The 72,089-nt window shown below is 42.4% G+C and overlaps 1 protein-coding gene across 1 annotated transcript; it reads left to right on the top strand.

Moving 5' to 3' along the window:
- The first annotated feature begins 32,126 nt into the window (after nucleotides 1-32,126).
- Olfm4 (olfactomedin 4) lies at nucleotides 32,127-54,824 on the top strand. Its single transcript, XM_021182589.3, has 5 exons — nucleotides 32,127-32,363; nucleotides 37,965-38,117; nucleotides 43,546-43,758; nucleotides 45,930-46,089; nucleotides 53,081-54,824. Exons 1-5 carry the CDS (start codon nucleotides 32,184-32,186, stop codon nucleotides 53,890-53,892), a joined length of 1,518 nt encoding a protein of 505 aa, XP_021038248.1. The 5' UTR covers nucleotides 32,127-32,183; the 3' UTR covers nucleotides 53,893-54,824.
- Nucleotides 54,825-72,089: the final 17,265 nt, after the last annotated feature.

The following is a 72,089-nucleotide window of genomic DNA, read 5'->3' on the forward strand; positions in this document are numbered from 1 at the left end:
TTGACCATATAATGGAACTCTCAGAAAATGAGATTTGTTGAGAGTCTCAGGAGTTCGAAAGGTTCATTGTCTTGTTTATATATCAACTTTGACATAGGTTAGGAGTCATCTGGGAAGAGAGAAACTTAATTGAGAAAATGTTTCCATCAAATTGCCTGTAGGCAATTATGTAGGTCATTTTTCTTGATTAATTATTGACATGTGAGGGCCCAGCCCATTGTAGGCGATGCCTTTCCTGGACAGGTGGTCCTGGGTTGTATGAGAAAGAAGGCACAGCAAACCACAAAGAATAAGCCAGTAAGCAGCATTCCTCCATAGCTTCTGATTCAGTTTCTGCTTCCAGGTTCTGCTTTCAGTTCCTGCCCTGATTTCCCTCATGAACGGAGTATGAGTCTGACCCAACAGCTGTAAGATGAAATAAATCCTCCCCTCCCTAAGCTGCTTTTTCTCACAGTAGTAGAAACCCTACTTAAGACAAAAGGGCTATACTTAAAATTTCTAAGTCCTTGAGTGCTACAATGAAAGCCATGTTCCAAAAGATTAATGAAGTGAAAGGTGGAGATTCAGGCGATGTCATAGCAATCCATGACTCATCTTCTAGCTACCTACAAAACCATCATAGAAGTGGGAGATTAAGATTTCATGAAACTACTGTTGGGGTAGACAGGAACACCTTAGTGTCGTGGAAAAAAATTAACTGCTTCATATTACCTTCTGGGACCATCCTTGGGTCCCCCTAGATCTTAAAACAGAAACCCGATTGTGTTCATTCATTCAATTCGTTTCCATTTCTAATAGAGAATTTCATCAGCCAGCTTTTGTTTGGCAATCACGTCACGGAGGGAACAAAAATATGGTGCTCATGCACACACAACTATTGAAATGTTCCACATATTGCTGTAAGCTCCAAGTTTTAGCACAGTGTTTGCATTTGTTCATTTCACATCTAATTTTACTTCTGTGACTTTATCGATGTTGGTAAGATCACTCCTCCTTCAGTGTGTGCTGTTGCTCCTGAGTGGGAATGATCTTCCTGCCTGACAAACCTGCCTTCCATTTCTTCCCTAACATTTTTTAACACATCTATCGTGGATGGCCAAGAGAGAGGGTGCTGTGGGGTTGTATTAGAGAATTTGCTTGAGCAAAACACTGGCCATTTAATCAGCTCTTTGAATAGCTGCCCAGTCAGCTAGGTTCCTGCCTTATATTAGGACTATTTTCCAAACTATTGTTTTGTCCAAACTATTGTTTATGGAGAAAGTGACCCACAAAACATTGAGATCAGTATTTAACTGCTGAATTATTTTTTCTACTGCATACTCATATGAATTTGAGTGATATAAAGTCAGAAATATTTTGATACAGAATCAAGAAGTATATTGTATATGACAAAGATTTAGCTGCCACTGCTCATGCCCTTCTAGTCACATATGTGTGCAATAAATATTCCATCATGGAACAAGCAGCAGGTGTCTCTGACACCACCAGGTTCAAACTCTATTCAATTTTCAGACTGAATGAGCTAACTTAACTTTTAATCTCCTCTCTCTCTCTCTCTCTCTCTCTCTCTCTCTCATTCTGAGCTCATGTCTTTCTCAGCTCTGCTCTTCTTAATAAGCCACAGTCACTGAGCCTGTGACTCTTGATATCCCATTTCTACCTCTTGGGTAGTTTTCTTCCTTCATTTGGTCTGACTTGAGTCTACTCTGCTGTTAGTTGAAGTCTTGCCTCCCTCACGAAGTCATACCCCTACATTCCCTCCCTCTGTAGTGGCTCCTGCCACTCAAGTGATTTTGATTTGGACCATATTCTCCGGACTAGGTTGTGAACTCCTTGAGAGCTGAAGCTATCAGATTCTCAATTCTTGCTAGTTCAAGAATAACAGACTGTGGGCTCACTGAACACCAGCATACCTAAGGGGACTTTGAAAGATCTCAGGTTTCTTTAATATTTGGAGGATGGCTCTGAGCAACTAATTATTTTTGGGAGGGCTTTAGTCTCCTTATCTGTTAAAAAAAGATGATTCTAATGTTGAAGGCTAATGCAAAGAACACTGGTTTGCAGTCCTGAACTATATATTTGCCAAGAGGCCTGGGAAGTGTGCTTAGGCAGCCCACTTCTCCCAGTCTCAGTTTCTGTATTAGATAAAGAACTGGGATTCTGCAATGAGTACATATGGAGTTGAACACTGATGGCTATTGAGTAAATTGCTTCGTGCCTCAGTGTCCTTCTGTACAAATTCCCCATTACTTGGCAACACTCTGGTGTGGCCTAGGAGAGCCCAACTCAGTAACAAGGAGAAGAGGTACCAACATAATGAATGGGAGAATCCATCAGTGGCTCATCCTCTCAACACACATCCTCCAGAAGGAGGTTCAAGGTCATAATGCTTGTCAATGGTGGAGCCAGCTTCCCATTCACTGTCACTCCAAGCTCATGCTTCTCCCAGTTCACTCTGTAGCTCGGTTGTCCAGTGGGAAAAGCCCTCTGCACCTCTCCTGGTCTGAGTCTGGCCCTCAGATGTCCTTAGCTGTAGGACAGGAGCTGGTGCTGATGGGAGGAGGCTCCCTGGCCTGCAGCACACAGGGCTGGCTACAGCTGGCTGGCACTGCCAATGTGGCTGGCCTGAAGCCCTTCTTTCACACTCCCTTCAGAACAGAAGCAGCAGGCACAGAGGCGTCCAGGCAGCGTGCATGGTTTATAAAAAGCCATCAGGAGCACCATCTTGGGACTGCAGTCATTTATCTGCACTTTTTCCTTGTAAAATGTTACTGACTGTTTTACACCAAGGGCAGTTTATCCTGAATGGGATGTACAAGCATTCAATTCACCTCTACTTTTTTTTGCCAAGTCTGCTTTTTCACCCCACCCCCCTCACCCTTGCTTCTAAAGTTATATATGGTTCTGCAAGTGGAAGCCATTTTCTATCTGAGGCGGGGGAGGGAGGGAGAGAGCTGACAGCTTTAAAGAGAAACCTTCCATCATAGGAGAGAGCATTTGGTTGAGAGATGATGCTTTTGCTTTTTGTTTTGTGTTTGTGTTTGTGTTTTTAATGGGATCTCGCTCCAGTCGTCTTTTGATTCTCTGAAGCTGACCAGCTTTCTGGTCAGATGTTAAGGACTTTATAGAGATGATCTCTATCAGCTTACCTTACCATGGTAAATGGGAGATAGATATGATCAGTCCTATTTTTCTAATGGGAAAATTGAAGCCCAAAGAGGTTACATCACTTGTTTAAGACCACAATGGAAGGGTGCTGATATAAGCAATTGGCTTAGTACCCAGCTTAATAATAGGGAAAGAAGGAAGAAAAAAAAAAAACAACAACTTTCAGTTAGGCACCCTTCTTCTCCCAGCCTGGTTCTCTCGTGAGCTTCTCCCCCAGTCTTTGAAAGTGCCCTTTTTGTATGCAATTTGACGGTGAGTCTGAGTTTCCGTGACATTAAGCAATTGGCTGAAAGTCACACTTAGTTATTGCAAAGTAGGTTTCCAACCCAAACCTTGTGAGTCGGACTTGTCTCCTCCCCAGACCCTCCAGCTGCCTTCATTAGTATCCGCCTCTCGCCTGCCCTAGCTTTTGCAGAGAATCTAAATATAATGGATTGCTGCTGCAGAATGCCAGGGTATTTTAATTTATAGAAAAGAATAATGGGGTTCAGGTGAATGCCCTCCTCGGTATATTCTCTCTGGAACGAGGCTTGGCTTTATTGTCCTTTCACTTCCCGTTAGTTCTAACTAAAGTGATTCCATAATGACATATAAACCCAAACATGAGTAATTGATGGCGGCCTCAGGAGCTGGAGCAGGATAAAACCAGACCGACTCGCGTCTCCAGGGTGAAGAATTAACATTTATTGGTTTAGCGAGATGAATTTATGTCCCAATAAAGCCAGTTACGGACTAGACAGTGATTTAATGAGGTGCCTTTTATAAAAAGAACAAATATGAACTTCGGGGCCTGGGTTAGATTGTAACTAATATGTCACTTGCGAAACCACTTTATAGATATATTTGGAAAAAGTCCATGATATTTCCTTAATCCGTGAAATTTGTGTTTAACCCATTCTGTCTGTAGAATTGGAAGTCGAAGGGGAATACAGCCTACATCTCCGACCTCTTGAACAGCACATTTATTCACCAGTCCCATAAGATCAGGGCTCTGAGTGAGCCCGGAAGCCCAAGGAATAAAAATGAAGACAAATGCACCATAAAGGAAAAGAAAAGAAATACTAAAACTAGGTGGGCCCAATAGCCTTAAGGCTCTGATTTCCTGGTCTACAGGAAGCAGGTGAGGTCAAGGGGCAGAGAATAAATGCCTCCAATGTCTTCTTTGGGAAGACATCGTGGCTGAAAGGGATACAGAAGCTCCTGAGTTTTGTCATGGGACAGCTCCTGCTGCCATCATAAGCCAAGAGCATTTCTTCTTCCCACTCCTTACCTTTTACTCTTCATACAGAAAACAGAGGAATTGGTTGGCTTTGATGGTAAACAGTGCAGTCTCTAAAGCCCAGTCATTCCGAATTCTTTCATTTTATGGCCTAGATCCAATCCCTCAAGAGATCTCATAGGCTCTACTTTCAAACTGACATCCAGAACCTGGCCACATCCCACTGCCTCATAGGTCCCTCCCGGGTTCACTTGACCATGTCTCTGTACAGGTGACTCAACAATGTCTTAATTGATCTTCCTGCCCTCATGTCCGATTCTGCCCTGAGTGGCTTCTGTCCTTTCATGTATACCATCTGGTCTTTACATGGCCGGAAGCTGGGGTCTTCTTAACAGAATCCATCTCCTTGTGATAGATTTTCACCACCATGACAAAATACCAGAGCAAAGCTACTTACAGGACTTTATTTTGGCTCACGGCCTCAGAGGTGTTGATCCATCATGGCTGGGAGGATGTGGCAGAGCATCTCGGCTCACCTCATGGCAGCCAGGAATCACGAGTTGGTTTTATCCTTCTATTCCGTCCCAGACTTGAGCGTCTGGATGGTGTTGGAGTGGTCCTTCCCCCTTTAGATAATTCTCACTGGCAATACCTGGGCCCTCTCAGTCTAGTCAAGTTAATAATTCAATAACAATCACTCTCTTCTTGATTCCAACATGACAGCCACTTCCCATCTCCCAGAGGAGAAAGCTCTATGTGACTAGCCCCCTGCTTCTGATCCCCTTCTTCGTTATCACATCCCTGGTGTATTCATACTGCCTCCCTGTGTCTCAAAGGTGGGTTGTGCCTCTTCCTCACTGGCACTCCTGCCTGCCCAGCCTTGCAGATTATCCATGGCACATTCTTCCTCACACCTGCCTTCTCTGTGAAGTCCTTCCTGAATCTCTTACGTAAAGTGAGAACTCCCCAGTCTGCCAGGTGTCTTGACCGCCTTACCTTGCTGATTCGTTTTCTTCAGAGCATTTATTACCACATAGTGTGCTATCTAATCCACTTGCTACTGTGAGTTTTGCTTCTCTACAGTTTCATAGGTGAATTTACAGGGATTGGAATCTGTTCTGCTCATAGATGGATCTGGGGAGTCTAGGACAGTGCCTGCCATATAGGAAGTGCTCAGGAGAGGTTTGTTGAATGAATAGGTGAACAGATAGACAAGAAGTCAGAGATAGCCATCCTGAGGAATTTTAATACTAAGGAAAAAAAGCAGGACTAATTCAATTTTGTTCTCGTAGTCTAATCTTTTTTAGCTCAATTTTCATCACAAGTTTTATTTGCTCTTTAGTGCTGGAAAAGAAGATTTATCAAATTGGCTTGAAGATATATTTTCTACATCTCGGGAGTTTTGAGATCTTGTTAAAAAAAAAGACCTTCAATCAGTTGAAGAGGATTTTTCATTGGAATAATTATGACTGAATCCTCTTACTTGATCATATTAGACAGTTTGAATTTGAAATGAGGTATAACAGTATTAAGAGAAATGCAACCTCTCATGATGTCACCATTGGTACTGACAAAATATTTGAGCACCCAGTGGCTGCAGAGCACTGGGAGGAAAATAAAACCCTGAACACTTTGAATGCACTATGCACACATCTGTGCCAGATGTTCTAGCTGGGGAATTTTATGCACCCAGTACTTGGAAGTACGGGTGTCATACTTCATGCATTTAAATGTACTTTGTGAAGAATGTCTCCTATGTATAAAGTGTGGTCACCAGAGACTTAATAAAAAAGCAAATGCATTCAACTAGGTATGTCCTGCAGCACTTGGGATGATTTTTTTTTTTTAAATTTTACCTTCTCAGGCAACATGTAGACATCAGTTGCCATCCTAATTGACATTCATACTGCACTGTGCAGCTTACAAAGCACTTGCTTGAAATAGACCATCTCATGTCTGGTTTCTGCAGAAGGTTTGCCAAGAACAAGGTCTCTATGGCGCGTGGATGATGTGGGGTTTAGGGTTGCCTGGGTGTGGAGGAGCCTTCAGTTGTGGGGCTGAAGGTCAGACAGTTATAATCATGATGCTGTGGTGAAGAGCAGAGGTTTCACAGCTGGGCTATCTTGTGTCAGGTCCAGGCCTAATTTTTGCATGATGGTGTCTTGACTTTATCAACTGTATAATGGGCTGGTTTATGATAGGCTTTCACATACTGTTAGGAGGGATAGGGAAGTTTATAAATAAAGAGTATCTAGAATGACCTCTAGCACCTGAGACGTTCCCAGGCATGTCAGCTGCCAGACCTAAGGACCAAGGGAAGACTTGCTTGACTTTCTCTTCTCCTTCCATTTTCTTGTCAGATTGTTGGAAAAAAAATCTCATTCAGTTGGCTATATAATTCTTCTTATTATAAAGGGACAGGTCCATGTGCAAATTAAACGTAAACCTTGACTCCTTTAATAATATATACATTTATGTGTCTGTACAGTTTTCCCTGTGGCTTCTGAATTGAGAGCTCCTGAATTCCTCACTAAGAATCCGTAGGTTAGGACACACTAGAATGCCTAGTTTGAATCACTACTCCTTGGACACTAAGTCTCAGGTGCTTCTGTCCACACTGGAATGAGTTATCTGATTTTTTTTCATCAGACTCATGGTAGTCTTGGCACATCCTTTGAGGAACATTGGATCCAGCTTGATGTAGGCAGAGAATAGGGAAACAGTGAAACAGGCATTTCCAGATCCTGGATTTTTGGATGTAATTGAGTTTATGGGGTGCCCATCCTTCTCATCTCCCCAATTCTTCCTTCTGTCTCCTTCCAGGCTCAGTCAGCATCATTTTCCCCTGGGGACCATAAGCTGAGGAGAAGCCCTGAGAGGGAGAGAGACTTCCCAGGGAAAATGAAGTCGCTATGAGCAGATCACAGTCGACACTGGAAAGCCACCTGACAAAGGCGAAGGCACCACAGAGACAGAGCTATGTAATTGGTTGTCAATATATGTATTTCAAAAACACAGTCTCCAGGTATCCAAACTTCCCAAGGAGATAAAAAAGAATCTTTCAGTGTGAGGCTTGTTACATCTCAAAGAAAGCATGCTGGTACTTTGCAAGGACAGAGCAAGAAGGCAGCATTCTGAGAGCTGCACAACACATGATTTCTCTGACACCTTGTCCTGTCACAGCTCGGGGGTCTTTAGATTTCTGTTTTCTTTCTCTTCCTCTTTTGCAGCTTCCCAGGGTGATGCAACCAAGTCCATTGCTCAGAGTTTTCTGTGGAGGCAACAGCTGTGTAGTGTGGCCAGATCTACACTGCAGAGGAAAATGGTGACTCTCCATGTTTCTTCTGTCACTGAAAGAGGATAATAATAAAAAAGAAACATGCTATTTCTCGCTCTTAGGGCCTGGGGGCGGGGGGAGGAGAGTAATTAGATGTTGACTATAGGTGTCTGAGAGAGATGCTGAACATTGTCTCTGAAGTTAGGTTCTTGACACACCCTGGAAAAATGAATGTTCCTTGCCTTACCAGGGACTGGGTGCGATGCCTCTATTCTTCATCACTTGATGAACTAGAACAGCTGTCAGTTTAATGGGCTCACTTTGTGAAGACATCGGAAAGGGAGACAAGATGTCACCCTGGCCAAAGCAAAGAGGTCCTTCTCTGGGATTCTTATCCTAGGTACTGGTGAGAATAGATGTGGACATCATGACTGGGACCAGCCTGCCAGATTCTTGAAACGAGGATGTCCACCTAGCCAAAACAGACAGGCACCCGAAGGCTTGGAATAGTGACTTTCTAATCCAATTTTTCTAGCTCAGAAATGGCTGAAACATCTGGACCCTAGGTTTCCCAGTGTGTGGTAAAGACAGATGAGGACACTCTAGTAGCTTCTTCCATAGGTGGCTGTCCTGTTTTCCAGAGCAGAAAGCGATTTGATATTCCTTCTGGGAAGAGCACAGACAACCTTGACCCAAGAGTTTCTCACTCACTTATTTACTTAGTAAGTATTGATTGGGCATCAACAATTAGCCACAGTTCTGAGAAGGGAGAAAGAGATCAAGACAGTTAAAGCCCTCATTCCCAAGGTACTGCCAGTCTAGCTGGAAAGGCAAATGTCCATAAAGCAAATAATTTCCCCTACTCACCCTCACCAGCATGTGAACTCCATAAGAGCAGATTTTCTCTATTATTTTAAAATCTGTTTTGTTCACTACTATATTCTTAGAACCTAGACTAGGTGCTGAATGTCTGTCACTAGTTGCCCAGTAGGTGTTTGCTAATACTTGAATAGAGAAGGCAATTTCAGGCAAGGCCAATGGGAGAAAGGAACCCAAAGGTGGTTAAAAGGAGATGAAGTAGAGGGGGAAGATGATGGAACCCTCGGTTTCTTTCCACTTACCTAATTTATAGCAAACCCTGCAAGGCTCTGGTGAGAGCGTGGATTAGAGAAATAGATTCTAAGCACAGCAAGTCTGCTTAGTAAATACTTTACTCATTTATTTTGTATTTGTTACTCTCTCTGTGTGTATATACATGTGTGCCACAGTATGCATGTTGGAAGTCAGAGACATTTCAGGAGACATTTTCCCCTTCTGCTATGTGGGTTCTGGGAATTGGACCCTCATTGTCAGACTAAGGTCACTATCTGCTGAGCTGTCTGGATGGTCCCTCTCAGTTTATACTTTAAAATCCCTGCTGTCACAAGCTGGGGAGAAGAGCTGAGAAAGCAAGATGGGAAACCAGCTAGGAACTTTTCCTGTGGTCCAGACCAGGGTTCTTGATGGTTGTTGCAGGCAGGCTGGCGAGGTCAGGTTCCAGATGTGTCCCCGAGGTACAGCCAAAAGAATTTGTTAATGGGAGCAATGTGGAGATCAAGGAAGGGAAAGTCCATTATTACTTTGGGCTGTTTGGCCTGAGCTTACCAGTAGATGTCGGTGCTCTTGGGAGAGGGTGAATATTAGGCTCCTGAAACCCTGGCTTTGAGGTAGGATCGGTGGGATTGGCTAGCCAGAGAGTGTGAAACCCTAAAGTTAGTTTTTATGAATACTTACCAGGACATTTTGGCTAGACTTGAGGATGAGTTTGTATATGACAAGGATGGATGGTATCCAACCTTTGCAATCAAATATTTAAAAGGATAATTTAAATTACAGGTTTTTTTTTTTTTTTTTTTTTTTTTTATATATATGTGTGGGTGTGCACGTGGAGGTCAGGAGACAACTTGCAGGCACTGAACTATGTTGGTCCTAGGGACTGAACTCAAGTTGTCAGGCTTGGAGGTGGGCACGTTCACTCACTCAGTCCTCTCATGCAGGCTTTGGAATCAAAGGCTTTTTAGTGTTGAGAACCTAAAATATCTTCAAACTGTGGTTTTAATTGTCTTGTACTTTAAAAAGGGAAGCAATATTTTCTCTAAATGAATGCTTATCAAAAGCCTAATATGTGAGATAATTTAATTATTCTGACAAGCCCAGGTCTTCTGTGTTTGGCTTTCCCTATTTTATTATTTTTTTTCCTGTCCTGTCTCTCCAGGTGTTCTCACAATAGCAACAAAGATATCTTCCTCCCACTTACTGCTGGATTGATGCTGGAAATCCTGTGGGTACAGATTCATTCTGTTCACTTAAAACATCTCATTCTCCTAAAATACAAACTTTACAGAGGGAAGCACAGCACAGGAGGGCTTAATTATTGAGCCCCACACATCTTTAGGACTCAAGCAGAGCTGTGTTTACCTGCCCCCCCTTTTTTAACCTGACCACTGGCGTCAACTTTGATGCTTGAGGGAGGCGACTGGATCATCATCTTTCTGAATGAGAGGGATGCGAGGGGCTCTGGTGGGTACTGGGGACAGTATAGCAGGCCCAGTGTGGTTGCTTGAGTTGGTATTGTGGACATTTTTGCCTTCTAGATTTGTTCTTCCTACCTCATCTTCAGGAAAGCCCCAGTGCCTCCAGTGTCTGCTTTGATAAATTTAGATAAGACGTAGTGTCTTTCCTCCATGTTCCTAGGCAGTGATGCCATCCATGTTGCTGTTAGTGACAAGTACTTTCAAAAGAGCTTGGGTCCTCTTGCATGTGAGAGACACATTCAAATGGGCAACTAGACTTCAACCCTCTCCCCCACTTATAGGATGTAACTGTCAAGAATAGACAGTGATCCTCTTAGCTGGCTAACGTCAAATTCCCAGGTGCTGTGTATGGCTTTTACCTGTGGTGGAAAAGGGAGGGCTCCAGGAAAGAATTGCTGACCTGGTGGGCATTCCATGCTGTTACTGTACATTTCCTAAGGAGTGATTGGAAGTCTTGGACTCTTACCCAGCATGCAGCACATATAAGACTGTGTGCAAGAAACCAAGGAACCCTGAAAGCTGTGATATGCCTCTAGACATGCTCTGAGGCTTCCAGAGGAGTGGACCTCAGCAGCCATCACCACGGTGGCAAAAGTCAATGGGGACTGACACAACCCTAGACTGAAAACTCAGTTAGAGAGGTTGAGAACAGAGACCAGGGGACCACAAAAATTATTGAATACAGTGAGTCATGGAGCTGTGGCCTGAACTTAGCTGTAAAACAGGACAGCCAGTGATAGTCCCCGTTTACCTCTTTATAGATCTCAAACAACTTTTAAATTGCTGTAGATCAGCCCCGAATAAACAAATCTAAACGTGCCTATAGTAAGAGTAGACAAGCAATGCTACCTTGCTAAGTGAAGAAGATGTAAGGTAACAGAGGCCAGTGAGGCTGGTGGCAAACTGTAATATATTTCATAACATTTGGATGCTACAGATCAACATTGGTCCATGTGAAACAACTGTGGTTGAAACTCTCCTTTGCTTCCCTGGGTCTGAGGATTTTAACACCATTATCCTTTACTCACAACAGGGTAGGGCACATGAATGCCCCTGGGAAGGGGAAATAGAATGGATATCATTGGTGGAGGGTGGGTGATGGGTGAGTTGGGGGAGGGGAGGGAGCAGATTTGGGGAGGATGGAGAGAGTACTGGGAGAAACATTTGGAGTTGGGGGGCATCTCTGAGATGAGCTAGAAACCTAGTGCACTGGAAACTCTCAGGAATCTATAAGAGTAACCCTTGCTAAGACTTCCTGTAATGAATGCTATAGAGCCTGAACTGACTATCTCCTGTAACCAGGCAAGGCTTCCAGTGGAAGCATTGGGGTGCCAACCCAGCCACAAAATCTTTGTCCTGCTTACAAGGTGTGCTGTGGTAAAGGTGGTGCCGAAATTGTAGGAGTGGCTAACCAATGACAACCATGGGTCCAGCTTGAGACCCATGCTACTAGAGGGAGACTACCCCTGACACTGCCTGTTGGGCCAGGACCCAGAGGATGGATATCCCAGAGCCCTAGGAGAGACCCAAACAGAAGAGCCAATGAAATGATTTCTAATAATATTCTGCTATAGTCATAGATTGGTGCCTAGCCAAGCTGTCATTAGAGAGGATTCATCCAGTGACTGATGGAAACAGAGAACGACAGCCAAACATTAGGTGGATCTTGGGGAACCCTTGGGGAGATGGAAAGAAGGATTGTAGGAGCTAGAGGGGTCAAGGACATCACAAAAATCCCCACACAGTTCACTAACCCAGGCTCAAAGGGCCTCACAGAGACTGAAGTGGCAATCTGGGTCTGACCTAGGCCTTCTGCATATATGTTACCGTTGTGTAACTTGGTCTTCTTACAGAGGGAGCTGGGGTTGTTTCTGACTCTTTGGCCTGCTTTTGGGACCCATATTCTCATACTGGGTTGCCTTTGTCCAGCCTTAATATGAGGAGAGGTGCCTGCCTAGTCTTACAGCAACTTAATATGTTGTGTTTGGATGTTATCCATGGGAGGCCTGTTCTTTTCTGAAGAGAAACAAAGGAGACATGGATTGGGAGTCAGGGTTTGGGGTGGGGGAGAGAGTGGGGGAGGGACTGGGAACAGAGAAGGGAGAGGAAACTGCCATCAAGACGTAGTATATGAGAGAAGAATAAATTTTAAAGATTTAAAACATTTAAGAATTGCCTCTGTTTGAAGTTTTCGAATCCCAGATGCTGTAAAATTGGGAGGGCGGCCAGCTGTTACGCAGTAAATACAGGGGAACAAGTCTCTTTTTAACGCTGCCCATAACAGAAAGCTCCTGCTGTACGGTGTTAGAGGAAGCTTCTCCTTCAAATGTCTCCTCTTGGACTCCAGAAACTGAAATCCTCATTAGGAGAACTGTGGGTGTGTGTCCGGGGAGAAGGGTTAGATGAGTTTTATAGGATTAATGGCTTTCATTAAGATGCAAATATATTATCTACACTGGTAAACCTATTGATTGTCTTTTGGTCATTGGCCCCCAAGTACTTTAAGATAGCAAAAGTGACCTGGTGACTGTGATTATGCTCCTCTTATCTTTGGTGTTTGCTCCATGGATTGTGTGGTGTTTAGGGCCTAAGCTTTCAGAGACAGCGCAACGAGGGTCCTAAACCCCACAGTGCCAAGGACACACTGGAAACAATAAAGTGACGTGTGGGACAGACACGGCCACATCCCTCTGCAATGCAGAAATCCTGAAAGTGAGGTGTAGCAGGGATTGTGAGTTTACCAGAACATTCTAGGAGAGGGAAGAATCAGGAGGATGGAGAATGTGGACTGAGCTAAGGCCCAGGGTGGACGAGGAACAAAGTGGTCTTGGAGACTTGAGTTCCCAAGCATCTGGGGGAACTGAAAGAGGGCTAGAACCACAGAACTGTCTGGGGTACGGCAGGTGGTAGGATATCTCTGAGGACCCTGTGGGGCTGTTAGGGACTGTTGGCCCATGACCCAAGCTTTCTCAGTGAGGGCCTTTGTGTGTTTGTAGGGAGGGGTTGCCTTAGGAACTCCCTCACGTGGAAGGAAGGCAGGTGTTCCCCAAAGAACAGAGTTCTGTTATGTCTGCCGCCATTAGCCTCATGAGAACCTTCCTTGGGTGTGAGTCTCAGACCCTTTCCTGAGACTTGTATCTCACCTCTTCACCTGGCACCTGCTGAAGCGAGCTATTTCATTATCAGTGATAATTTTAATAACCACAGGATCTTACGCCAGTAGATTTGCCCCCAGCATCTGTACCGTTAATTGCAGCTCTTATCAGTTGTTGTTAGAGCAAGGTGCTTTGCAACGAAAACAAGGCTTCAAGGCTGGGCTTACAGCAAGACCAGAGTGTCCTGTGAGAGTCTGGAGGCAAGGATTTCAGCTTGAGTCTTATGTTTGTAGACAGCTTTAGTGTTTTGTTTTGTTTTGTTTTGTTCTGGTTCTCCACAGGTTTGCCTCACACATTTCAACCTCACCTTCTGCTTAGCCAGCATTCAGTACATGGGCCCTGGTTGGTGTAGGCTCTGAACATTGAATTATTGAATCATGGTACTGCTACTTTAATCTCTGCAGGCCTAGCTCTACTGACATTAAAAGTGGGAACAATAAGAGCATAGGTTTAATAAGAGCAACCTAGGGTTGCTGTGAGGAAATGTAGGGGTGGTTGAAAGAGCATAGGCTGGGGTCATGTGGTGACTGCTTTAATTTCTTCTCTTCCATTTGCCACAGTACTGGGTGGTCTTGAGTTCCTAACAACTTTGTATGAGTTTCAGCTTCCTCAAGTGTATAACAGTGTTCAATCATAGTCACTTCCATTTGGTACAGGGACACTAGTCTCCAGTTCAGTGGCTTGAAAGTACAATGGGCCATGAAGATTCTACATAACCATGTTGACAGCAGGTTAGATTGTAGTTCTGAGATTTCACTTCCTTTTTCTCTTCTTCATGTGCTTGGCCCATGCTTAAGCTGTAGCCTCTTTGTGAATATGTAATGTGGATCTTTTTGTTAGGTTACTGTACTGGCTAGTTTTGTGTCAACTTGACACAGCTGGAGTTATCACAGAGAAAGGAGCTTCAGTTGAGGAGATGCCTCCATGAGATCCAACTGTAAGGCATTTTCTCAATTAGTGATCAAGGAGTAAAGGCCCCTTGTGGGAGGGACCATCTCTGGGCTGGTAGTCTTGGGTTCTATAAGAGAGCAGGCTGAGCAAGCCAGGGGAGGCAAGCCAGTAAAGAACATCCCTCCATGGCCTCTGCATCAGCTCCTGCTTTCTGACCTGCTTGAGTTCCAGTCCTGATTTCCTTTGGTGATGAACAGCAATATGGAATTGTAAGCCAAATAAACCCTTTCCTCCCCAACTTGCTTCTTGGTCATGATGTTTGTGCAGGAATAGAAACCCTGACTAAGACAGTTACTTAATTCAAGTTTTAAAATGCAATTTTCACTAACACACAAAAGTGTCAAACTATACATTTATGAAGTACTGTAGGAAATTTCAATACATATAGCTTTTGTATAACATTTAAATCATGTTAAACACGCCTGTCTCCTCTGACTTTTTTTTTTCTTTATGGTGAAAATGTTCAAAATCTTGTATTTTGAGATATACATTATATAGTTAGTATCTAGGGTCACCCCTTTGTGTAATAATAAAATACTTTTCCCTTCAATGGCAATGTTCTCACTGATGGACCCATCGCCAGCCTCTGGAGACCACTGTTCTATTGTCTAGCTCTATAAGATCAGCATTCTAGATGCATAGAAAGTATGAGTGTGATTGTGCAGTGCTGGTCTTATTCCAGTTAACAGAATGAGTTCCATCTGTGTTGTCACAAAGTTCTTTGTTGTCACAGCTGAGTGGTCTTCATTGTGTCTATGTCCCATACTCCCTTTACCTATTCATCAGCTCAAGCCTGAAGCACTGAGCCACATCCTGCCCCTCTAGAACTCACTGCCTACTATTACCTTTTACTGCAAAATGATCATCCCCTCCCCCCCCCCCAAAAAAAAATGCTTGCCTCAGTGGAGTTTTGGGATGAAAGCAATTGATTTTAAGAGATTTATATGAAAGTGTCAATGGACAATCAACCTTTGCCATTTTCAGGAGTTTTGTTTGTTTGTTTTATTTTTTCCTCTCAGTGGAAATCCTAATCCGAGGTAGAGTCACCATGGTGGGACTTCTAACTGGAAGACAAGGGGGGAAGCCAGGATTTTAGGCATTGTGTGGAAGGCAATAGCAAGGTCGGGGAAGTCAGAGGGTGCCCAATAGGTCCATTGTGCCTGCCTGCCTGTGTGTTGGTTCCTAAAGTTCCTCTAGGCAACATTTGAGTGGAAACCACACTCCTTCCAGGTTCACATCCAAAGGGAAAGGTTATCCATCAGCACCCGTGCATTATTCCTCCAGAGATGAGGGATAAAAGAGTAACCTGTTAAAATTATTGTGTAGGATTTGCATGGCCTATTGTATTTTCAGAGTTCTCTTTATCCATTAATTAGTTATTCATTTATTTAATGCAGTTTTTAATTGTGTACTTATTCCATCTTGCAAAGGTGGAACTATTCAGAGGAACATTTAAAAGAAATTAGCAGTATGACAGAACTTATAATTGTGCTTTAATCTTAAATTAATATCTCCCCTGTTTTCACTTTACCAGGACAATTATCCCAAATGGTAGAAGAAGCAGGAAATTATGTATTGCCCTATATATGACATTCCCTCCTGGAGAGCACGCCATTTATCATGGCTTTTTAATCTCCTCTGTGTGCAAGAGAAGATAAAACATCTCAATATTTCAGTGTTTGGAGAAGATTAAAGCACCAGCAAACATTCTTGTTTGTTTTGTCCACTCCTTGGGCTGCATCTAAGTGGGTCAGAGTGACTTAGGTGCCTTGTATACGCCATCAAGAATTTGGCTGTTGACTTTAAGTTTGTGGGAACCCTGAGGAAGTCATGTAAGGACCCCTAGCAGAAAAGCTGAAGGCATGCGGGTTTCTATTGATATTTTCTTCTTCCAGCACTTGGCCTTTTTGAGACGAGTGTTAGCACATGGTGACTTAGCTGAACTGAGAGTAAAGGCAAACCTGGCACTTAGACCCTTGCATTGATTGGGGGTTTCTTTTATCTTAGAAGAGAACTCTTGACTTTACACCTCAGGCTACAAACTGAAGGACTGTTCCTCTTTGTCTGCTCTCAGAGGTCTGAGGAGGAAGATGCTCTGGGCTCCTGAAACAAAATACTGGGCATGGTATCACTCAGGGTTCTCCAACAAAAGAGCAAGGGAGGGAGAAGAGAGGGAGAGGGGGAGGGAGAGGGGGGAAAGGGAGAGGGAGAGAGAGAGAGAGAGAGAGAGAGAGAGAGAGAGAGAGAGAGAGAGAGAGAGAGAGAGGGAGGGAGGGAGAATAACGACTGTATGTGTACATGCACATGTGTAGACTAGAGGACAACCTTGCGAGGCACCCACAGTTGCCATAATACACCTTTTGTTTGTTTATTTTTATTTTCATTTCAGACAAGGTCTTTCACTGGTTTGTTTGTTGATTCAGGTAGGCTGGCTGAGTATGGACCTGTCTCTGCCATGGTTTGGGGGTTATAAGTACTTAATACTATGTCTCTCTCTGTCTCTCTGTCTCTGACTCGGTCTCTGTCTCTGTCTCTGTCTCTCTCTCTATCTCTTGCTTTCTGTCTCTGTCTCTCAAGACCAGTTCTCTGTGTTAAACTTAGATCTTTGTTAAAGCTGATCTCCTATCTCCTAGCCCTTACATTTTAAAAAATACACTACTCTTTGAATATGAGTAGTGTATAATGCAGACAAATGCACACTCATTAGCAAATTCATTGCCAGCTTTCTCATGTGACAAGCTCAGACCATGAAAGCATATTGCCCCCTCCCTTCTGACTTGTAGCACCTGACAGTGTCTTCACCCTTCAAGTATTTTTTCTCTTTTGCTTCTCTCTCTCTCTCTCTCTCTCTCTCTCTGTCTCTGTCTCTCTCTCTCTGTCTCTGTCTCTCTCTCTCTCTCCTTTTCTTTCTTTCCTTTTGCATAATAGGCATTTTCTTTCACCATAGCATAATTTTGTGTGGAGAAAGATCATTCTGGGCAGAGCTCTGAGTAGCTCTGTCATATACTTCTGTCTGTTCTTGCAAACAGTAGGCACTGCTGGTCCGTTACACATGGGGCATTGCTCCAGAGACTGTGGCCATACCCAGTTGCCTAAGATATGTTGCAGATCCGCAACTGAGGCTTAATGGGGAAACTGGGAAGGGGCCCTATTTGGTCCTGTGGTCTCAGGGCTTAGCAGGAGAGCTGAGGCCACTCTAAGCCAGCTGGCTTGAGTCCCCTCCCAGGCCTTTTGGAAGCTCCTCCCATAAGGGAGGGTAATACTACTAGTTTTAGTCTGGAGAGAAACAGCTTTGCTTGAGTTCTATTTCCTTGGCAAATTCCCAGGTTTTGATACGCATCATCTCAGGAACCCCTTTGTTCTCAGCGAGCTACGGCTTTGATAATCTAGGAGTTGATTAGCGCTGTGGTAGATAAGTCACCATATTCCGCTGTCCTGGTAAAGCGAGGTGTTTTCATGCCAGGGATTCTCTCTGCCTCTTGCTCTTTCAGTGGCTCCTTCAGTTCCCAGGCCCTAAGTAGCCTGTCCCCCAGGGGATGTCCTCAATGCTCCTGTCCAGTTCAACATTACTCATAATCACAGATACTCATTCCCCTTGGACTTCCAGCCCTGACAATATTCCAGGCCAGCCTGCGTTTCTTCTGCCAGCTGGACCACTTCTTCTTGGGAGCCAGCTGAAACATGCTTCCTGCTTTGTGCTGTCTCCCTCCTGTTGTTGTGTGTCTCTCTTGGCTCAGCTCTTCCAACCCACCTGTCACCAGCCCTCTGTGTTCCGCTAGTAGAGGTATATGCTCTGCACTCTTCTGTCTGGAGAACTTCCTTCCCTTTGTTTATCTTTGTATTCTTAAAAGTATCTCTCACCAAGTCATTCTCTACCCCACTGTTGTCCCTGAACTATTACCTGATGTATTTTGGGGGTCTACTTTCTTTGCAACTCAGAGCCCAAGATACAAAGTTCCACCTGTGGGCCTGGTATGCTGAGTTTCCTATGGCTCCCATCCTTACCGCCTCATCTCAGCAGAGTCCATGGTTTCTTTAGCTGAATCTTTGGGGTGATGCTATTACATGGGTCACAAAGACTGTGTACCCTATACATATTACATAGCCCATTGTTCTCAACTCTACTATTGCACTTATGATCCACATGGTTCCTACCTTATGTTATGACTAACTTTATATTGGATTTGACCTCGCTAGGGTAAACAGACTAATGATACCCCTCAAAAATGAAAGAAAGAAATTGCTATCCACCATCCTTGGAACATGTGATATTACATGAAAAAGGAAAGGAAGGCTGGAGGTGGAGTTGAAGCTAGATAAACACCTGACTTTGAGATGCAGTGATCCTGAATTATATTCTTGTGCTCACTGTAGCCATAAAGGTCTCTGAAAGTAGAAAGAAAAACAGAAGAATTGGTGTCAGAATAATGTGACATGAAGGGAGCCCCCTCCAGACAGGCAGGCACTAGAGCCGCCGGCTAAGGAAAGCAGTTGTCCCCTAGAGGTTGTCAAAGGCAAAGGAACAGCAGATTGCCCCTTGGAGACTTCAGAAGAAAATGTATCTATGACCACATTTTGACTTTTTAATCAAGCAGGAGAGGTGTGGAAGATCTGACCTCCAGAGCAATACGATGCTAAATGTATGCTGACCTAAACCACTCATCTTACCGTGCTTGGTTACAGCAGCAATGGAATGGAAAACTAACACACGCCTCAGCTGGTTGCACGGTGCCCGGTACACATTAAGCATTAAGTAAATGTTTGCTTATGGCCTCAGGCCTGGTTCCAAGAAACTTGATAAGAGACAAAGAGACAAAGCTGGCTTTTGTTTGTCCTTGGGTCCCTTTATCACTGAGGCTTGGGATTTGGGGGTGGAGATAGGGAGACAGAGGGGGGCAGGCAGAAAGAGTTTGCATTCTAGCTCCTGACCATGAACCTTTCCTGGGATTTAGGGGCTAATTCCTGATTTGCTTAGATTACTTTCTGTTAATGGATGGTATTTTAAGGCCAGAACCTTCCTGGAGGTATTTGTGTCCTGGAGGACACTGGAGCTAAGAATTCACTGACACAAAATGGTGGAATATCAGAGTAATGAAGAACTGTGATTCCAACCACTTTTTACACTCCAGTGAACAGGGAGCCAGGGGACTTGGGCTCTGAACTCAGCTCCCCCCCTGGATGTCATTAGAGAAATGACATTTTTTTTCTTGACCCACCTAACAGCTGGCTAAGCTGAGCCCCTGAGCTCTTTGTCTCTAGTGGGCTAGAGGACAGGATAAATGTGGACTGCCTTCCAGTTGTGTCCAGCTTAAATGTTATTTTCATATCTTCATATTAAAACAAGACTTCATTGCAGACTTCTTCTTTCGCTTGCTGGATTTCTGGGCTGGATGCTTTCCTTATTTCCCAAGATAGTTTGTGTTATAACCAACGAGTCTAAGCCACAGTACTTTCTCTTCTTATCAGAGGGAATTCTCTCCTCAGGCTAGCCTGGGCTCAGACAGGTGAGCAGTGCCTTGGCTACTTTGTCTGTTCTGGACAATTATACATCTTAGATCTTAATCCTCTTGCTTCACCTTCTCCTGTGATCCATTCTGTACTCAGCATCAGGTATGTGGGACAATGGCATTCCCCGCTTCTGCTCTGACATGCCTGTGTTCTGCAAGGTGAACAATGGAAGGGTCTCATGGGGTCAGGATCAGGACCCCGAGTTCTTAGCTCTGCTGTCATCCAGTAGGGATCTTAAAGACCCTCATTCTTTCTCCTACAGTTTCTTTATTCTTCATTTCAGCTGAGGGGCTTAGAAAGTGGACAGGCAAGAAGCCTTCCTCAGAATCCCTTAACAACTCGCATCCTCATCAGGAGGTAGCCTGGTGTCTTCACTGTAGCTCACAAAGCCCTCCTGGACTGGTCCCTCTTTGCTTTGAGGTCTAAGTTCTCATCCTCTTCTGTAGATTCTACGTTATGGTCTAATAATGAATAATAATAATGAGCGTTGTGAAGCTCCCAGAACAGGTCGTTTTCTTTCTTAGTCTCAGACACTGCAGACACTTTCCCTTTGTCCTCATTTCTTTTCCTGTCCCTCCTTCTGAGTCTCAGTTCTTGTGGTTGTCACTTGCTTTGGGAAGCTCAGACTTCACTTCCTAAAGGAACTCCCTGGCTCCTACTTGCTCAGTTTTGGTAGCTGCTACTTTCTTACATTCCACCAACATGTTACCTTTAATTTGACTTTAATTGGCTCCTAATGGCCTGTCCCCTTATGAGAACTCTTTTTAAAAATACTACTTTTTAAATTTTTTGAGATTTAATGTAATTACATTATTTCTTTGCTTCCATTTCCTCTCTTTCATGTACTTCCTTCACCTCATTCTCTTTCAGATTTATAGCCTCTTTCTTCTTCAGTTAATGATATATACATACATATATATGTATACTTACATATATGTATATATACATATTTTAAATATAGAACCACAGCACATTCAATCTGTATAATGTTACTTGTATTATGTTTTCAGGATTGCACATTTAGTATTAGATAATGAGTTGGTATGCTCTTCCCTGGGGAAAACCATCTTTCCTGCTTTTAGAATTCCTTAGTTGCCTGTAATTCTTTGTGTAGGGTCAAGTCCTGGTTATCTTCCCCCACCCATGTTAGCATGTCTATTGTTGTTCCTGTTCAGCTCATGTTTTTAGGTCCTTTTTAGACAGTCATATTTGTGAGACATTATGGATGTAGCAGCTGACATTCTAGGAGACCCAGTCTTATAATAAACTCCCTGATCCCATGGGTCTTATAACCCTTCTGATTCCCTCTTCTGCCATGATCTCTGAGCCTTAGGTGCAGTTATATTGCTTATGTATATGGGCACTTATACCCAGAGCTAAGTATAGTCCTCACTCCTTATCAAGGAAACTTCTCTTTGCTATGGACAGGGACCATCAGAGATGACCACAACCAATTGAAATGCAGAGTTGTGGAGCCCAGTGCCCATTGAGACCTCTTTATCCCTAACAGTCTACAAGCTTCTTGCTCTGTAGGTAGAGCATGCAATTTGGTTTTGTGGAATCTCTGTGTCTAGAGCTGCACTGTCTGCTCTGGCCATTGCTAGCCAAAGGTGGCTACTGAACACTTGCTATGGTGCTTTTGAATCAAGACATATGGGAAGTACAATACCTACCCTGGTTTGCAAAGACTGTGTACTAAAAAAAAAAGGTAATTGAATGTTCTTATTTCTGCCTTTTAATATTGACAAAATGCTGAAATACATCTTAGGTTACATGGTTTCAAATAAGACATATATAGCTTGTGTTTGTGGACTATAGTTCTCTTGAGCTCTGCTGGTCTGGAACATACTGTCAGCCACATCTGCTTGAATGAACAGATGAGTGAATGGATCCACCATGTCTGTCCTCCCAGCCCAGCCTCAGCTCCTTTGTTCCAGGTACAACCCCACAGCTCTCTCAGGCTCAGCTCTCTCAGTTGGACAGCCTGGCTGTTGGGGGGGGGGTGTCTGTGGACCCCAAAGGATGGAGGAACCGTGGCTTGAACCCCCGATTTTAAGCCTCAGGACTCCTCCTTGCTGGCAGACCTTTCACCTGTGCTCACATTTTCACCAAAGTTTAGCATAGCCTCTGGAGCAGAACTGAGCAAACTCTATTTCTAACAATTACAACATCCTCTGATGCCACAGGGGTGTTTGCTCTTCCGAGCAGCACAGAGGACGTTTCTGTGCTGGAAATCCCTCCGTGTGTTTGAATATGAAATCAAACAAGATGTACTGATTAGCTTTAGAATTTCCTCAAGAATCTTTTACAAACTGCAAGAACAAAGAACCGCCCGCCCGGTTTCTCTTTCCTGCAGGGAGATTAAACTGTAGCTTTCCTTTGTGTGTAGAAGTTCACCTTTTCCTCCTCCTGCCCTTTGTGGGCTGATTGTATAACTAAATGGGATGGGAAAACTTAACAGACCCTGCCTAATCTTCACCAGAATTTTGAATTCTGATTTCTTGAGAATTTCGTGTTTCAAGTAGGCCTGGGTGTAGTAAGGACATGGTATTTGGAGGGTAATAAAGCTCTAATCGAATACAATAATTCTTTAGTCTAGCTGACATTTTAAAGCCATGTTTTTCGTACACGATGGGTTTTAGTTCTTAAAATCACACCCAGTATTTATGTACTGTTCATAAATTCAAAAATTTTTTAAAAACAGTGTCTCACTTGGTCCTTATATCTGGTGTCCTTTTTTTTTTTTTTTTAAATCTTCTCGGAGTCGCCTGAGCTGGAGGCCCACAGGATCTCTCCCTCTCTATGAATCCCCTCATTATATTCTTAGGTTCATCCGATTCTGTTGGCACTGGGCATCTAAGGGTCACTACGACCGACATGTAACCCCTTCAGGGGTCAATTCTTAGTCACTTGATCCAGCTGAGTCATCTGACACAGCTGATTGGATTGCGCTCTCGATCCTCCTTGCCATTTCCTCATTTGGCTCCAAGGACATCGCACCTGCCTGGTTTTCCTCTGACCTCACGGGCAACCTTCTCTCCGTGTCCTGGGCAGAGAGTGCTGGACTGCTTGGATTTTTACTCTTAGGCCTTTCCAAATCGCAGACCTCAGATGGTTTTGCTCTCCTATTGATACCCATTACTACTTTCCTTGCATCTCATGGTTTTGATACAGTAGAAATTCTTCAGTCTTTATTACGTGCACAGGTCTCTCCTATTTCCAGAACCATATTTAATACTTACATATTATCTGTGTTTGGATATCTAAAAGTCATCTCCAACTTTACATTCCCAAAGAAGAGCCTTTGGACTTCCCCCTCTGAGCAGGCTCCTTTTGTGTCAATTGCCAGATTCCTTCTTCTGTTTGCTAAGTGCAAGTACCTCAGCGTTTCCCTGAATCCAGTTATCCAGTTATCCTTTCCTCCCCTCCTTTTCTTCCTTCCTTCCTTCCTTCCTTCCTTCCTTCCTTCCTTCCTTCCTTCCTTCCTTCCTTCCTCTCTCTCTCTCTCTCTCTCTCTCTCTCTCTCTCTCTCTCTCTCTGACTATAATTTGTGCCATCCAGAATGTGTCCATGTCTCAGGGTTACCTCCACAGTGGGCCACATATCCCCCTTGTCTGAATCCCAGTCATTCCCTGCTATGATTAGTTCAGTAGCCACTACCCCAGTTTCCTGCTTTGATTTCTACTCAGTAGTGTCTGCTCCCAACCAATGTTAATCCAACTTGCTTCTCTATAGTTTCCTCACACCCAGAGCAAGAACCAAAATCCTCATAAGGGCATTGAAGGTGACTGCTGACTTCAGACCACTCTCCTTCACCTCATTTCATGGCTGCCTTGCTGTGTCGTTCAGTCCAGAGATATGCATTTGCTTTTTTTTTGGGGGGGGGGAATGTACTTTCTCTTCAGACAGTCTGGTGTTTTTGCCCTCCCTCCCTCCCTCCCTCCCTCCCTCCCTCCCTCCCTCCCTCCCTCCCTCCCTCCCTCCCTCCCTCCCTCCCTCCTTCTCTGCATTCCAGTGTCTCCTTGCAGAGATGTTCTCTGACCAGCTCATTTTGGCATGCATCCCTGCTTGTTATACCCCATCCCTCCTTTCCCTATTTTATTCACTTTGCATGGCATTTACTTCACTCTCTTATGCCTATCAGCCCCACAAAAGCAGAACTCTGTGGTTCTGTTGCTATATCCCCCAGCCCTTAGAAGAATCTCTGGTATACAGAACACATATCAAATGTTTGTAAATGTTGCATCAAATGAACAGTTAGGTTTTTTAAAAATCAAATTTGCATATTTTTCTCCCACTCTATGAATGAAGGGCCTGGGTACTCAATACAATCCAAAACGCATATACATCCAAACTGAACCATAATCAAGTGTAGGCATAGTAAAATAGAAGTGTTTGTCCTAGGGAGAGGAGGGGAGGTGTGGGGTCAAGATGGGGTGTAGGCTATTTGTATTTGGTAATAGTCGGTCTAATCACCAGAGGCTTGGAACAAAGCAATAAGCCTTAAAAAATTCAGGTTAGTGTTGTACAGCTGTACATATTTAAAAATAATCTTATAAAAATTTCATGATGACATCAAAGCCATAGCTATTCTAAGTACAGTAGCAAGATTTGCATACACCAAGAAAATATGAAAGCATGTAATATCATTATATAACATCAGAAAGGCAAAAATGTTCATAGTGTGATTAAATTAGAGGAGCCTCTGGCACTGATATCACAGTATTTCTGGACCCCTGAGGTCCTAACAGTGAGTTATCAACTGTTGCTTGATGGGCACAGGTGCCAGCAATATGCACTCTTTCTACTTGATGTTGCTCAGACTGGGTTTTGATGATACTGATAAGAATGTATGATGGACATGTTTCAAGTCAAATTTAGGGATTTTTCCTCCTGTAGAAACCTTCTTAATCCTCCCAGAGTGAATTTGATTCACCTCAGTACATTCAGATCATCTTCATGGGCAGGACATCTCCTACTCAGTCACACAAGGCTCCATGTCTAAAGGACTCTCACCCTTGGTCTAAGGCTTTGCTGTCAGTGATCTAAATTTCCTAATCCTTTTGAACAGGGGCTACATACTTTTCTATTTTGCTCTGTGCTCCACAAGAGCCAAGTCATTCCAGTAAATGTTGGCTGGGCAAGCTAAAGAGTGCTCAGAGAGGACCAGGGTAGACGAGTCAATGGCTTCCCAACATAATCGCAGACAAGGCTGAGTTATTTGATAGTTTGGTAAAATTTATTTTTAAAACTTTCCTGCACATGTTTGGATACTGCTTCATTTAATGATTCATTAACTTTTGTTCCATTTAAATAACAGGTTTAAAATTGGTTTCCTGGTGGTTGCTGCTGTTTCCCAGAACTTACGAACCTGAGGGTTTGTTACAGACCCTGTTATACCTGAAGTACATTTCTCACATCTTGCTATTCTCCTGAGGAGAGAAGGGAAAATTTGATATACAAATTATTGTGTGTTTTTTTTTAAGAAAAATGTCTAGTTCCGATTTGAAATCTTAATACAACCATTGAGTACCCAAGGCTAGTCCTATCACTGCACCCAGCTCGTCAAGTGTGGAGAGCAGGAACTGTTGCCATCTGGGTGTGTGTCAGCTAGAGGGACTGATGCCACATAGCCTCAGCTCACCATGACCATGAGGGATATCATGTTTGTGGTCATGGGATCTTCTTTCCTCCACAAAGGAACCCCAAACAGAGACAGTGCGTGAAATCTCTTTATCTTTAAGGTGTGGACTCAAATAAATTGCATGTGATTGCTTTTGGAGATATAATTCTTAACATGATACATTTACTTGGTCTCAAATATCATCGATGTGCTTTTACGATAAGCTTTTTGAGACAAAGGGAAAAGTCTCATTTCATCTTGACCCTCTTTAGAGAAAAGTTCCATAGAATTAAACACTTGTGAAGGAATTTTAGTTTGAAAGCCAGTGACAGCAAGCCAGCTGGTTAGCTAACTCTTCTCTGAGGGAGGTCTCCCATGGTCTGTTTAGTAATTTCAGAATTTGAACAATTGGCATTGTGTTCAGTGTCACTTAGCTTTCTAGAAATCTTCAGTATGCTCTCCATTACAGAGCATCAGGAAGTTTGCTCTGGTATAGCACTTCCATGGAATTGCAGTGTGAGCCACAAATGTGCTAAAAAAAAAAGTTTTTAACAACTGAATGAAAGTGATGATAGATAAAATTAATTTTAATATATTAATATTGATAATATTATACACACATATCACTTTAGACTAGCATATTTCAGGTCTTCAAACACCATATATGTCTAGTGGTTACCATTTTCTGAAGCCCAGGCCTGAGATATTATTTTGAAATTTCAAATATTTTCCCTTTTCACCACATTTACTTGTTCCTAGATACATTCAGTGAAGAATTTTGCCATCTTGGTTAGAATTAGTATTTGTAGACTGTCTGGGTTTTTAACCTGATAAATCAAAGTGCCACAGAGTTAGTAGCTTATTAACTTTGGAAATTTACCCATAATTCTAGTGGTTGGGATTGGAAAATGTTTCAAGTTGCATTTGGGGAGTTTTCCTCCTGTAGGAATTTCCTTAACACTCCCAGAATCAATTATATTCACCTCAGTGCACTCGGATCACCTTCATAGGCAGGAGGTCTCCAAATCACACAAGGCCCCATATCTTGAAGTTTCTCATACTTGGTTGATATCAGTTCAGATTTAGGTGGAGGCCTCCTCTGTCTTCAAGGGTTTGATGCCTTTTTACATCAAAGAAAAAGGTAGGAAGAGGGCCAAAGACCTCTCTGGACCTTTTATTTTGTTTGTAAATAATGGTATTATTCTCCCACCTTGAAGGCTCTGCCCTTATGACTGAATTATTACCTCTCCAATACCTCTCCAATACCTCCAATTATATCATTATAATTGGGATTTGAATTTTAACATAAAAATTTTGGGGAATATATATATATATATATATATATATATATATATATATACACATACATACATACATATATATGTACATTCTGTCCATAATCCAGATCTGTAGAAGACCTTGTCAAAGAAATGGTGGAGACAGAAAAGCAAAGGGCATGTTTAGTAGTTTGGGTCTGGAATGTTCTCTTAAAAGCACATGTTCAATGTTCATTTCCTCAGCTTGGACTTACTGGAAGGTGCTTGAAACCTTAAAAGAGGAAGTCCAGTGGGAACTTTACATTATTGGGGGCGTATCCTCAAAGGTAGTGTGGGACAATAGTTTCCTCTAATGTTTGCTAGTGGCAATGGAGGCAAGCAAGTCTCTCTACTGTAGACTCCCTGCCACAATGTGTCTTTCAACAAGTCCCAAAGCAACAGTGACTGACACTTTTGAAGCCATGAGCCAAAGGAGCCTTTCCTCTTTCCAATATGAGTATCTCAAGTATTTCTTTATAGCAATGGATATTTGGCTAAATATGAAGAGTCTAACAGACTAAATCTCTTGGTTGCAATATCTCATGGATCCAGGAAGACTTTGCATCTTTCTCACAGTGAGGAGAGTGTATGGTTAGGCATGTGCAATCAGCTATGAAGAAAACGGGTCTTGCTAACAATGCAGATGACATTACTCAGGTGGTTTGGATGTGAGTCAAGCAGAGCTTTAGCAATGGGGGCAATGAGTAAGAACAGAAAAGAGTTTACTTCTGCTTTGAGAAGCCAACTTACCTAGTCTTTGAGGAAAACCCAGTTCACACTATCCAGAAAGTATGTGAAGCTCTGGAATATAGAAGAGCTGAAGTAAAGGAGTGTCTCAGTGCAGTCTGAAGATGGCAAGAGGAATTTCAGAGTCTTGGCTCTAGATCTCTGGGCAGAGTCCATCTTTGGCTATAGAAAGGCGATGTCTCCTTAGTGAATCCTTCAAGGTGATACTGGCTTTTTCCTGACAGAAATTCTCCTGAATACCATTGTACTTCTTTTGTGTAAAATACCACAGTGGAGAATGTAAAATTATATTTTTTCCTTACATAATAACCTTTTTTTTAACCTCAATATCCCTGTCCTCCTTTGCCAATTGAGCAGAAGTTTGCATTGGTTTCCATTATTGCTTTTAAAAATTGGTGTTTTGTTAATATTTTGTGATTTTTTTCTACAATTGAAAAATGTAAGGATTTCTTTGAAATCTGTAATCTGGTGTTTGCATGTTCTACATTATGACAGGATAGCTAAATCTAGGTAGATTCTGGTATAGGAAGGTCTGTATAGGAAATGTTGGTTTGAGGAGGTCTGCATTAGACTGAGGAACAGTGACCCAAGAATAAGGTTGACCCAAGCATGACTTCTAAGGCCTGACTACACAAGACATCCAGGGCATGGGTAAATCCTGACCCTGGAGAGAATTCAGGTGCCCAGCCTTTACTCGTGTTACTAAAGGTTCTGGCTTCAAATTTACTCCCCTTTCTTCAACACTGATATAAACAATGTGTGTTCTCTACCTCATAACCCTTATTCAATCAACTCATTCATTCATTCAGTATTTTTCTTAGTGTGCACTTATTGAGTATCAAGTAATAGTGATTGGTCTAGGTGCTGGAGATTCACACAAGGACTTTCTTTCTTTATACGTTTGACATGTGGATAGTTCTTGGTTAGCCCATCTACACAGGTCTCCCAGGGTCTGTTTAGTAATTTCAGAATTTGAACAATTGGCATTGTGTTCAGTTTGTTTAGTCCCTTAGAGGGTCTGCTGTTGAAAACTACTAGACAGTTTCTTTAGCAAATGTATGTTTTCCCTTTCTTTCTTTGTTTTTTTCCCTCTTTATTCCTTCCCTCCCTCCCTCCTTCCTTTTTTTCTTTCTTTTTCTCTTTTCTTTCTCTTTATCTCCCTCCTCCATCTTCTCTTTCTCTCTTTCTTGTGTGTGTGTGTGTGTGTGTATGTGTGTGTTCATGTATGTGCAAACTAGAGGTCAATCTATGGTATCATTCCTCAGGTGCTGTACGTGTCTTGTTTTGAGTCAGGGTCTCTCACTGGCCTGAAACTCTCCAAGTAGGCTAGGAGGGATGGCCACTGAGCTCCAGATTTCATCTGTCTGCACCTGCCCAGCACTGGGGTCAAGTTTTTTTTTTTTTTCATTTATTTAGCACTCACAATAGGTTATGCAGCTCCATGGACGGGGCTCTAGTGCACTTATTAACAAAAGGCTGCTTTTCAGAATGAGTGAAGGCTGTCTTTTGTACTTGGTTGTTGATATTTCTAATAAGATTTGGTTATTTCCAGGGATGTAAACAACCCACATGGAAATGGTCACCTAAACACAGCCTCTATTGTCAATCTGTAGACTAAACCTTATCTCTGTTGTCTTTGTATGCACTGCATACTCTATAAGTGCCTCTTTTGGATAGCATGTGAAAGTGAGTTTGGCATTTTATTTTTTAATGATAGGAGGATTAAATTAAAATGATATCTATTCGAATCTCTTCCTCATATGTTGCACCTGCTCAGGAAATACAGCTTTGGGGAGTATCCCAATAAGTGCATAAATAATAACATTCAAGCTGTCAGTGAGGAATGCTGTGTGTGAATTTCAGTGACCCCTTATGCTAAGGGGAATCCAGGTTGGGCTACATTTTTATAAATAAAACAATGCTTGCTTTGCAGCCCTGCTAATTCTCTCATATTTTTGAGACTGTCAAATAACAAGAAACTTGTTGTTTCTTATAACAAAGGTGTTTGCAGAGGAGCTCATCAAACGATTATTATTAATAATCTCATTGTGGAGGCATCACTGACGCTTTTGTGTATTCGAGGCTACCAAATATGTTGGAAAACATGGAGGCATCCAGGAACAAAGCATCTTCTAAGCACAATGGGATGCTGCTTCTCTTGGCTAAGTCATCCCTGTGCTGGGCAGAACTGCTGCCAGGGTTCTGTGAGCTGCAACCCCTCTGGTAAGGGGTCTTCTAGTGAACTCACCACAGAAGCCTTCAAAGGTAGCCATGACAACAGGCAGCCATCGTTAATGAGATTTTTTTTCTGACAAGGAATCCAGCATCTTTTTTGAAAACACGGATAAGGAAAGCTAATTATAGTTACAGGCAGGGGCTACCAGCAAATGAGAATGGATTTTACCCTTTGTTTTGGTAGGAATCTGGAGGAAGAAAGGACCAGAGATGGGAGGCAAAGGCATGATCTCTTCTCTACATCCCATATCCATAGCATTCAATCTTAGTATAATGGCGTCAGTACACCAGTTTTCTTTCTCACAAATGCCCTATACTTTCTCTGTCTTGGGCTAAGCATTGGAGAGACTAGAACATTTTGTTAAAGGAGCCAAGGCTGAATGACTTCCAACAGGGAATAATGAATTTCACAGTCCATGTCCTGTTTCAATAGAGAGTTCCCAGAAGGAAAAAAAAAAGGGACATCTAGTTCAATTTGAATATTAAACTGACAGCATTTATTTTATTATAAATATATCCCAAATATGTATAGGGCCTACTGATGCTAAAACGAATTTGTTGCTTATTGATGTTTTAACATGAAACTGTGTTTAGGGAACAATAAGAGACATATGAGCTTAAAAATAGTTTCTTACTCTTTGAACAGCTGGCCTTGAGTCCACTGTCTCTGGTCTTGTCCTTCACCACAGATTTTCTTTTGAATGATATTAGGTGGATGATGTTGCCTCTGGCATTGAATCCTTGTTCTTCCTAGATCTCCTTTAGCTGCTTCCAATCCCATGTTCCATGGACCAGGTATAACATTGGCCTGAGTAGATACTCTCAGATGACTTGACAAAGATGCTTCAGTGCGGGTAGAGGTAAAGGCAACACCGTAAGTGTTGAGATGAAGTGAATTTTGAAATTGTGGATACTCCTCTTAGTGGTATGTCCATTCAGTCCCTGTAAGTCAGGGAAACAGTCCAAGGGGGCTTTGGGAGGTACTTAAAAAATACAGACTTGCTTTTATTTTTGCTTCCCCCTACCCCCAATCTCTTCTTTCTTCTTCCCAATCTCCTGCTTGCATTTTTTCTGTCTACCTCTTCCCCTGAGGATATGAATCACACACTGGGCTCCTCACACCAGCACCATGTTGATTTGGAGAGTTCCTGGAGCTTATGAGGTTAAGCTGTGAAAGAACCCCACAAACCAGGCTCTTCCAAATGCTCCTGGCATGGGCTTAGGATCATCTCAGCCTGCCTTTTTTTTTTGTTTCAAAATCTATAACCTTACATAATAATCCGGGCTTTTGGAAATGAAGCACAAGACTAGAAGAATCTTGACATTTGTATAGTTACTTTAAAGCGTCCAAGCAACTTTCAAGAAACCACTTCACCAAATCCTATTAATTTAGGGATTGTTAGAACTATAGAGAGGCAAAATGATATGCCCAAGTCACTGACTTCTGAGTGTCAGAACTAGGTTTTAACATTAAAGCCAATACATTTTTCCCTCTGCAGAGAAGAAAGCCGAAGTTATAAAGGTATAGACAGTGACCTAGCACAGGGCTAGGTCAACTGGGTAACACAGAAGGCATTCTAGCAACTTTCACAGTGTGAAAAGTGATATGTGAGTCCTAAATACCTGGCTAGTCCACACAGAGTGGGTAGCAAGGAGGGCAGAGAAATCCTTCTGTTGGGCTACTTTGGTTGGGTTGGGAGCACTACCCTGACCTGGAGGAATAATCCACGGGCCATCTGGGTCTCTTATTCGGTTGGGCTACTTCTTTTCCTTTAGAAGCACAAAGTGTAGAGTCCTGTGTGGATTTCTAGAGAACAAAGTCTTGGTAGGGTTGTTGAGAGAACTTGGTATAGAAGGATATAAGGCAAGGAGCAGGCCAGAGCTGACCTGTGCAGCAGGTTCTGAAGAGAAAGTCTTCAGACATCTTAGATGAAAGTTGTAGTCTCTAAAGTGAGCTCCTCCCACTCTCTGTGGGAAACAGAATTCCTCAAAATGGGAGCAAATACCTAGAAGTCATTTCTAGGAGAAGGACAAAGGTTACTCCCCCCCCCCGCCCCCCCCCCCAGGAGCCTCTAAACTTTATCTCATCTACAAAGGCTACTTTGATTCTGTCTCCTTCAAGGAAGTATCAAGTTAGAAATCAGATATTGGCTTGAAGAAATTTATGTAAGTTAATATTTGTTGGGGGTGGGAGGGGGACCTGTATCTAAGGGCAGGCCACAGAGTGGGGCTTGGTGCAAGGTGTGGACAGGACTCAGGTTGCAGATGTCCCGACCCTCCTAGGGTGAGTCACATGTTCCCATGGGTACTTCCTCTTTCTTCACACACTGGCCATGGGGAAATCCCCACTGGGAGCTATAAGAAGCCCTGAGGCTCTGGGAAGAAGCCAGCATCTTAACTTAGAAGGCACGATGAGTTACAGCCTTCTCTTCCTCCTGGCCCTTCAGTTCTGCCTTGGCTCTGGCTCCAGGACAACTCTGACCTCTGCACATTCCCTGGAATTGACCACACCTCCAACATCACCCCAGGCTACAGCTGCCTGGTTGCCTCCGGGAGGCAATTCTTGGGCAGAAGGTGGTACTGTGTCTCAGGTGAGGGAGTTGCTGAGTCTGGGTGAGCTCTGTTCAATTTCCTTTTGCTCACTTTTTGGGGGACCTGAATACAATTTCATGGTTGACTAGACCTGGGCACTTTAAAGGATTTATGACTCTTTCTGTTCACTGGAGATGCTGGGAAAATGAATTAAAACCCGAGTGAAGTAATTAAATTGTTAGCAGGAGAGACAACAGCCCAGTTTTCTAGCTAATGTATTTGGGGAAAGGTATGTTCTAAAGAGGTTCTCCTCCCAGGGTGACCTGCAGGATCAGTGGTGAGGAGAATCTTAAAATCAGAATCCTTGATTCTACCCAGCACATGAGTTTATAACTCGGGCATTTAAAAAGTGTCCAATTGATTCTAATATGATGTCTGGGATGAGAGATTCAGGAGAGGGATACCAGAGTTGCCACTCCAGTCACTCCAACGGATTTGCTGCTCAGAGGTAGCACACTCTGAAGGAGTGAGACTCTCCAGGCAACATCTGGAGCCTTGACAGTTCCTCTGCACCTAGTTTATAAGGAAGATGGGTGATGGGACCGAGGTCATGGAATGGTCAGGAAAGCACCTTCCACACCAGCACAAGGACCAATGTCTGTGTTTCTAGCACCCACCTAGGAAGCCAGGTGAGGAGGCACTCATCTGCAACCCCATTACTGGTTGGAGGAGGCAGACACAGGCGAATCCCTGGGGCTTACTTGCCAACCATTCTAGCAAATTGGTGATCTCTGTATTCAGTGATAGATCTTATCTCAAGAAAAATTAAGTGACAAGTAGTAGAGAAAGACATATACTATCTCTACACACACATACACACACATATGCATACACACATATGCATACACACACAAGTGCATACACATGTACACATACATGCATACATACGTACATTCATTCATAATACATTCGTCAGTTATAAGAAGAGGAATTATTAATCTTGGGAAAAAAAAACACTGCATGTATTCATTTCCCAAGAGAATTCTTTTCAATCTTTTTTTTTTTTTAATATGGAATTGCTGGAACTGTTTCCAGTGCCAAACAACTACTGCAGTAAAATGAATGAATGAAGGGTCCATGTTTCACAGGGATCAGCCTGGAGAGGCTCCCGATGTACAACGCTTGGTTTGCCTAATTCTTTGGGGGTGAGAACTCGTTGGATTTCCTTTAAAAAATAGAGAGGCATGAAAGAGTGCAGGATGCGGGACAGGAAACAGTTGCCCACTTTACCTCTGGACCTTTCCTTTTTTTATATATATACTATTTTTTAATTGTTTATTTTATTTATTTACATTTCAAATGTTATCTCCCTTCTCGGTTTCCCCTTCACAAACCCTCTATCCCATCCGCCTTCCGCTGCTTCTATGAGGGTGCTCCCTCATCCACCTGCCCACTCCCGCCTCCCCACCCTCACATTCCCCTATGCTGGGGCATCAAGCTTTCACAGGACCAAGGGCTTCCCCTCCCATTGATCCCAGATCCCAGCTATCCTCTGCTACATATGCAGCTGGAGCCATGGGTCCCTCCATGTGTACTCTTTGGTTGGTGATTTAGTCCTTGGGAGCTCTGGGGGGTCTGGTTGGTTGATATTGTTGTTCTTCCCGTGGGGTTGCAAACCCCTTCAGCTCCTTCAGTTCTTCCCCTAACTCCTCCATTAGGGTCCCCATGCTCAGTCCAATGGTTGGGTGCATGCATCTGCATCTGTATTGGTCAGGCTTTCTGCAGAAGTCCTGCTCTGCAAAACTTCCCAGGTTGGTCTTGCTGAGGGTGACTTGTGCTTGAGGGCTCCTAACGCCTCAAAGTGCCTTCTTCAGAACTAACTAGGCATTTCATTCAGAGATCCTCTAGCCAGCCACTTTCATGAACTTGTCTGATTGGAAGGGTAAATTGGAAAAGAGGAGGGAGGGGGAGGGAGGGGTATTGACATTAGTTTCTTTAAAATCTGGGACAATGAAAATGTGATCAACAAATGGTTTGGATGGGACCCGGAGGAAAAGGGCATCAGTAATACCCAGTGAATGCCTAATGAATGCCAAGACTAGGTTAGTACACAGTGCATCTTATTTAACCCACAAGAGTTAGGTAAGAGTAAGGGTCCCATTTTAGAGTTGAATCTGAGGCTTACTATGGTGAGGGGTCATTGACTTAGAGTCCCCTGGGACATTTTACCTCCCCAGATCAGTCCATTCATACACTTTAGTTGTTTCATTCAGGTTTTAACTCATTTCAAAGGAGCCTGTTGTGAAAACCATCCCACTGCATGCAACTTTCTGTGTTTCCAGGGCACAGATGAAAATTGTCTTTAAAAGGGGATCAAGTTTAGAGAATCACAGTCATACTGGCTTCTCAGTAGCCAAAAATCTTATCTTGGGGTATTAAACAATTTCTGGGGACAATCAGAACAGCCTATTTTATTTCTGTTAGATGTGGTTAACAATAAGAATTTGTCATGAAGGTTCACAACCAATCAAAATCCAGCATTTCCGTGTAACATCATCAACTGCAATAATAGAAAATAAAATATCAGTGAGGAACAGAGGAATTCAAAGTGCCCACTGTCTGGTAAGAAGGCAAATATTTGAAAGTAGGCAAGAACTAGTAGTTAAATTGTACTGAGAGTCTCCAATTTCCTTCCTTGTTTGCTTATCTGCCTGGGGTGAGTGAGTCAGGCACCAACCTCCTTTTATAGTGGACCAGGTGTCAATTCCACTATAAACCTAATTTTCTAGGGCTGGCTGTCAGCTTGATGAGCTTGTTGGAAAGTAGTGGAAAACCCTTTTATAACTGTCATTGAGCAAGTTCCAAACGTATCATTTTCTGTACTTCTGAAACGTGGAGTACCATTATTTTACGTCGTGAATCTTTGTGGGCACTTAGACTTGGCTGCTAATTAGAGCCAATTGCGATCTTAAATCACCAATGTGAGTCACACTGTCTGCTGGAGGGCTCATAATGCCATGCGTGCCTCCAAAGAAGTGGCTGCTTCCTCTCACAGATGTCGAGAAGGCTCCTTAGAGTCACTGGCAGCGTTGGTCTGGGTGCCTTTGCTTTCAGGGTATGAAGCTGTTGGAAAAGTCCCTAGGGCATTCAGAATGAAAGTGAGCCTGATTGAGCCAGAATTGGTCTTAATCAACTTTTAATTCCAGAGCATGGGGTATTATAGACCTTAGTAACTGTTAACTGAATACATACCGAGTGCGAACTTTGTAGTACAGTCACTCTTGTGGGGCCCACAGGGTTCTACTTGCCCTCCACAAGAGGATCATGCATCCTTTCAAAGGCCAAGAGGACAAGCACTTGTCTTTGCTTCCCATTCCCACGTTTCACTCACGTAGTTTAAGCATTCACTGAAGAGGGGACTCATCACCATTAGCTTCATTGTCTTTGAATTCCAGGAGCAGAAATATCTCTAATGGGAGACACTGATCAAACTTATGGACCGTTTTGATGTCAGCCGAGCACACTGGGCTGGTGATAAGCAGGATGGAGTCTACAGAGGTGGGGCAGAGATGTTCAATAGAAGCCAGAGGAATGGCTGTCAGTGAGGCTCATAATTATTTGCGTGCCTTTCAGGTGAACTTCAGGACTGAAAGTTGCTAGCTAGTGGCTCCTAGTTGATTGTCTAGAGACTGTTTGATGATGTCCCCTGTTTCCTGAGCTGACAGGGCTTCTCAGAGAACTCTGGGAATGGTCCACCCTGTCTTGTGAAGCTAGTTAACCTCCTCTTGTCAATGCAATGCAAGATCTCTTCTTTGCTAGGTAGTTATTCTACTAAGGCATCTCTTCGAAAGCTTGTAAAAGACTTGGCATACCTATGCCAGAGTCTCTCTGTCTTTAGATGGAGTGATAGATCTGAGTCCAAGAGGATCCAGCCTCTCTGATGGACTCCTGGCCTGTATTCTCCAGTCCTTATCCATTCTTTGCAAAGACCCTCCTCCTCCCCACTTTAACCCCTTGCTCCATGTGCAGCACAGGCTTGTCCTATGCTTTTTTCCCTGATCCTTATGACAGAGGGATCTGATTCCACAAGAAAGGTCAATGCCAAGACTTTTCCTGGAATGGAGGGCTGGTAAGGGAACACAGTAAAAGGTAAAGTGATGGCAAACAAAGGGACTTGAGCTCGATCCCCAGAACCCCAAATTTAAAAGCCAGATGAGGTAGTGTGAGGTTGTTGTCACAGTGCTGGGGAGGGAGAGTGAGGAGGGTTCCTGAGGCTCACTGGCCAGAAGCTGGGCCTACTTGGTGAGTCCCAGGCCAATGAGAGATTGTCTCAAGAAAAAAGGGAAATGGTGCACAGGGTTGTCCTCCGGCTTCCACAGACAGACAGACAGACAGACAGGCAGGCAGACAGATATAACACTAACACATTTCATTCTAATCATTTTAGAGAAGCTTCATTTCATTTAAAAACTAGCACAGTCACTACCCTTACGAGTCACTGACGGGCCAAATCTCGATTACAGGAACATCTAATACTGAGAACAAGTTTGTTCATGAAGATCAGTAGGGTAGCTTGTGTGTAGAGCAGATACACTCAGCTGTCACCAGCTGATGTGAACTTTGAGGCATGGCTGGAATCTCTCCAGACTGACAACTGCTCTCTCCTCCTTAGTTTCATAAAGAGTCCCTTCAGGCTGATGCTCCATAGGTGAGCTTTGGGCTGGCCTTCCGATGAGATCATTAAAAGCCACAGCCAGTTGGCTGACAAAGCTCGCTCTGCAAGGCAATAGTAGTAATGAAAAATGTTAATTGTGCTAGGATCCCCTTGGGGTAGTTCAAAGGGGACAGAAGGAAAACAGAATCTTTCAAACCTGTCATTTTAAAATATGCAGTGGCATCGAAGTGTGAGCCTGAATATCTTAAAGAAACTTCAGATACGTTAATTTTTTTCTTTGCAAGTCGTAAGCTTAGAGAACTTCTATTTGAGAAATTTGTGAGTGAGATACAAACTCATACACTGCTCAGTTTTTGAGTAAATAGATGGCTTGTTTCCATTTGGAAAAAAATGCAAATTTTTATAATTTCCCAGCTGAAGAGGAGAGTTGAATTCTCACTGGATATCTTTACCATGGCCCACAAACCTTCATTTTTTTTTATTATAATTGAGAGAAACTGGGCTGGGATTGGAGTAAAAGCATGTGTGTGTGTGTGTGTGTGTGTGTGTGTAGAGACTCTGCTCACACAGCTTGCTTACTCCAGAGGATGGTCCATCAATCAGAGGGTCTCAATTTCATAGAAGAGGATATGAACTAAAGAGGTCACATCCTGCAAACAGTAGAACAGATGTGCAAATTTATTAGTCCCTTAAATGTCTCTTGTGTCTCCTCTTTATTTCCCTTTCTCTGCACAGAGACAACAGTGATTTCTTTAAGACTCCTCAAGCATGGGGACTCTTCCTTTGGGTACAAGCTACTGACACAGTGGCTGAACCAGCGGGTGGAGATGAGGTTTGGCTTGTCTCTGTGATGTTGTTCATTGATGTTGGCTTCTACTAGTTTGCCTCCAGTCACTCTTTTTGACAAGCAAATTTCTGTCATTTCTGGTGCCTAAAAGGTTCATTTCCTAGCTTATTACTGATGCTCATCTTTTGTCACTTACAGCCACTTTCCAATTTCACTGGGTCTGTGGACAGCCATGGGACCTGCCAGTGTTCTGTTTCCCTGCCGGACACCGCCTTTCCCGCTGACAGAGTGGAGCGCTTAGAGTACACAGCTCACATCCTTTCTCAGAAATTCGAGAGAGAGTTTTCTAAGGTAAGCATTTTCTTTTCAAACAATGAGTTGATTTATAGTAAATCTCTGAGCTCAGGAACTAGTAGAACTCAGGAAGAGAGTGGGATCAAGGTTTAGTGGAAAAATTTACTGCATGAAAAAAAAAATGCTGTTCTTCACACAGTGGGAACAAAATGGGAAACCCCTCTGGTCCAGCTTGCAGCTTTGATTGTTTGGTGGTTTCTCCTCTTTGGCCTTTTCCCACCTTTCCAGTTTTGATTTGTTTTCTCTCCCCTCTTCTCTGTTCTCTTTGGATCTAGTCTGTCTTACTTCTTTGCCATATTTTTCTTCAATTGCTATTCTATTTTTTGTTCCCAGTGGTTTCCTATTCACTTTGCCTTAATTCTTCTTCTTGTTCATTCTTCCATAGTTTTCCTATTTTCCCTTTTTGATTCTTTTAATTGTTGCGCTCTTGTTGGTATTCTCTCTCCTTTAGATGGTCCTTTCCCTTCTTCCTTCCTTCCTCCTCTCCCTCCTCCTCCTCTTCCTCCTCCTCTGGGTTTTCTTCCTCCTTTCCTTTCTCTTTCAAATCTTCTCTTTCCCATTCTCAATTTACCTTCCTGATTTTCTTCCTTACCTCTTTGACTTTCCTTCCTCCTTTAATGTTGCATACATTTAAATCTGTGTAAATCCCCCCTTTCTTCCTCCCCCTCTTTCTTGGGAGTTATTTTTGATTGTCACAAGAGGAACATTTCATTCCCCATGTCTCCCATGAAACCAAAAATTATAGGCTTCTTTAGGAATCTGAGTGGAGATTAATAGGTCTCTTGGCCTTGGGAAAAACCCTAGTTAGAACCTTCTGGTTTCTGCTCTGCGCAGCCGCAGGAATTTGTTCTAAAGGGTTTACCTTTCTCTTAGCCTGTTGGAGCAATGCGACTTGCCATTCCAGTTTCGACCCCATTTCAGCTTTTTGCCACGCTACAAATCAACTGGGAAGGCTTCTGTTTTATGCCCAGGTGAAGTACAGGCTAGAATATAATCACATTATGCATTATTTAATACAACCCCATCAATTTACAAGGAGTTCTGGCTTTACTGCAGCCAAATAAGTTTTCCTTAGCAATTTAAGTATAGCCACTACCTCAACATCCAATGTAGTTATCCTTTAAGACAAAAAATTATGGCAAGCCCGAGACCCTGCTTTCAACTTGAATTGGTAGATAAATATTCTAAGTTAAAATGAGTGTCCAGGAAAATGTGTTTGACTACTCCAGGAACCTAGCTTCCCAAGAAATAAAATGTCCTTGAATTAATCAGCAGAAAAGGCACAGCACTAAATTATAAATTCCATCCATTAATATTCATAGCCTTATTCCAGCATAATCAAGTGGAGATAAGAAGTTATGCATAAAAACATAACAAGTAGAGGAAAATCCTAGGTAAAGACCTTTTTCAGTTGGAGTCATTTACTTTGAAATCGTGGAAGCCCCTGATTTGTATGGCATCTTTGCTGGCAGGAGTGTGAAGGGCAGTTTGAAACCTCAAGCCACTTCAGGGAGAGCTTGTGGCCTGGCAGGTTTGTGAATGTGGGGCATTTAGTTCCAGTGCCTAAGTGGGCATGGCCAGGTGGCACCTGCTTTGCTAATAATTGGAGGAGAATGGGAACAGCATAGGTGAGACAATTTTTAGTTCTGAAGGTATCAGCAGTTTGTCTGTCTACCCCGGCCCCTCAAATCAAATGGAAGCCTAACAGAGGAGTTTACTATCAGCTGAGGTTTGCAGGGCTGATTTGCTATGGTAAATGGCACCAGTTATAACAGTAGTGACCTTCATTGGCATCTGTCCAAGTGCTTCTAGGTGTCCCTACTCTTTCAAGCAAGCCTTTAATGGAGATAGGCAGGACTCCTCCCTCCCACTTTAATGACAGAAAGCCCAACATTCACATGGGGAAGGGGACTTCCCCTGAGGTCATTCCTCTCTTGGCTGCTATATTCAGGTCAGGGATTTGAGCCTTCAGAATCAAGGCAGATCTTTCCCACCTGTCTAGGCTGTTATTACTCTTCTGAGAAGACCCAAGGTATGTGCTAGGTCAGTTATGCCTTCAAATCCCGAGTTATCTCTTTAGCTGAGGGCTTCTGGATTTCTAGGTGAATTATTATAGCTGTCTCCAGGCTGTCTTGGAAATCACCATTTATCTAGGAACCTGGGGGAATGCCCATTCTGAGCAGGTGAAAGGCTTGAGACTGCCTTCCATTAATTCATTATCTGTCAGTACACAGCGAAGTCAGGAGCTGCCTCTGAAGAAAATACCGAAAGCCTTTTAGATTTTTCCATTACTTGTGACACACCCTGTATGGCCGTACCTAGGAAGGAGATGACATAAAAGGCAGCTCAGGTTTTGTTTGTTTGTTTATTTTGTTTTCTTTCTCTCAAGGTTCCTAGTCTTTGGGGTAAGTCGTTTAATATGACACATTTGCTAATAGATGCTCATGCATGAGAAGGTTGAGGCAGCCTGGGAGATATTTGAACAACCTATAAACAAACAACATTGATTGAGCAATGCTTTGTGCAGTGGAGTAAAAGTAAATTAAAAGGTCAGATTGAAAAAAAACACTGAAATTGCCATTTCTCTGTTCATTTCTAGAATTTATAGAGCATCTATTAGTGAGGCCCCTTGTGTACACAATCTCTGGTCTCTAATAATCTTGCAAGCTTGATGTCGTTATCCTTGTTTTGGAAAGTATAGTAAAACTTAGAGAATTTAAGTGATTTGCCCAGTGGGTACTGAAGTTAGATTTGAGCTCAGGCAGTTCTTGTACCAAAATACTGCACATTTTGATGATATTTTCAAGGTCAATTAACCTAATTACATTCGCTTTTAAGAATATGTTGAAAATAACAGTATGTTTCAAAGTCCATTTACTTATATCAAGTAATCTGGCTACAGTTATCATCATGGGTTTTGAGGAGCCAATAGAACTATGAACCAGACTAATTAATTAGTCAGATAGCCACCATATTATCTCTTTATTTATGACAAGGCCACATTAATTGTAAGAAACAACAGCAGCATCTCAAAATAGACTCCAAATAAACCATATATATATATGTATCCATGACATAGTTAAGTGGATACCAATAAAATAAAATGATGAATCTTAGCCTGGTGACTTGAAGGCAAGCGTGGTGAATGTTCCCAGGCTCACACTTGGCTGTAGTGATGAAACTGGGGCAAAGATGTTGCTCCAGCTATGTGTCCTCTCCATATTAGACCCATATCTCTGTTAGCACATTTTACAGCAGCCCTGGCCTGTAAACGCCAGTAGTAGCACTTGACCAGTCCTCAATGTGACAACCAAAATGTCTTTAGACATGACAAATATCCTCTTGAGACAAACTCCCCACTTGGGCCTCCTCTCTCTGCTCAGAACAAGGATTCTAAATCCAGGAGGGAGAAATGTGCTAAAGATGCTACACGCCAGTGGTGTGGGGCTGGACCCATCACTGGGTAGCTCCCGTGCTGTTACTGAGCCGAGACTATTCAGGACAAATCCTCAGGTTCTCAGAGCTGCCTGCGCCATCTCCATGTACAAAATCTATACAAACTGCACATTTCACGTGTGAAATCTTTCTGGCCCATCTTCAGATTTTCTCCTGCCCACCATAATTGTGGATAATTCCAGTTTTTCCTGAATACCACTCAGCTCTTCTCCAAATGTCAGCAGAAAGGATTGCCCTTCAACAATTTCTGGCAGACTAAGAGAGACCTTTTGTTTTACATCTGAATTTAAGGAAAGCCCAGCACAAATTCTCAGAGGCCACAAACTCTAGGCCATGCCTTGGGTTTCTGTGAGAATGGGGGTTAGGTGGGGTGGGGTGGGTGAGGGACCGCATTCTATTCAGCAGAGATGACTGTTGCATCGCTCATTTGCTCAGAGCAGGAGCTGTAATGTGCCACCAAAGTGTTCCAGGAAAGCCAAGGCTGTTTCATTTGTTCCAAGAGCTGGTGAGGCCAAATGCCACCAAGCTCATTCATTTCTCAAACTTCCATTTCCGCACTGGATCGGTACATTATTACATTTTTACCACAGGCAAGGTTCTGTGACCATTTTTTTTAAAGAAGTTGAAACCTGAATACCTTATGTCTGTGCTTATTTTTGGGGGGTCTGGGGAGGGGAGCTTGTTTGTTATATGCACCTCCCATGCTTTAAAGAAATACCTACATACACACACATATCATGATTCCTATCAGCCTCTGAGTCATGGAGTGTCTGATGGCAGCAAACATCGCTTGCCTGAGGAGATACAGTAGTTGTGCCAAGGGCTGCAATTCCAAAGTTCATTAGACACCTCTTTTCCTGAGGCCCTAGCTCTGAAGGTCCATGGCCTATGAGTCTATTCTAATTTTCATGGTGAGGTTAAGTGGAAGGGTTACAATGACAGGAGTTAGGGCTGCCTTTGTCATTAGAGAGACCACGGGTCAACATCTGTCTGAATTCATCCAGGCGCTTGACATTACTGCAGTTTGGGGAGAAGTATTACTTATGCTCACATTTTAAAAAAAGAAACTGAAAGCAGCAACTTTTTAATGAGCAGGTCTTTGAAAAAGCCATGACATTTCTTTTAGAGATCACATACCAAGAAAAGTGTCCCTGACTGTTTATTGAAATATCCTTTTGGAGATTCCAATTATACACTCAACCACCAAGGGAATTTTTGGAACCTTAACTTAATGATCAGACATTCAAATGTATGCAACAAATGTGTAATTTAAAGGTCTGATTGCAATAATCAGTTCTTAGAATAAATGTGAGCTCACTTAATGAAATGTGCATTCTGCAGTTGTGCCTACACTCACAAACTGTATAGAAAGTTGGGTCCTTGTCCTTCTTTGTAAAAGGCAGAGGGGCTCAAAATTCTTGGCACATGATTCACAAAGTAATGATTCTACTCAGTGCATTTCTTCTCTTCTAGAAAATACTGAGACTTAGAGAGAGCAATGGCTCTAAACTAAAGGCTGGTAGAGGTAGTGATTGTCCCCAAAGTACATTTAATAATGTCTTGAGACACTTTTTGATTGTCATAACTGGGAGCAACTGAATATCCTACAGTGTACTGTATAGCACCCCACAAGAAAAAGACTTGCTTGAAATGTCAATAGCACCAAAGCTGAGAAACTCTGATTTCGAGCAAATGAGCTGAGAAGGGAGATGATCCCAACTTGTGCAGTCTAGTGAGCTAACATCCTCAGGCTTTGAAATGGAGATTAAAATATACATACGGATTATTTTCAGTATATGTGAGACCAAAAGCCTCTATAATGTGGTATTTTTAGTTTGCATTTGGATAAAAAAATGCGTTCTTCTGCAGTGACTGACAAGGATCAGATAATCTTCACATCTATCATAGCAGAGGAAGTCTACTTGATATCACTCTGTGAGTTGACATAAGCTTTTTGTTTCTCCTCTAGGTGAAGGAGTATGTCCAGCTAATAAGTGTGTATGAGAAGAAGCTCCTGAACCTGACGGTCCGAGTAGAGGTCATGGAGAAGGACAGCATCTCTTACACAGAACTGGACTTTGAGTTGATTAAGCTGGAAGTGAAGGAGATACAAAAACTGGTCTTACAGCTGAAGAAGAATTTTGTTGGAAGTACAGATATTATTGACATGCTCGAAGTGGAGGTAAGGAATGATTGATCTCTTAGTATATCAAGAATGTATTTTGGGGCTAGGAGTGGTGGCGTATGCCTTTAACCCCAGCACTTGTGGGGCAGAGGAAGGCAGATCTTTGTGTGTTCAAGGCTAGCCTGGCCTACAGAGAGTTTTCCAGGACAGCCAAAGTTGTTACACAGAGAAACTCTGTCTCAAAACAAACAAACTAAAATAAAAAGGTTTCATTCAGTAACTTAACAAGTGCCTTGACCTGGATGGGCTATCTCTTTCCTCAACCATAATTCTGCTACTGTCTCAGGACCATGAGGTCTATCCATGTTTTGTTTTTGATGGTTGCCTATTCTTACAAAATAAGTTAAGTGTATTGGGAACATATTGACTGAGAAGAGGATGTCAGACACCAAGAATTCTGCCTCAGAAATAAATGACCTTTCTGGTTTATGGAAAGTGGTACCATAAATCTTAATGACTTGTCTTTGGCCACTTGAAGTCAGGCATCTTCTCTGTCCTGGATTTATCCTCATGAGGCTAGAAGCACAGTTTCCCTGATTGCGGGTATCTTCCCTTTTTGAATGACCACCTATTTCTCTTAGAATTATTCTCCACATACTGAAATTTCCTGTGTATCAGGCCTTATGTAGATCTGTTTAGAGTTGTTTTGTACAAGGTAATAGATATGAATCAATTCCTAGTCTTCCGCATGCAGCAATCCAGTTTGACTTGTGCAATTTGTTGAAGGTGCTGTCTTTTCTTCAGTGTGCATTTTCTGCCTTTTTGTCGAAAGTCAGGTGTCCACTGGTGTGTGTGGAGTTATATCACCCTCAATTCTATTACATTGATCCACGTGTCTGTTTTTAATGCCAGTGCCATACTGATTTTTTTTATTACTATGGCTCTGTAGTACAGCTTGAAATGTGGGATGGTGATTTGTCCAACATAGCAATAAAACAGCTCTGGATGGCATATTGCTATACCCATAGATCAGTGCATCTCTCAACACTCAGCACCGAAGCTTCTTCTTGAAATAGATGGTAATTAACATAGAGACTGACAGCCGTACAATGTGCAGAAATTGAAAGACTCTGGAGTATTCAGTTCTGAATGTGATGTGGTTACCACACCAACCTCAATGCTCAGGGACCTACCCAGAAAGAGGGGGCACAAAGATGATAAGAGCCAGAGGTGGTGGACTATTTTAAGAAAACAACATTCTCCAGGTACAACAGAGCAGACACCCAACAAACTCACAAAGGCTGACGGCATGCATACAGTGTGTGCAAGCTCAAGGAAGATGAAAATCTGAGCATGAGGGAGGGACGTTGGGCACAAAGTCCCACCCCTAGCCCAGAAGCTATTGGTAAATGATAGCTCCTAAATTAGTTTTCTTTAATTGAATGATGCTGGGTACATCAACCACACTGCAGAGTAACCCTGTGCTCAGGAGTAGATTGACAGCACAAATCGGGCTCCATGTTTTTAGTTGCTTTTCTACCTTTATTTTTCGTTCTTTAGAAGGAAAGAACATGAAGTTGAACCAGTGCGCAGCTGGAGGATCAGGGAGGATTTGGGGGAAGGGGAAGAATAGGATAAAATATATTGTGTAAAATTCTCAATGAACATACTGAAAAATAAAGCATTTAGGAATTAAGCCAAAAAGTATATCTTGTGAATATGTTTTAGCAAAGTCTTTAAAGATCTATGGATAAGATTATCATATTAATGTTATGGTTGGGTAATTTACATCAACCAGCATTTACCAGCACAGTCATGACACGGCCTATAATTGAGAATTCTAGTTACATGTTTTAGAATTTACATTTTTTCTCTAGCCCTCACCATTCATTAGAAACTTAATTATAATACAACATGAGTAAACACGAGTTTATAGGGGAAGGTTATTAGAAATGAACTTTAATGGACATTTGTGAATGCCTGGAGTGAGCCTGTGCTCTATTATTAAAGCTGTTAAAATCTTTGCCATTTTCTTCTTGTCACACACATTGCCTGAGATGTGACAGGCGTTCAGTCTAAACCATAAAATGTATTCTTCCAAATGAAACCATTCAGAAGAATCTCTGGTGTATTCTGTAGCAATGTTTCACTAAATGACAAATTCAGCCCCAGAATGTTTATGAAAGAAATTGCACAATAATATAAAGTCTGAATTTTTATTTCTTTAGATAAGGAATATGACCCTCGTGGTAGAGAAGCTGGAGTCGCTAGACCAAAACAATGTCCTTAGCATTCGCCGTCAGATCTTGGCTCTGAAGACCAAGCTGAAAGAATGTGAGGCCTCCAAAAGTGGCCTTGTGCCTGCCACACCCCCTCCTCCTGCTCCTGGTAAGCTCTGCTCTGTATCTGTTTTTACCACGGGAGACCCCATAATGAGCCTTGATTTGGGGTGGGGTGGGGTGGGGTGGGAATTGTAGTAATGGAGGTAGCAGGGCAGTTTTGCAGTTCTGAGTTTATTCTTCTACACTTTAATTTCTCTCACTTTCAACTGGTTTTATTAACAGTATTCTGGGTTTCACAGAGGAAGAACATGGTAAGCTTTTGTAAACAAAGCCCACTAGCTACACATAATTCCTTTTGCACTGGCCTAGCAGGAAGGCTGTTAGGATAAGAGCTATGAAACTGGGGATGGTAGAGCATCTAGAATCTTTAAGTGGTATTGCCTTTTGGTAGATGATAAGGGCCGACTGGCTCAGTTAGGCACAGGTTGGGTGTGTGCCTTCGTTTTTCTGCTATTCCTCTCTTTTTGCCCTCTTTTTCACACTCCTCTGCACTTCACACACCTCTGATGTGCGTGCTGGGGGTACCTGCTGCATTCTGAGTCCTGGAAGTCACTGAGAATTAAAGGGAGTGTGGTCTCACGTACTATGGGCATGCCTTGCTGCCCATCAAACAGGAAAGGATCTCATTCTCTCCCAGGTTCCCCAGGTTAACTCCAGAACAATAAGTGTGTGGGAGGGAGGGGTGGGGGCGGAGCAGGCAGGTACTTAAATTCATCAGTGAATGGAAACAGGGGAGTGGCAGCTCAGAGAGAATAGCTTTGGAATCCTTGACTTTACCAGCTATGTGGCTGCAGAGAAAAGATCCTTTATCTTATTTGTGAAATGGGAGAATAATTGTGCTCACCTTATAGGGTTGCTATGGGGATTAATGAGACAGTGCTCGGGAAGCTCAGGGCTCTGTAATCAGCATCCACACACCGGCAATGGATATTATTAGTAATCATGATAATTGAAGTGAAAACCTGGCTGTGAACAGAGAAAGTGCTAAATCCTGGTACACTGAAGGAGCTTCCTCCAGGATATCACTCACATCCTTCAGCCCATTCCCTTAGAGAGACCACACCAAAGGAACTTTTCTCAGGGTCTTAAGCATTTGAGCCTGAATGGAAACTATTGCTTGTCATCAAATTGTGAAGCCCTTGTTGTGTTTATGAATTCCAATTCTCATAAGCCTTTTCCTTCGCAGTGTATATTTCTGAATCTTGCCATTGTAACTCATTTCTTTAAGGCATCAATCAGCTAGGACTATAGTTATAAAAGCCTTTTGGTCTTGTTCAGTGGACATGTCTCTCCAATTGTTGTTAGAGGTCTGTTCTAATCTGACTTACAGAGGGCATTTAGGTGAGGACCGTGTTCTGTCTTCAGAGACAAACTAAACCTGAATTGATCTGAGATCAGTGTTTAACATGTCAGAAGTGGGAGCTGGTTCTGTTGGGCCAGACAGCTCTTTAAGGTGAGATTCAAGCAGTGTCATGACCTCTGATAAAGATGAGCAGGTAGGCCCCAGCAAATATCTCTCTTGTAATAGATTTTCCTGGCATTGGTTTCTGGAACTGAGGATATTTTAAAGCAAGAATGAGTAACTGGGGCCTCTAACTTAGTTTTCTGATGTCCCAGTGGAGGGGCTTGAGTCTGAAGAATGCAGCTTTCTTTCTTTCTTTCTTTTTTCTTTTTATTTCTTTTTTTTTAATGCAGCTTTTCTTGAAGGCACACCTGCGCTCAGTGACAGAGTCCGTGCTGTAACACGTATTCTGTCCCTAGTCAGGTGTCAATCACGTAGGGGTAGCATTGACGAAGAAAAATCCCTTGCTTAGCATTTAGGGAAGAAAGCAAATGGGCCTTTTGAGTGAGTTTCCTTAGATATATTTCCGGAACCTTCCCTTGGGCCTTTACATTTAGACTTCTGTGAACTATTTCTGCCCAGCTGTGTTGTTTAAGCAAACTGAACCCAGCCTTCCACTCACTTTTGCACAACCTTGGCTGCACCTGGACCCCTGCCAAGTCACTTGGCCCTTCTACAGCTTTGTTCATATTATATTTATGATGTTTATATTAAGCTGAATTTTGTCATGTTTTTAAATCAATTTCTTTCACTTGCTCTCCTCATGTTTGGATTGGTTGATAATGCAGAACTGGAAAATCCCCAGGCACCACACAGTTGTGAGCCTGTGGAGACTTTAATTAAAGTTCCTCACTATTATGGGACTTTAAAAATCTGTCCTGTCTGCTTTTTTTTCCCTTGCAGAGTTGCATAGAACAACAACAACAAAAGGACTGTATGCAGGCATCTCAGCTCTAAAATAGCTTTACACTCTCCTGGCTCCCTTGCAGCTGTAGTGGGCTAAACTAGTGATCAGCTTGAACCCAGTGTATGTCAGTTGTAATACAATGCAATGTATGCTGTGTGTGTGTATGTATATGTGTGTGTGTGTGTGTGTGTGTGTGAGAGAGAGAGAGAGAGAGAGAGAGAAAGAGAGAGAAAGAGGTATGTGTATGCATTTGCATGTGTGTGGGTATGTGTGTGTTGCTGCAAAAACATCTTTTCCTACTTCATTTTACAGAACTTTCTAACTTAAAATAACTGGTCTTATATTTATGGGCCCCTCCCCCAACAACTGACTCCATTCTATTTTTTCCCTCTGAATCTAAATGACAGACAGCACTGTATTGAATATATATATACATATATATATATATATATATACCATATATATATATATACACCATATAAATATATATATACATATGGTGAGAGTTCTCAGGGGTCACATTGTTATGTGAGGACTTTGTAGGTCCTTATGTAGGCTTTGTAGGTCCACAGGAGGTACATAAGTAAAGGGTGGGTGACTGGATGAGACATAGAAGTCTCTAGAAAGGGGCAGGATAAGTTTCTAAGCTTAGAGATGCTGGGTTGTGCTGGAAATACATCCAGTGACTCAGAATCAATTTATTTTCATTTTCCTTACAATTATAACCATTTTGCTCACCTAATTCTTTGGTTGTTTTGGAACGTTTTGAGACAGGGTTTCACTCTGTAGCCCAGGTTTGCCTGACATTCATGTCAAGCCTATATTCTAAGGCTTCTAAGTATTGGGCTTAAAAGTGTGAGCCACTATACCTGGCTTAATCACCTGATTGTTACAAGCTAACCGTATTTTCTCTAGTCTTAGTACATAAGACAGCATAGTTGATCAGGTGAGAATCTGCACTGACAGACCTGCAATTAAGCATTCACTGTAGGCATACCATGTTTGGCTTGGAAAATCCACTCTATTAGTTTAAAAAGTTTGCCTAGCCATATTTCAAGGCTCAGGACCAGAGCAGGAGGTAATGGATTGCATGATGAAGAGAATACCCCTGCATAGAGAATTCATTGCTCCACATTCTATAAATACATCAGATGTGTAGCAGTCTGGATGTCTAGTGTTTTATAAATGAGAGGTTGGGTTTAATGATTTGATTAGTCTCTTATTCCTTTATGTAGTAGGCCCTCTTATGTTTGCTAGGACTATCAGAAGGGGTGAAGAAACACCTAGAAGCCACTATCTAGGAAAGAGCCATGTAAACCAGATTCTATGTCCTGATGTGATTATAATGAAGGTGGCTATACTTGATGGAGTCGCATTTACAAGCCTTATCCCTGTTCTTCCTAACAGTCCTGCAGGGTAGGCATTGCTTATTTGACTTAAGGAAACCGAGTCTGAGACCGTTAAGCAACAGAAGAGTGGAGTCAGGATTTAGACTGGAGCCTGTCTGCTAATACCTTCTCTGTGCTAGGCTGGTGTGTGTCCATAGCTGCTCTAACAAAGCGGGTGTCACTGTGGTTTCTGGAACAACAAGGCAGTTCCAACAAGGCATCCACCTGATCAGCTCTTAGTTAGCTTTGCTACCTTGCTCACAGAGCAGCTGGAAGGATCCTCTGGATCCTGACCTTTTGGTGCTTTTCTCTTTTCCACCAGCACATGCAAAATGTTTCACTGGCCCTTGGTAGTTATTGGATCATGGGCTGGACAATTGATTGTTGCCAAAGGGTCCTGATGAAGTTGGGAAGGGAAATGAGTAATAAAGGGAGTAGAGTATATCTAGCATCTTGACATGAAGGCAAGGGTAGAAAAGGGTGTGAAATAAAGCTGAGCCAAGCATATAGGCTTAGGATATAGCCTTGGGTGGAAGATCCAAATAAAAAGGGTACAGGAGGGTGGCACTCTGCTGAGAGTTGGCTCCAAGATGGCTGTCAGTTTGGATAGTTTCCTTAAGGTTTGTTTCTGGCCACTGGGGAAGCCCTCCACCCTTTGTCCCTCTGACTTGTCACTGCTGAAGCCACAGCTGCAGTTCTGCCAGTAACACTTCCCCCATCTTCAGTTCCTATTTCTACTTCCTTTTGTCAAGATCCAGGGCACTAAAAATATCCCAATGGGGGAGGAGACAGAAGGGAAGTAATGAAACAGATTAGATGAGTATTTGGGAATGACTGGAGATGAGGGGGACAAATGGAAGCATCATTTAAGTTTAATCTTTGTACCATGCACAGTTTAAATTTCTGGTCAACTTAAGAAATGATAGACCTATTATCAGTAGGAACACTATTAGTACTATATTTGAAGTAGAATTATTGTTTTAACGATGGAACTATTGCTGTAATTTTAGCAGAATTAATAGTGGATTTTGGTTCCTTCATATCTAAAGATTTTACATTGGAGACAGGCTGGTCTATCTTTAAACCCCTAGTAATATGAGGATAAGTTATACGCATCATCAACTTTTCTGAAATATTGTGTTACTGTTGGTTTGGGATATTTTCTTTCCAGGAAAGTCAGGTTCAATGAAGCAAGCAACCCTTAAGTCTTCCAACCTGAAAGAAGAGAAGTGACTTTGATTTCCTCGCTGTGAAATGTAGTTGCATAAATAAGCTCTCTTCTAGGTATTTTAAGCAGAAAATCCAGCCTTAGCCTATGGAAATGGGAACAGTTTTTGTTATCGTTAAGCTGAACACACTGCTAACTTTATTTTAATAATTCATGCGTTGTTTCATAAACAAAGGCAAACAAGCATTCATCTGAGGGATCACTTTTAGGGGAAGAAATAATAATTTATAATTTTATTTATTATTTCTTTAGCAGAGAGCAGTCTCTTGGCTGAACACACGTTGCTTTTTTATTTATGAAATGGTGCATGTATTATTAAAATAAACCTGTGACTGTGTTCTGCCTAATGATATGCAAAATTATTTGAGGTTGGGTACAGTGTGGTTTTATTTCTCTACCTGTTGTATGGTTGGCTGGCTTTCCCACCAACTGTGGATTTATGAGAGCATTTAAGGAGCACGTATTTAATTCTGAGACTGAAAAGTCCCAGCAGATTGGAAAAATAAAAGCAGGATTTCTAGTAATGGTCTCACCTCCCAGCAGTCCTTGAGTAAGGAGGGGAGAGAGCAAAGCATTTAGCAAGGAGAGGAACGGGTTTTTCCCTCTTGGACCCAGGCTGTCACTTGGTTCCCCTTAATTCCTGGTGCTAGTCTCAGGCAGTTCAGAGCAACTTTGCTTTTGGCTCCAGTTCATGCCTGCGCTCTCCATGGCTCTGTGTTTCCTCCTGGGCACTTAGAGCCAGAAAGAGTGTTCATGTACTGCTCTCTTTCTCCTTTCTTCCTTCTTTTCTTCCTTCCTTCTCCCTCCATAATTGGAGCAGCAAACAAGGAAAATGACCTCAAATGTACCAAACGTTAGATATTTTCATTGTTATCCAATAAAGTATCTTACTATTTTTTAAAGACCAATATTTGTTATAATACCAGAAAATGTGTGTCCAGTTCTTTGGATAGATGTTATGAAAATGCTGGAGAAATTATATATATATATATATATATATATATATATATATATATATATATCACAAACCCTTTTGGTTGGCAGGCATTTTGGAGAGTATACAAATAAACGGCAAGTTGCCCAGCTGGGGTAACTTATCCAAGGGTTACGTGGAATGAAGATTCAGAAGATCAGTGCATCAGGTGCCATGTGATTGTACACATGTTTGTACAATGGCTGTGTCAGAATGGGAAGGATGAAATACTTGCCTGCCATTCTATGGGGGCAGTAGCACATGGGTTATGAAGAGCAGTGCTCATCTAAAGCTCTGAGGAAAGATGGTCAGCAAATGACTTAGGTGATGGGATGTCCATTGCTAAATGACTCCATAGCTTCTCAAGGCTGAAATCTCATTCTCATAGGACTATCTGTTTGGACGTATCAGATGCTGTATTTAAAACAACAACAACTTCTTTCTTTTCTTTTCTTTTCTTTTCTTTTCTTTTCTTTTCTTTTCTTTTCTTTTCTTTTCTTTTCTTTTCTTTTCTTTTCTTTTCTTTTCTTTTCTTTTCTTTTCTTTCTTTTCTTTTCTTTTCTTTTCTTTTCTTTTCTTTTCTCTCTCTCTCTCTCTCTCTCTCTCTCTCTCTCTCTCTCTCTCTCTCTCTCTCTCTCTCTTCTCCTCCTCCTCCTCCTCCTCCTCCTCCTATTCCTCCTCCTCCTCCTCGGTGTCCCAGGAAAGGCAGGAAGACTCCCCCTAGGACTATCTTTCATTAATCATAGTTTTTCCTAGGGCTGACCCTGATAAGTAGGGCTTTATGAGGAAAGAATATGTTCCTAGAATGATATTACTTTCTCAATTTTGCTACAGAAAATTAAGATACTTGAAAATGCGATCTGGGAGAAGAAAATGTACACAATATCAACGTTCCCCCCTTATTTCTGGGATATTAAACTTTAAAATGTGGCTTTATGGAATTCTATTACATCCATTTTCCAATTTGAAAACCTACTGATGAAAACATGAGGCTGTTTTCATACTACGTGCACAGATCTCTACCTCTGGCAGTAGGCTCACACTGAGACAGAAACAAAGGGTGGCTCTTCTCCTCTAGAAAATGACTGTTATTGAACTATGGCGGGAAAAGTTTTGAGGATTGATTTTGGTTCTTAGGATATTAAATTGTTTAATCACCCATTTTCTCTAAGAATGTCTTTTCTTTTCTTCTTTTATAGGAAGCTGTAGCCATGGTGGCGTGGTGAACATCAGTGCTCCTTCTGTGATTCAGCTCAACTGGCTGGGGTTTAGTTATAAATATGGTGCCTGGGGCCGAGATTACTCTCCTCAGCATCCAGAGAGAACCCTGTACTGGGTGGCACCTTTGAATACAGATGCAAGGGCTCTAGAGTATTACAGACTTTACGACTCACTGGACAATTTGTTAATCTATTCACATTTCCGAAACTATCAGATTCGCTATGGTCAAGGAGGTGGTACGGTAGCATTCAACAACAACCTGTATGTGAATTGGTACAATGGGGGGAACATTGCCAAAATTAACCTAACTACCAATGTAGTTGATGTGAATCGGCCCCTCCCTCTGGCTGCCTACAATAATCGCTTCTCATATGCTAATGTGAATTGGCAAGACATTGACCTTGCTGTGGATGAGCAAGCACTGTGGGCAATTTATGCAACTGAGGCCAGCACCGGTAACATAGTGATTAGTAAACTCAATGACACCACTCTTGAGGTGATAAGCACTTGGGTTACCAAGCAGTACAAGCCATCTGTTTCAAATGCCTTCATGGTATGTGGAGTTCTTTATGCTACTCGCACTTTGAACACCAAAACAGAAGAGATCTTTTACTATTATGACACAAACACAGAGAGGGAAGGCAACCTAGCCATCAGAATGAGAAAGATGCAGGAAAGAATTCAGAGCATCAATTATCATCCCTTTGACCAAAAACTTTATGTCTATAATGATGGTTATCTTCTGAACTATGATCTTGTCTTCTTACAGACGCCCAGGCAACCTGTCTAAGTGTTAGGGTGAAGGAGGGATGAAATTTGATGGCAATTTTCTTCTCTACATATTTAGACAGCTTCAGGGAAGTCTAGGAGTGTGTTTCTTTAGTCATGATGTTAGTAGAGATAGTTTTATCACAAAAGAGACCTAGACCATTTATCTCAGTTTGATTTCTCTTGGGAATTATCATCCTCTTTGGATAGATTTAACAAATGAAATAAGGTCTTTGCAGGTAAAGTTCTCAGAGGCTAGGGGTGCTATGAGCCTAATAAAGTTTCTAGTGAGGTGAAGTCTAGAAGATAAAGAACTTAAGGGGTACTTAGTATGAATTCTGGGAATTCTTTCTCTTGGAAAATTTGCATGGTAACCCAGCACATAGAACTATTAAGTTGTCCATGGCGGAAAGGACGCTGGGGCTTAATTAGGTAGATCAACATCAGGAAGTGAACATGAGAGCAAATATTTAGCTTTGTTTTCCTGCTGGTTCCTGGAACCTGCTTTGTGTATAGCAGATAGGTAAATTTGGCATCTTAAGTTATATCTCTTAGACATTTTGAGTTTTCTGTAGAATGGATCTATTGTATGTTAACTTGCACAGTACAAATATGTCCTGGAAGGGTTTTCAGATGATATACTTGGGTTTTCTTTTCTTTCATTCTTCGCCTACATAATTCAGTATACCCCCTTACCTCATAATTCAGGTCTCAAGACAACCATAAGATTAGAAGCAGACTTAACAACCAGTCACATTTCTCTACTGCTTATGTGTTTTTCTTAGACATTAACTAGTTTTTTTTATGGATCAGATATAAAATCAATGAACGTTCTTTTGTATTTTCCTGCAATTTTGGTTTATGTAATTACAAGACTGTAAAAAAATATCAATTGTTAGTGATGTTGCTGGTTGCATTTCTAGCTATCTAATAAAGATCGTGAAATAAGTTGTACCAGTTGTTTCATATAGTTTCTCTCTTTAATCCTGGAATTTGCAAGAAAGTGAAAAATTTTCTATATGTAAAACTTTATATATAAAAATAATATAGGAAATCACCTTGTAGTATCAGCTTAATCAGGGCACCACTTGGGAGCATGCTAGGTGCAGATTCTCTGGTGGCTTTGAATGGCTCTATCTATCACATGGTCTTGGTCATTTTCCACTGATGTTCAAATCCTAATCTTTAAATTCTGTCTTTCTATTTTTTAAAATAAACTATTAAAGAGTGAACTGAACTAAATATTTTCATTTTATTTACCATTTTTAATTTTAAAAAGACAGACAGACAAACACCCGACTTAATAGAGTGATCATATCCTGCTATGGGATATGAACAAGGCTTATCCCCTAAACATTTGAGGCCAGGAGTGCACACACTAGCAGAAAATATCAATAACTTTTAGAAGAGCCCAAAGTTGGATGGATTTTTAGTGTTCATTTCCCTTTGAAACCCACTCTTTCTGGCAGCTTTTATTGTATGAGTCTACCCTTTTATCTTCAGGGGTATGACCTCATGGGCTTATTAATTTGCATGCCTGACCTGATTATTTTCAATGCAAGTCCATATTTGTGTGACTTATGTTCCTTTCACAACTAAGCTAACAACAATGGGTCTGAAAAACTTTGGATCCTTCTCAAATAACATGTGTTGGATAGAAAACAAAGGGACCAGGAGGCCAAATTAAAAAGAGAATCACCTTCCCCAAGGAAGATGTATATGGGAACATATAACTCAAATGGAGGAATAGAGAACCTGGGTTAGTGTGTTTATTCTCACCAAATTCTCAGTTAAAATACATGCCAAGTGGGCGGTGGTGGCACACACCTTTAATCCCAGCACTTGGGAGGCAGAGGCAGGCTGATTTCTGAGTTCAAGGCCAGCCTGGTCTACAGAGTGAGTTCCAGGACAGCCAGGGCTACACAGAAAAAGCCTGTCTCAAAAAACTAAAACAACAACAACAACAAAGCAAAAACATGTCAAGCTATTTTAGACAACCGGAAGCTATACTGTTTGGTATTTTAAGCAAAATTCCACCCTCCCCCATCTGTTCAGGGCTCAGCCTAGAGACAGGTATGCCCTTCAAATTGCAACAAGATATGAAGATAAAGACACACATGCTATATGAAACACAGGTTAAAAAACAGTGACATTATATTTAATCTAGCTTAAGGCAATTTTCCAGATGAGTGTTTCTATTAAGTACACAGAATGACGTCTGAAAATTCTGGAAAGGAGGCAGGAAGCCAAGAGAACCGGAACAATCAGCTTCTCACTCCAAGTGTTACAGAAGCCTTTGCCTGAAAATTCCCTTCAGACCCTCCCTGGCCATGGTGTGTCAGCTTACAGTGGCTGCCTGTAGAAAAATCTCCCCACCGGGAAGGCTGAATGATGGAGGTGTTTGGACTCATGGGTTTATGCACTGCAGTTATACAAAGAAATTTTAGCTCAAGATTTATCAACTATTGTCTGTTTGAAACACATATTTGTATATATAAGCACAATGGTAGATTTTTTTTTCTACATGTCCTTGTGTGCATGGGCGCTTGCACACATGTAGACGTGTATCTGCTTACATGAGGAGGTTGGAGATCTTTGGGGTTTGTTAAGCAGGAGCTGTTCACTTTATTGTTTGAGACAGGGTCTCCCACTGGGACGAGGGTTTGCACATTAGGCGAGGCTGGCTGGCCAGGGAGTCCTAGGGATCTCCAGGATTATGATGGTGTGAATCACCACACTTAGCTTTTAACATGGGTGCTGGGAATCAAACTGAGATCCTCATGCTTGCACGGTAAGCACTTATTGATTAAGCTGTCACTTCAGCTTCCCGTGTGCACACAAACATAAGGGTTACTAATGTATAATTTGTATGCGTAAAGCGTGCTGAGTTTTGGTGTATAATTCAGTGAATTTTGACAAATGGATAGTAATGTGATGCCTACCATAATTAGGAAAGAAAACATTTCTATTATACCTTAAAAAATACATCTCAAACCCTTTTATAGTCACCTCCTCTTACACCTTCCAGTCTCCATACCACCAATAGGTGTGTTATACTGGCATCTTAGTTTTATTCTTTCCAGAAAGTCATTGACATGGAAGAACATGAAGTATAGCCTTTTGAGTCTGGGTTCTTCCTTTTTCCTTTTAAGGATAGACAGTGGGTTAAAATTATACCAGGGCTTTATCAGAGCTCTGGAGGCGTCCTTCATTTTCTATTACTATCCTTGGGGCTGCATAAGGGGCCTGTGGCTTGGAGCTGCCATCAAGGGAAGGTACCTCCAAAGTGTGAAAGTTTCCTGGCACCTAGCTATGCAAAGGCTTTTCTTCAACTCTGTACTTTGTGCCTTGAGCATCTCTCACTCAAGTGAGACTTGATGCTAATTCATGACACATGGAGTGTCTCTGAGTACAGGCTTCAGAGTCATGCAAAGCTGATTTGACTCTTCTGCTGATTCTAACGGTATGGCTGCGGGCAGGTGCCTTTCACTCCTGAGACTCAATGTCATTTTCTGTATGATAATTCTGCATGACCACCCAGATAGGAGTCTTTTTTTGGGTGAATTAAATGATGCTAAGAATATAAACTCCGGTTTGCGCTCTGCCCTTCACAAACAGTTACCTCTGTTTCTTTCGATTTAGGCTGAGGGTAGCCATTGTGTTGATAAGGTAAAAGGATAACTGGCCCTGGAAGTTACATTTCTCGCGATGTTAGCTGTTGCAAGCAGCTTCTCTCTGAGCAGGAACATTTTGGCCTGAAAGGGTTGCAAGAGCATTCTCTCTCTGTCCTTGCATCCGAGGTTGGGTCTTTAGACTTGATACTTCCTGTGCTTCGGTGGATGAATAAGGCCAACAAGGAAAGTAGAAATTGAGCCCATTGCCATTTTCTTTTTAACTTAGCTGGAAGCCGGCTTCATCATGCTCTGTGAATAAGTTTAAAATAGATGTGTCTGTTTTCCTCTGGCTTCTCTGTACTCAACAGGGACATCGGTCTTCAGAACAGGGATGGGTTTTATTTTGCATGTCACTTTTAGTTAAGTATAGCTACATGTTCGAATGTGTTAAGTTACTAAGCATGGTGGGATGCTTTGTCTTTTTAAGTTGTGAGCTCTGCAGAGAGAAAGCTCTACAAAAGAGAGACAGGGGACAGTGTGCAGCGCCCTCCAGGATGACATAGTTAGGGTCTGAGTCTGAGTTGTTCCTCATCTCAAACAGATGTCATATTATGAAGCATCATTAGCCTCCTGTGTTCCTGAATATCCCATAGCAACAAAGGGGTGAATTGCAACACACCAGAAAATAAAACGCAAGCACATTTCTAAGGCATAGTCCCAACGAGTAAAACAGACCAGCTGGCTTGGCTCATGGGTAAGGCATGCTATTTAAGTTGTCAGCTTGTTGCCAGGCCCCACATTGGTAGCTTGGGATGTACCCGTTTGTCTCTGAAATTTGCATCTGTTCTTGGAGCTCATTCAAGGGAAACCACCCTTGGAGTCAAGGTCCATGGTGGAGAAACATGATCTTCGGTGCATCAGAAGAGTTTTTTTTCATAGGTTGTCACCCCAGGGTTTCTTAGAGTCAGGAGTTCCACTACAAGGATGATTTCCGGGACCTTGACTCCCATTAGAATTACTAAAGTAAGACCTGTGTGATCGAGAAGTTTCAGATGGCTTGGATCTCAGTGAATGTGAAGGTGGCAGAGGATATGGCAGAAGGAATTAGATTCCTGTGTCCACCCAGGAAATGTATGGTGACTCCAAATATCTTTGTTTTCTCCCTCTCCTCTCCTCTCCTCCTCCTCTCCTCTCCTCTCCTCTCCTCTCCTCTCCTCTCCTCTCCTCTCCTCTCCTCTCCTCTCCTCTCCTCTCCTCTCCTCTCCTCTCCTCTCCTCTCCTCTCCTCTCCTTTCCTTCCTTCTTTTTAAAATTCCCACTTTAACTTTCTTGAAAATAATAAGCAAAAATTAGGCATATGACTTTGATTGCATATCCACCATGGTGCACTGTGAAATGCTCAATGCTTTTAAGCTTATTAACATGCCCATTGTCCCGTATAAAGACTAAATTTATTTCCTTTTAGTTGGCTTCTGTCAACCAAAAAAAGCAACCAACTGCATTGCTTTTGAAATGTAGGCAATAATTCTCTCTCTCTCTCTTTTTTTAATTAGGTATTTTCCTCATTTGCATTTTCAATGCTATCCCAAAAGTCCCCCATACCCACCCCCCAATCCCCTACCTACCCACTCCCCCTTTTTGGCCCTGGGGTTCCCCTGTACTGGGGCATATAAAGTTTGCAAGTCAAATGGGCCTCTCTTTGCAGTGATGGCCGACTAGGCCATCTTTTGTTACATATGCAGCTAGAGACAAGAGCTCCGGGGTACTGGTTAGTTCATATTGTTGTTCCACCTATAGGGTTGCAGTTCCCTTTAGCTCCTTGGGTAATTTCTCTAGCTTATCCATTGGGGGCTGTGTGATCCATCCAATAGCTGACTGTGAGCATCCACTTCTGTGTTTGCTAGGCCCCGGCATAGTCTCACAAGAGACAGCTATATCTGGGTCCTTTCAGCAAAATCTTGCTAGTGTATGCAATGGTGTCAGCGTTTGGAAGCTGATTATGGGATGGATCCCTGCATATGGCAATCACTAGATGGTCCATCCTTTCCTCACAGCTCCAAATTTTGTCTCTGTAACTCCTTCCATGGGTGTTTTGTTCCCATTTCTAGGAAGGGGCAAAGTGTCCACACTTTGGTCTTCGTTCTTCTTGAATTTCATGCGTTTAGCAAATTGTATCTTATATCTTGGGTATCCTAAGTTTCTGGGCTAATATCCACTTATCAGTGAGTACATATTGTGCGAGTTCCTTTGTGATTGGGTTACCTCACTCAGGATGATGCCCTCCAGGTCCATCCATTTGCCTAGGAATTTCATAAATTCATTTTTTTAATAGCTGAGTAGTACTCCATTGTGTAAATGTACCACATTTTCTGTATCCATTCCTCTGTTGAGGGGCATCTGGGTTCTTTCCAGCTTCTGGCCAATAATTCTCTTAATGCATTTATAGGACTGGAGATTGAACTCATGGCCTTAAGCATGCTAGGCAGCAAAACCTCTACAATTGTGATGTGCCACCAACTTTCGATAATGTTTTTATATAGGTATTATTGGTGACTTACTCTAACTTTCACTAGAGTGACTATTATCAGCTATTATTTTATTGTAAGGATAGAAACAGCTTCTTTAACTGGGGTTCTGCTGATTCTGTTAACCAAGCCTGATTAATTCAATGGTCCTATGTCTGAATACCTGGTAAGACAGTTTAAGGGAGAAAAAGTTATCTTGTTCACAGTTTGAGACGATATAGTAAAATATGACAGGAAAGGCATGGTGGGGTGGCTCTGTGGTAACCTTAGTGTCTGACCACTATTATCTTGCATCTGACTAGGCCAAGAAGCAGAGATAAATCTTTAGAAAATGGGGCCCAGCCATTACCCTTCCCTACTACTGTTTCTGTTGATTTGATACATACTATGACCAAAATGAACTTGAGTTTACTCAGTTTATTTCAGCTTATGATGATAGGCAGTCATCGAGGGTAACCTAGGCAGACATGCAAGACAGGTGCTTGAGGCAGAATTCATGAAGAAGCATTGCTTACTGGCTCATTCTCACTTTAACGCTCACCCAGACCTCTTACATATCCCAGGGTTTACTAACTAGGGATGGTGATGCCCATGGTGGGCAGATCCTTCCCACATCAATAAGCAATCAAGAAAATGCCCCCACAGATATGCCACAGGCCAATCTGATGTAGGCAATACCCCAGTTAGTATTCCCTCAGATAACTCTAGAGTGTGTCAATTTGAAAGCTGAAGCTAACTAGGAGAACCCTGAAGGCCTGCCCCATAGTGACCCACTTTCTCTGCTATGCCCCACTTGCCAAAGGTTTCACAACCTTCCGATACAACGCCAGTATCTGGGGACCAAGTATTCAAACACACGAGCCTGTAGGGAACATTTTACATTCAAACCATAACAAATGGCTTGGCACAGCTGCATGCTTTTTCTCCCTCAGTTCAGTGGTGCCAATTTCACTATTTTATTCTCATTAGTATTTCTTTTAACTTCTTCCTCATGACCCAAACCTTTTCTTCTCTACTTCATGTCCCAGTTGTGTGTGTGTGTGTGTGTGTGTGTGTGTGTGTGTGTGTTAGGTGCCACCAAGACTTATTTTCTCTCATCCAAAATGATTCTCTTCTAAGCAGTCACTTTAGGACTCAAGCTTATTCCATGTAGCTTCTAAGGTCACTGTGGCTATTTATACTAAGCAGCTAGATAGGAAAGTAATACGAAGCATCTTATGTGAAAGGTGGGCTCAGCTCTGATCTGAAAGCAATGTATATCATTCCTATCTGTGTCCATTAGCACGGGGCCACAGCTAGCTGCAAAGCAGGGTGGGAAATGTACAATGTACTGGGTACACAGCAGAAAGAAAAATGGCTTTGAAGTAGCTAGTCAGTCTGCTTTACCACTGAAGGTATTACAAAGAAAGGAGATAATACAAAGAGTTGCTCTAGAAATTCTAGGGAAGGTTAGAGGCGTAACAACCACATACTATCATTTAACATTTGGCTTCAAGGTCATATTGTTCCTACAATCCAGAAACCAAGAACCTACATCTGCTACTAGGTGGCATCCCTGAACCCCTCCAAACTTGTAAGAGACAAAGGAGCCGAGAGTCCGTCTGCTGCAGACAGTCAGCTCTGCGATGCTCACTGAGTACCCTGTTCCCGAAGAAATCCTTTGCCTTCCAAATCTAACAGAAGTGGACTTTGTTGACTGAGTCTAAAGTATCCACAGAAAAAGATCTCCAGAGAACACACAGAAATAGTCTCCTTCTTTCTTTTTAAATAGCACACGCTAACAGGCATCCTGTGGCCGTGTCATACATACTTAGTTTTGGTGGCTGCACCTTTTCCCCTATGTGTTCTTGAAATGATCCCTTTCCTTGTGATAAAGAGAAGATGACAGGAGAGGTGGGGAATTGATGTTAATGCCACTACTACTTTGGCTGTTACTGATGCTCCCATTTTGCCTTAGGGGAATGTTTTTCTCAGCACCTGTAATTTATCTTCTGGACATGCCTGACTATAAATGCTTCTCAATTTGTGCTGGGGCTTGTTTTAGATAGGCTTACTGTTGGTTTTAAAATATCAAGTAAAAAAAATAAATGCATTGAACACCTCCAACCTCCCCAATCTCAGAGCTTAGTAACATAGTACACTGTGGAATACTATCCTCCGCCCCCCCCCATGTTTGTCTGACTGACTTGGAGCTAGCTGCATGTGGCTGTTATTGCCCAGCACCTCGAGAGTATTGTGCTGAATATAGCTAGCCTGGGAAATGATCCAAATTCAAAATGTGAAGTATGATTTCTGAGGAATTTGTATTGCTTTTGCACCATCATGAAGTTGAAACATTTTAACTCAAAGCCATCTGTGTATGTGTGTATAAATATAGATTTAAATATATATTACATAAATATATGTTTTTATATATTTAATCGTCACACTCCAGTGATAGCTTTGTCTGATACCAACATAGCAAGGAGAGTCTCTTTCAATAGTGATGACTCCCAGTGACCTTTGGAAGAGGAACTAGCTTTTACAACTTTACAGCCCCTCTGTTAGACTTCACTAGAGATTCTTATGTCACCCACCCTGTCTTAGGAGGTATCCAGAACTCCAATCTCCTCTACCTTTGGGTAACAATATTTTCTATATTTAAAATCACCCAGAATCTTCCAGAATTTGGGGTATCCCAATCCGTTGTCTTGGTTCTTGCCTTGTCTGGTCAATGGGATCATTGGTTGACAAGCTTCTGCTCTTGGGAGGTTTTCCCAGAATCCTGAGGTAGCATCACATTTGGAGAGCACCCAGGCTTTCAGCAAGCTCTACCTCCACAAGAAGAGTCCAGGCGGGTCATGGAAGCTCTGTACCTTTCAGTCTTTCTTTCCACAAGGAACCTTACTGAAACTCAGGAGACAGGTTCCCTACCCAGAGCTGAGAGGTCAGCAAAGGAAGGCAGAACTGCCTAGGAGAAGGAGAAATTCCAGCAGTCTATGCTCAGGGAAGTAATTCGGGAAGAAAATTTCTAGTAAGCAGTGATCTAGTCTTGTTGAATAAAACATCCAAGGGGCTTTTCCTCTCCCAACAGCAAAAGCAACTACAGCATTCTGGTAGCAAGAACACATTTGTTCTTAAATGTTGTTTTGTAACAACAACAACAACAACAACAACAACAACAACAACAACAACAATCAGCCTGTTGCTGGCACCTGACCTTGACATTGTCTTCCTTGCCAATCCTGTACGAGGCATTCTGTGCATGCACGAGACTATGTATCCCTGGGCTGCATCACACAGATGGAGAAACAGCTATTTGAATGAATGGGGCATGAGGCCAGAGAAGGTACAACCAGCTGCAAACAAACCAGTAAATATGGTAGTTATACATCTGATCTGGTAAGTTGTTCAACAGTGAAATGGCTAATGGCACTGGTATTTAAATGGCCATTAGTAGGCTCTGGGTTCTGTGTACCCAATTAAGAAGTATCCCGGAAGCTCTTTCCTGGTGGTGTCTGCTGTCATTTGGCTGTAGACCCAGCCAGCAGCAGACCTCAGGTCTGCGGGACTGTCACTGCCTGCAGGGAAAGAAACTTCATTTTTTTTGTCAACAGGAGGCAGAGACTGTAGAGTAGGCTCCTGTATCTGTGTGGTATATGTTGAGGTGTACGGCTGGCATGTCATGCATCCACAGCATGAGCCTCTCATTAACCTTGAACTGACAAAGTCCAGAGTCAGTTAATCCTGGGGCTCAGTATGCACAAAGGCCAGGTTATTCCCTTCATGCCATTTGGCAAATGTAAGAAGGGGCTGGTGCTTTTCATTATGAAGGGGCCTTGTGAGAGGAGGACTAGGTTGTTTTCATACCTGGTATAGAATGAGGTGCCAAGAACTACTCCTTGGATTTAGAGCTCTGTTCACAGTTAAAGTGCAAACAACTTAGGGAGAGGGAATGTATTTATAACGATTTGGTTTTGAAAACCTTGCCTGAAAAGTTTAAGTCATGGGATAGATAAATATGTTGAGTGAAGAGGACCTGAGTACAGACGAGGGACATTGGGGTGGCTCAAGGGGTAGGAAGGGAGTGGTACGAGCAAAACCCAAAAAACAAAGAAACAAACAAAAAACCAAAATCAAAACCAAAACAAACCAAAACAAAAGGAAAACAACAACAACAACAACAACAACAAATCTACACACATTCCATAGTGTTTTCCCTTCTTTCAGCTCCTTCCCTGGGGGAAATGAAAACCTCTTGTTTTTTGTATTGTACAGATATAAAAAACTATAACAACAACCATGACTTTGTCCTAGGATGCTACAGGCTACACAGTCAAGAGCAGGGATATAGAACTTGCTTGCTCAAGTTACATCCTATTCAGGGGTTTGACATCTTGACTCCCATGGACAATTTGATTTATGTAATGTCAAGTTGGTTGTTTGTTTGCTTGTGTTTGAGACACGATCTCAATATGTTGTCCAAGCTGTTTTCTAACTCATAATCCGTTTGCCTCAGTCTCCTGAGTACTGACTGGGTTTACAGGCATGCATCTCCACAGCTGGCTTTTGGAGTAAATATTGATTGTGCACATTCACTCTCAGAGGTAGTCTAGTATGAACAATAGCTCATAAACTCACCCTAACGGTAGCTACCTCATAGGAAAAAGTCTAGTTTTTGTTTATCTCTTCACTCTTTCTGTTATTGCTTTGGGCAAGCTGCAAGGAGACATGTGGCCTCTACTTTCACATAGCTATTTAGTGATGAGCAGAATCTCAATTCCACTGGAAAAAAATCAAGACTGGTCTCAAGGAAACCAGGCTATATCAAAAAAATGTTGACTGCAATAGGACATCCAGTGCCCCCGGTGCCACCCAGTGCCATCTGACAGAGACCACTGCTCTGAGGCTACTGTCCCAGGGGAGTAAGGAGGAGGCTTTGAAAATGGCCCAGGAGCTTGAGTGGAATTTTTTCTTGAAAGCATTATGTTGACAGAGCTGGTAAGTGATGGGGCATCTGATGGCAGAGATACTTAGTCACATTTGCTCTTAACTCCAGAAGGCACTGAAGGCTGATACTACGTCTTGGATTCCTCTTGCCATGCTTGGATGACATCTTGGATAACAGATGTCATCCAAGTTGCTTTTGCTCAGTTCTGAAGATATCCATTTGCAGAGACACACCTCATAACATAGACACTCAACCCATTGATATAATATCATGAGAAGCTTCACAGAAATATCTCAGGTCTGGGGAGCATCAGATCACTAGAACCTGAATTTAAATTCCCTCTTCCCCACAGCTTACTAGTTGTGTTGATCTTACCAGGTTTCTGAACTGAGGCCGTAAGTCTCAGTTTCCCTCGCTATGAAGTTTGATGGTTGTGAAGACTATATGATAAAATCTGTTCCAAATTTTGGTAGCATGGTTGACCCATCTGGTTAGTCACCAGTTGTTATTTATTTTGTCTTCCAGTTGTCAAGTTTCAGAACCCAGAGCCGAGGGAGGTGTGCGTGCAGAAAGAAATGTTCTCTCTTCTGGTGAGGAAGCCATCTTTGAGTTTATCTCAGTTTTCACGTTCTTTATGAGTGACATCCAGGTCTGACCCAACTACTTCTGAGACCTCACATCTGCACAGAGTCTAGTACGCATCAGTCTGTGGATGGCTAGAAGAATGAAGCACAGGAATTCAGGACTTTTGTAAATTTTGAAGTTCCCACAAGTCAGTCCTGGAGATATTTAGTGTGGATCTTTGACTTTCAAAGGCACTGTGGAGGTCTGTTTCACTTTCTTTGTCCTGTTACCCCTAAATGGTAAGATGGGACTAGGACCTCTCCCCATTAAACAGCCCCTTTCTGTTGTACCACATCTGTGTTTGGCCTTGATTTACCTGCGCTCTGTGTCATAAGCAGAATATCAACTGGTGAGGATGAAAATCAAGCCAGGTACTGCCAGCCCAGTGAGGACTCTGTCAGGGGAAAATCATGCCACATGTACAGGAAGTAACTTCCTATCTTCATCTTGGGATTATGAATCCCTTGGAAAGGGAGAGAGTCAGTACACAGTGTTCTGAGGGGTAGTTTGCAAAGGGCATCATGGGTAAATTTGATCTGGCCACCCCAAAAGAGTCATATTCTCCCTCCTGTACTGTCCTACTTGACTTCTTTAGTAATCCTCATTTTAGTTGCTTTGCTGCAGAAATCCGTGCCCTTGGTGAGCATAGTTGTGGCTTCCAGATCTTTTCTCAGGGAGAAGTAGCAATATAAAAAATTGGGTTTTTCCACCTGGAAATGTATTAGCCTTACGAGATATTAAGACAGAGGTTTGTCTTCTATAGTGCCTGTCATAGAGAAGATATCACCAGAGCTAGAAACATATGGATCCCTTTGTTTTGTCGATGATGAAACGGACACAGAGGGTGGATACTCTTCCAAAGCCCTTATAACAGCTTCAAGTGGCTGAGCTGTGTCAAAAGCCCCAGTGAGCTTCTTTGTGCCTCTCCATGGCTCTGCCTATTGGAACATAGTCGGGGGACGGGGGGAGGGTCCCCCGGGGGATGGAATGGGCTGATCTTTCTAATTTCATTATGTTCCAAACTAAACAAACAAGCAAACAAAGAAAACAGTAAAAACAAAGCCACATTCTCACTTGTTCTTAATCTACTCATAAACTCTAATGCCTGGCTTTAAGTGTTGACTATCTAACATAATTTACTTAATTAGCTAATAGCTCACAATGGAAAGTAGTTTTCTTTGCCCGAAAAGCATATCCCTTCAACTGCAAAGGAGTTATCGTCGGTATTGAAGTGACCTTGCCATCCAAAGGTAAATTACAGGGCAGCAAATGAGAGTCTAGCTCTGAAGGTCATATTCTCCTCTGCCAAATGCCCTGTGCTTTCCTAAGAGTAAATGCTGGGGGAAAGAAGGGCACTGTGAGTGAAGATGGGAGGAGAGAGACTGTGGCCACTGGCTCTGACTTTGACTTTGAGCACTGCCCTTTCCCTCCTACGTGATATTGATCAATTAACCCCCTTAAGCCTCTCTTTCCTCAGCTGTAAAACTGGCTCGGCAGTTGTTCTGCAGTTACTACAAGGACTGGATGGGATGACACACATGGAAAGCACATAGCACTTACCTGGAACTGGGTAGTCTTCCATGGATGTCTCTTATTGCTGTAATGCAAACTTATGGATGTAAATGAGAAAGTTTATAGGTTTCTGAGAAAGAAAATGAAATCTGTTTCAATCCTCAGACTGAGGGTAAAACCATTTACTGTGCTAGCAGGGTATCTGTCTTAGTTAGGGTTTCTATTGCTGCAACAATGCACCATGTCCAAAAAGCAAGTTGGGGAGCAAAGGGTTTATTGGCTTACACTTCCACATCGCTGTTCATCATTCATCATTGACAGAAGTCAGGAAAGGAACATAATTAAGCAGGGCAGGATTCTGGAGGCAAAATTTGATTCAAAGGCCATAGAGAGGGGCTGCTTTGTGGCTTGCTCCTCATGGCTTGCTCTGCTAGCTTTCTTATGGAATCTAGGACTACCAACCCAAGGATGGCACCACCCATCGTGTGCTAGCTTCCCCCATTAATCACTAGTTGAGAAAATGCCATATAGCTGGATTTTATAGAGGCATTTTCTCAACTCGGCTCCTTTCTCTCTGATGACTGTAGCTTGTGTCAAATTGACACACAAAACTAGCTAGTACAACTGACTCCTCACCAACTTGACACACAAACACATCGCTATTCAGCCACAACCCTTCCTTTCTTATTCATCCCCAAGGTCTCACAATAAAAACATATATAACTTTAAAAGTCCAATAGTCTTTAGAAATTCAAACACATTCAAATCTCAGTCTCTTTAAAATAGCCAATCTCTTTTAAAATTCAAAGTCTTTTAATTGCGGGCTCCAGTAAAACACTTTCTTACTTCAAGGGGTGGGGGATATTAGGGCATAGTCACAATCAAATCAAGGCGAAACTAAATTTCCACTGTCCACTATCAGGGATTCCCTCATGATCTTCTGGTCTCCTCCAAAGGGCTCGGGTTACTTCTCGGGCTCTGCCCTCTGCAGCACACACACAGGCTTGTCTTCTAGGCTCTGGCTGGATCCACACTACTGCTGCTGTTCTTCTTGGTGGTCACCCCATGGTACTGGCATCTCTGAAATGCTGTGCTCTTCTGCTGCAACTGGGCTGCATTTTCACCAATGGCCTCTCATAGGCTTCTTTGTTTGATCCCTACAGTCCTGGGCTTTCAGCTGCCACTGAGGCTGCACCTTCACCAATGGCCTCTCCTGGCCTCTCCCAGTTCCAAGCCTCAGCTCCTCTCCAAGATTCCTTCATGGTTTGAAGACCACCTGGATTTCTCTTACACATTCTGAAGCCTGACTGCCAGCCTGAGGTACAACCTTGGCCTCTTCTGGAACAATGCTGCTCTGTGATCTCAGGAAACAATTTTTAGAAAATCCCTCAGTGCTGCTTCTCCTGCTCTTGCTCCTGCTCCTTCTCCTCCTTCTTTTCTTCCTCTTCCTCTTTCTCCTTCTTTACCTCCATCCCCTGCCTCTCTGTGATTGTTTTAGTGCTGAATTATTTTTATTCTCATATATTGCATTCAGGCTGCAGTTTTCTTTCCCTCCCCTCCCTCTCAGTCTTCCCATCACCCCACATTCTTTCCCCCACATCCACTCCTTCCTCCATTTCCCCCTCAGGAAAAAAAAAGCAGGGTTCCCAGGGACATTAACCAGACACAGCATAACAAGCTACAATAAGACCAGGCACATAACATCACATTGAGGCTGGATCAGGTAACCCAGTAGGTGGAGAAGGGTCCCACAAGAAGACAAAGAGTCAGAGACAGCTCCCTCCATCTCTGATGGCATGTTTAGGCCCCTTGTCCCCCATTACTAGGACTTTTTGCTAGGGTTATTCTGATAGATTTCAAGGAGTTTTTATTGCACTGTTTCTACCTTGCCCCTGAAGTGCCATCCCCAATTCCAGTCATTTCTTCCAGGATTTTCTCCCTCCCTCCCCACACTCTGCCATCTGACCCCTCCTGTTCCCAACCCCAATCTACCCCTAGTCCACCTTCAAAATTTATTCCGTTTCCTTTTCCTAGGAGGATCCTTGTGTCTTCCTTTAAGCTTTCCTTGTTACTTAGCCTCTCTGAGTCTGTGGACTGTAGCATAACTATCCTTTATGTTACAGCTAGTATCTGTTTATAAGTGAGTACATACCATGTTTGTATTTCTGTGTCTGAGTTCCCTCAGTCAGGATTTTTTTTTCTAGTTTCACCCATTTGCCTGCAAATTTCATAATCTCATTGTTTTTAACAGCTGAGTAGTACTCCATTGGATAACTATATAACATTTTCTTTATCTGTTATTTGGTTGCAGGAAATCTAGGTTGCTTCCGGTTTCTGGCTATTATGAATAAATCTGCTATGAACATAGTTAAACAATTACTGTTGTGGTAGGGTAGAGTATGCCCAGGAGTGGTATAGCTGGATATTGAGGTAGATGGATTCTCAATTTTCTGAGAAACCACCATATTGATCTCTAATGTGGCTGTACAAGTTTACACTCCCACCAGCAGTGGGGGAGTGTGCCACATCCTTGCCATGGACTGTCAGTTGTGGTTTTGATCTTAGTCATTCTGACCAGTGCAAGATGGAATCTCAAAATTGTTCTGATTTGCCTTTCCCTGAAGGCTAAGGATGTTGAAGATTTCTTTAAGGTTCTTTGACCTTTTAAGATTCCTCTGTTAAGAGTTCTCTGTTTAGATCTGCATCCCATTTTTTAAAATTGGATTGCTTGATCTGTTGATATCTAGTTTCTTGAGCTCTTTATATATTTTGGATATTAGCCCTCTGTCAGATGTGGAGTTGATGAAAAATTTTCTCATTCTGTGAGGTGCTGTTTTGTCCTACGGATAGTGTTCTCTGCTTTGCAAAAGCTTTTCTATGTCATGTAGTCTCATTTATTAATTGTTGATCTTAGTGTCTGAGCTATTGGTGTTCTGTTCAGAAAACTGTCTTCAGTGCCCATGCATTCAAGGCTATTCCCTACGTTCTTTTCTATCAGGTTTAGTGTATCTGGTTTTATGTTGAGGTCTTTGATACACTTGAACTTGAGTTTTATTCAGGGAGATAGATATGGATCTATTTGCATTCTTCTACATACCAACATCTAGTTAGGCCAGTGCTGTTCTCTCCTTAATCACTACTAACTTCTTAGCTCCAGCTGACCAGCATCAAGCATACTAGCAAAACAAAGTTTCACTTTAGTTGTTCTAGTATCTTGTTAGTCAAAGCAGACCAGAACCACAGCTGACAAGAACCACAGAATCTTAATTTAAAATAACAAATGACCCCGATAGTGTCTCTAAATTTCCCTCTGAATTTCACAAGCCAACTCTCCATTGTCTGCACTGTTTTCAACATTCTTATCTTCCAAACTCTCACAGAACATCCCTCAGAGCTCTCAACACTTAATGGATCTTCTAAAATTCCAAAGCTCTTCCACAACCCTCCCCAAAACATGGTCAGGTCTGTTACAGCAATACCTGATTTCTCGTACCAACATATATTAGTTAAGGTTTCTATTGCTGTGAATGAACACTATGACCAAAAATGAAAATTGAGGGGGAAAGGGTTATTTGGCTTACACTTCTACATTGCTATTCATCACTGAAGGAAGTCAGGGCAGGAACTCAAATAGGGCAGGATCCTGGAGACAGGAGATTATACAGAAGCCATGGATGGGTGTTGCTTACTGAATTGCTTCCTCTGGCTTGCTCAGCTTGCTTTCATACAGAATTCAGGACTGCCAGGACAGGGATGGTACTATCCACCAATGGGCTGGGCCCTCCCTCATTGATCACTGTCTTAGTTAGGGCTTTACTGGTACGAACAGACACCATGACCATGGCAAGTCTTATAAAGGACAACATTTAACTGGGGGTGGCTTACAGGATCAGAGGTTCAGTCCATTATCATCAAGGTGGGAGCATGGCAGCATCCAGGCAGACACAGTGCAGAAGGAGCTGAAAGTTCTACATCTTCATCTGAAGGCTACTACCAGGATACTGGCTTCCAGGCAGCTAACACAAGGGTATTAAAGTCCACACCTACAAGGTCACACCTACTCCAACAAGGCCACACCTCCTAACAGTGCCACTCACTCGGCCAAGCATATACAACCATCACAATCACTAGCTGAAAAATGTCTTATAGTTGGATCTTATGGAGTCACTTTCTCAATTAGGCTCCTTCTTCTCTGATGACTCCAGCTTGTGTCAAGTCACAAAATCAGACAATACACTGTCCTAAAGTATATGCAGTTCAGTAAACTATTTGTTGTTTAATTCAGCACTCTTTTGTAAACAAGTTCCCCCCCCCTTTCAAAAATGTGTCTTGGGGGGAGTGTTGTATAACCTTATTGTACCTAGAGCTAAAGAATATGTTGTTCTCATATCTTCAAATTGATAAAATATCTGAAGAAATGGGATTTTTAATATATGAAAGTATCCCATACACATAAAATAATCTAACCTCTTCCCTATTGCTGGGATTTAATTTGTTTTTCTTTCCTTCCTTTACTATGCTTTAAAAAAAAAAAAACTTTTGTGCCTTTTTAAACTTGTTGGTATATGAATCCTGTCTAAGCCTTTAATCATCTTTTATGATGGATTCCTAGACATAAGATTTTTTAATTATAAGTTTTCTTGATCTTGAGAATTCTGTACATGTACATTCAATGACACATGATAATACACAGCCCCCATGTTCCTCTTCCAACTGCCTCTATATCTCCCCAACATGTCCTCTATACACATACACACACACACACACACACACACACACACACACACACACTCACATACACACACACTCACACACACACACACACACACACACACACATACACACAGAGGTAACCTACTAAATCCAATTAGTTTAGTCTACATATACATGGGCATGAAGCATACAAAGATATCAGTGAGAATATCCTCAAAAAGAATGATTCTCTCTCACCCAGAAGCTGCCTATAGACAGAAGCTCTGACTTAAAGCATAGGGCCTGGAGAGCATCTCCTCCAT

The sequence above is a fragment of the Mus caroli genome, unplaced genomic scaffold, assembly GCF_978045245.1.
Source record: "Mus caroli unplaced genomic scaffold, Mus_caroli_1 scaffold_12, whole genome shotgun sequence".
Classification (NCBI taxonomy): Eukaryota; Metazoa; Chordata; class Mammalia; order Rodentia; family Muridae; genus Mus; species Mus caroli.

Excerpts from the sequence above, each read along its gene's own strand:
- Olfm4 (XM_021182589.3), top strand. The coding sequence starts at position 32,184 with ATGAGTTACAGCCTTCTCTTCCTCCTGGCCCTTCAGTTCTGCCTTGGC. Across the intron at positions 38,118-43,545 it reads TCGAGAGAGAGTTTTCTAAG|GTGAAGGAGTATGTCCAGCT; the intron begins GTAAGCATTTTC and ends TTTCTCCTCTAG. Across the intron at positions 43,759-45,929 it reads TTGACATGCTCGAAGTGGAG|ATAAGGAATATGACCCTCGT; the intron begins GTAAGGAATGAT and ends TTATTTCTTTAG.